Below are 72,089 nucleotides of genomic sequence, written 5' to 3'. Positions count from 1 at the left end.
ACAATGAGGCAGAGGACACCGCCAGCTCTGCCGAGGCCCCACCCTGCCGGCAACGAGGGGGAGGATTTCCCCCGCTCCGCCAAGGCGCCGCCCGTCGGCAACGAGACAGGGGACATCGCCGGCTCCGCCGAGGCCCCGCCCCGCTGCCAACGAGGCCGCGCCACACAGAAAACAAGGAAGAGTAGAATACGGTAGGTCGCCACCGCTTGGGTCCAAGTAAGGCCACCACTGCTACCCTCCGGTTGCTGGCACTGAGCTGTACATCATGGAGCAATTCTATGATTACAGGATGATTGAAGAGCGCTCTGTGGTTGAGCAAGCTCATGAGATACAGTCATTTGCTAGAGAACTTGAGCACTTCAGTTGTATGCTACCGGACAAGTTTGTTGCCAGAGGTATCATCACTAAGCTTCCTCCTTCATGGATCTCATTGGCACTCTTGAGGTGGAAGAAAAGGCGAGAGCAAAGGACACACGTGCTCGAGGAATTGAGGGAGGATCTAGTGCCAATCTGGTAAAGAAGAAGAACTTCCAGCCCCACAAGTTCAAGAACAAGGGCAAGTTTGATGGTAAAGCAAAGTTTGATGGGAAGAACAAGGCTGTGCAACACACAAACTTCAAGAAGAAGAATGACAAGAAGAAAGGTGTTTGTCATGTGGGGATCGTGATCATTGGGCTCCTAGTTGCCCTAATCGCTATGACAAGCTAGGCGGGTTGACCACTGACGGCCGGTTAGCTTCTTGGCGGCGACGTGGAGTCGGAGAGCTATGTTGGAGAAGGGCGCTGCTTCTACATAACTGCTGGTGCAGTTGGCTGACTGACATGTGGGCCCAACAGGCATCTGGGCTACATGTCAGCTACGCAACTGCACCTGCAGTTAAGTCACTGAAGCTTCTGTTCGGCTCAGCCGGACACAGGTGGGTAGCTTCGGTTAATTAATTATACCTCCAGCGCACCCCTTTTTAGTTGAAGAATGTATGAAATGTAATGAAATCCGGCATGTTTATGTGAAATACGACCGTGTATGAATGAATTTATTTCGATTAGTTCGAATTCTTGTATCACTGGCATTGGATGAACATGCAAAACAATACGTACTAGCATTATTCCTAGGGTGATCACCTCGTTTGCAGCAGTTTCACATGTACTCCCTCCGGTCCTTTCTAGTCTACATACAAGTTTTGTCTGTAGTCAAAGTATCACTACTTTGACCAATCTTATAGAAAAAAGTATGCACTTTCACAATGTGCGAAGTAAAAAGGAACAGAAGGAGTACAAAGAGTTTGAGCAGCTTTTTAGCGTTCCTGTACATTGCAATCAAACACACAGGCCTGGCAATTCATAGAGAACATTCAAAACAATCGATGATTATGCATCTCAGCGATTCACATGTCAGAGCCAATATTTACTTCACAACTAAAGAATAAAGAAAAAATGGATCGATGCTGCTGACAGCAAAGGGCATCCCATTCGAAAATATCAAACGCATGTCTTCTTGCTAAAATCAATGAGCAAAATTTGACAAGGTTTTCCCATTCCAAAATATCAAATGCCTACGATTGTGGAATGGGCAGGGTTTGCCATCAGTTCGGACGTTGACATCGCACCTCGTGCTAAATAAACCAGCTGTTCTTTTTGTGCAGCTCCACCAAAATCAACCAAATTCGCACGTAGCTTGTATGATTTCGCCCTTATATGTTGCAATGCCTTGAACTTATCGGCACCTCCTTTCTTGTGGTGGAAATGAATGATTCGATGTATTCATGAACATTTTGTGCAGTTCCCATTGAAATCAAGCTGAGCACCCCTGTTTGCACAAATACAAAAAAAGTGATTAGTATAAAGCAAATGTTGTACAATGAATTGACAGTTTAAACAGGCACCTACATGGTCCATGTAGAGCACACTTTTAGAAAAATGGAACTCACCGGAAAGAATCCTAGAACAACATTGTACTCGCGCATCACAACAAGAAAATGGAGATTTGTCAGTCCTTCTGAGCTGAAGTTAGTTTGGTCTTGTGGGGGGTAATGTAACCATCCTTCAACTGCTCCTTCTGATGAGAATATAGACAGGGCTTCTTCATCCTCGCATAATCGGAACTAGTCACTTCACGTACTCCATATTCTTCTTCAGAGGAGGATGATCCTGTTGTGCAAAGACAGGAGGATAACTAAATGCTAGCATCCCTATTTGCACGAAAAAAAGGAAAGGAAATATTTAAAACAACACAGATGAAGCACTTCTCAAGGACAATACCACTTTTTGATTACAGTATCTAAATAGTAGCACAACACCAATAGAGATGACAAAGCTCAATCATATGGATGAAATCAGTGGGCGAGTACCAACCTTTGTCAGGAGGCTTATTGTGTAGAGCATACAGATGAAGCACTTCTCCGGAACCATCTGTTGCTATCTACTGTGGTGGCCATGCTTACTATATACTCCTCGATTAGATTAATGTTTCCAACATCTTCTTGTGCAGTTCCACTAAAATATATGGTATCTTCAAAGAAGATCCGTGTTTGCACAAGTAGAGATAATTACGTATTACATTAAGAGTGGCATCAAATCAGTGGCAAAACAATTGCTCGTTCCAGCCATAGTAATAAATTAAGATGCAAAACTATATCATTACTTGTGTCATCACAGTTCCAGTGCTTCATTACAGCACCAGGAGTTGATTTTTGTTTTTCCTCCGCTTGTTCTTCCCCTTCATCACTTGGTTCAATAACAGACAAGATTTGCCTTCAATGTAAGATTTGGCATGTCAATTAGGTTGCACAAGTATAGCACTAAACAATGACATTAATTTTCTGATGAAAGTGGCAAAATACAGGCCAACAGTTGTGAAATATCCTTATCTTACCTCAATGGGATATTGCGGCACATATAGATTGGAAGTCTTGTCTCCATTTGTGCAGTTCACTAAAATCAAGCAACATTACCACACAAGTAGCACAACATATGAAAGCACACTGCAGAATCATGTGAAAGAAGGCTAGTACTGACCTCTCATGACGCGGAATTCAAACAACTCACAAGAAGAAGATCTGAACCAAATTTGCCAACACGGATAGGAAGTAAGATCTCCTCTTGTGCAGTTCCACTAAGATCAAGCAAGCAAGCAACATTGTCGGTGTGACATTTTGGTTGAACTGCACAAAACACTCTTAAAACAAAAGTGTTTTGTGCAGTGCAACAAAAGGTCACGATGGCAACGAGGTGAAGTAGATAACCCTGTTTACACAGAGGTGCAAAGGAAACAACTAGTGGTCAATAACAGTGGATGACACAGAAGCCAACAAAAAGAAGCATCTACCTTATCTAAATGGGAAAGAAAGCAAGACAGTAGCATTTCTCAAACGGTGGCATTGATTAATATTAACAGAGAGATTATATTAACAATAAAATTCGTTAAACATGTAATTTGCTTTTAACTGTGGCATTGCATCAATTTTCCAGCGGCATTATTAGAGGGTGCTTGTTTACAGGGACATTTTGGTGGAGGGACTAAAAAAATTCCGTGTCAGTCCCATATAAACCAAACAGGAGGGACTTTTAGGGACTAAAAGTGGGCATTTGGGACTAAAGAAAGAAGACCCCAAGGGAGAGTCTTTTTGGGACTTTTTCCAACAGTTGCCCATGCCACGCATCGCACCTTATCTCTATTAGTTCATTACTAGGGGTAACATGGTCTTTTAGCATGTCATTTAATACCCTCTAGTCCATGTTTAGTCCCTGGAACCAAGCAGGTAGGGACTAGGGAGTTTTTAACCAAACAGGGCCTTAGATTAACAACAGCTAAAGAGTTGCACGGGACAATGGACGCACCAGCACCATGTGCATCTACCGATGTACTGGGGTGATGCATAGTCTGTTGCAACAAAGAACAAACAACCAAGGAGCATATTTGTGTTGGTCCTAGTTTTGTTATCTTTAGACACCTTTCCCTATGTGAGCGCAGCAAATCTAGTCCTTCTCAAACTCTACAGCCTTGTCCCCCAAAACAAAAGATCAGTTCATTACAGATGTGCGTACTGCGTTTGTCATTGTTTTCCCTTTTCGACCAACGTAGGTGCTGGATAGCCAGTCTGTACTAGTACTTTCCCCACTTCCTTTCCTCTGTGAACCACATCCTAGATTTATGCTATACAACTTTCCCCACTACTTTCCCCCGTTCCTGTCCTCTTTGAACCACGTCTTAGATTCATGCGATACAACTTTCCCCACTACTTTCCCCCTTCCTTTCCTTTTTGAACCACGTCCTAGATTCATGCTATACAACTTTTCCCACTACTTTCGCCCATTCCTTTCCTCTTTGAACCACGTCCTAGATTCATGGTATACAACTTTCCCCACTACTTTCCTGTTTGCTCCAACACCTAGATTCGAGTGCAGAAGCGGAAAAAGCCCACATGCAGCTAGAGCAATGCATGTGGAATAAGTAAATTATACCTTAAGGTTCTTGGGGTGTGGTTCCGTGGGCGACCAGAGGCCGTTCGACGCACACTATGTACGGCGGCGAAGAAGAAGGGGTCGGAGGCCCTCCCGCGCCGCCGATGGGTGAACGTGGACAGTTGCGCCGGTAGTGGATTCCCTCCCTCACCGACGCCGACAGCGTTAAGCCTCCTTCCCTTCCCGGCGGACGGATCATGCGGGCTATTTGACCAGTAGTGAGGGGAGAGAGAGAGGCCAACGAAGTCTTGTTTAGATCTGGAGAGGGTGAGAGAGTGTGAAGAGAGCAACTACAAGCAGACCAGCAGTGAGGGGAGAGAGAGAGGCCAACGAAGTCTTGTTTAGATCTGGAGAGGGTGAGAGAGTGTCAAGAAAGAAACTACAAGCGTTGAGGCTCCAGCGTGTATATATATACTGGAGAGAGTGTGAAGAGTGCAAACCCTAGAAAACAAGCGCCGAGGCTGCAGCTTATATGTGATGAGGTGATTATACGGTCACTACGAGATCGTACAGCTCCGTATCCATCCATTTTGACAAGTCAAAGAATCCTCCTGGCACGAATTATGCTCAAGTGTAGTTATCAAACCCGAGACCTCAAGTTTGATGAGCGAACAGGCTAACCAGCTACACAACCCTCCCGTTATGTTCAACGAGAGGAAAATAACCTTTTATACATTCCTGCATTCGTGTGACAAGCATGCCGTGTTTTTGTGTGTGTGGGAGTCATTGGGATTTAAATCATAATCGTGTCATGTGGCTTTGGTGGTAAGACTATCCACAGTGGTGCAAAAATAATGCAGCCTTAGTCACCTTACCTCTCTCCACGTAGTACGTTGGGTCCCACCAGTTAGAGGGTGAAACAAACAAATTAATAAGAAAAATTAAAAGTGCCAGCGGTGTATCTTACCTCACACATCTCGCTACTGCTCGGGAACACTGTCCAATTGATCCCTCTGTTCGCTCACGTACTATTTTAAGTGAATCCTTATTATAACATGCACACAATTTTGGGCACTTGTATTCGACCTAAGTCAGTGTGCCACCGTATCTCGTACGACTCCCTTCGTCTAGGTGTAATAAGTCACATTAGAAGGTGCAGCGGGGCCAAGGTGCAAGCAGATTGGAGGAGAAGGAGAAACTTGACCGGTCATTCCTCCAATCAAAGCCCTGATTTATGTCTCTAAACGCAACAATTAATCCAAACAACTAAGAGATGCCGTTTTAGCTACCATGTAGGGCCACGTATTAACTCGCATGCAAGCCGACTTTGATTTCTTGACTGATCAACGCGTAGTTGCGCTCCATGCATTGGGTTTCCGGGGGAGATAACAAGGCAGAGTAAGGAGCGTTTGGTTACATTGCTTAGGCTGGTCATAGTGGTGAGTAACTTGGACTAGTACAACATGCATATGTTACTACTACGCGAAGTTTGTCGTCGAAAGCGAGCCGATCTGGCTCTCCTGAGCTAGCAAGGTTTTTCTAGCCCACAAAAGCTAACATATTTTAACAGTTCCAAACGCCTAACCTTGCCCGGCTATGCTATAAGCTGTTGTTGCTAAGGATCCAAACGCTCCCTAAGTAACAACGCTCGCTAGCAACGAGGCCAGGAGGGATTGAGAAGCGAAGTTAATGGACGACGCCTAAACATTTTGGGAATATCTTATTTCCGTAGGATGACTTAACACCTAGACGGAGGGAGTACTACTCCTCAGTCCAGGTTTGATGGAATATTCGTCACCTCTTCTCTTCTTGTACGTACTCCATTTGTATCTCACTTCCTGTGGCTTCGCACTCGCACGATTTTCCTATTCTTTGAACCTGTGTGTGCATGTGCGTGTGCGTGTGCGTGTGTGTGTTTAACAGCATGTGTGTGTTAGAGAGAGCGACAGATTGACCTACTCCTACAGAGAGATGGTGTGTAGTGTACGATTTCAGCCACGAGAGTCGGTGCATCCTCTTGTTTCTGGGCGTCCGGTAGGGACAGGCGGACAGCTGCCACGCCCGCTCCTGACCAGCCTGGCCCACCCAAAGCCCCTCCATTGCCCGCGCGCGCTTCCCGCCTGAAATGGTCAGCGCCGCTCCAAAGAATCGGTGTCGCATTCATGCCCGGGCAGAGCGGACGTGACCTCTCACTGGCGCCTGCGTTGAAGGGAGAAGCGAATTCAAGAGTGATGGTTGCTTCGTCCGTCCAACTTACTGCTAGGTCTATGTGATGTGACGGCTCATTGGTCATTATTACTAAGGTGGTAGGACTGATGGATGTCCCACGCTTTCGGCGAAAGGAGGTACTACTAGATTACAATTTTCTCCATTCTTACGGCGGAGGAGTGCAAGAGCAGTGAAAACACGCAGGCTCAGTGATTACATGGCCCACCTCACACTATCACCATATTTTCTGGACACCGTGCGACACCTAACTCTTTACATAGTACTCCCTCCATTCCTAAATATAAGTCTTTGTAGAGATTCCACTAGGTGGACTACATACAAAACAAAATGAATGAATCTACACTTAAAATGCATCTATATGCATCCGTATGTGGTTCATGGTGAAATCTCTACAAAGACTTATATTTAGGAATGGAGGAAGTACTTGTATAGTACGTACTGTAATTTATCAGCGAGATAGTACAATGCTATGAAGCTTCCAGCTTCTGTTACATGTATCTTGCGTCCAAGGTTGCCCGTTGCAACATTTCATCAAATACAAAGGAGACTAACATGCATGCTATTGCATCTCAATGATGGACAAATCATAGCAAATATGTATTCCCTCCGTTCCAAAATAAGTGTCTCAACTTTATGCTACATATGGAGCAAAATGAGTGAATCTACACTCTAAAATACGTCTATATACATCAGTGTTTGGAGTATGTACTAGTAGTTCATATTGAAATCTACTAAAGGACATATATTCCAAACAATATGATAATCTCTCTAACCAAGGTAATAGGGACGAGGAGTAAACGGAGGGAGTAGTAAAATTTTCTCCTCGTCCTGCGGGCCACCACGCGCGTGGGCGAGGGAGCGGGCGTAAGGCGTACAGTACTACTACTACTCAGGCAGTCCCTAGCCATTGAAAAAGAGACAACTAAAGAAAAAATGATCCATGCAGTCCCTAGCCCTTGAACCGTAAACCCTAACCAGGCTTTAATTTGCTGGCAACGTCGGCGCTTCCTGTAGACTAAGGCATAGCCTAGTGGTGGGAAGGGGCTGATGCCTTCCCACCCACCCAGGTTCAAGGCATGGTACTTGCAATTTGGGGTTGTTGCACCAATTATACTGTAGGGGGTTCCCTTACAGTCTTTCTGTCAAAAAAACGTCGGCGCTTCCTAAGAAATGAAGTTTGCAACCCTTTGACCATCGGATCATTTTGTGCAGTTGCCCTGCCTGTCGCAGAACCGCTGTGAAGCATCCATTCTATTCAATTAGAAGTAGCATCTATAACTAGTAGTAGACGGTTGCTTCGAGGTCTCACAGGTCCTGCTTAAGCGAAAATGTAGTTGTGGAAGTAGTCTTGCCCACTTTGCCTTACGCTCATAGAGATCTATAATCACCAAAATCGAGATGAGCATCCATGTGGCAAAGAAATTGAAGAAGCGTGAATAGAATAAGATTACTGGGACTAGTTGATGAGACATAAACTCATCACAAATATAGTACGTAGAAGCCAGTAGAGGTATGTGCGGGGCAAAGAAGTAGAGAAATATCCACATGGAGTGATGTGGGCAGCTGGAGCAGTGGTGCAAGCCGGATGTAAAGGGAGTTGTACCTGAGGGATGTCGGGACGTAGCTCAACCTAGAGGAGGGCGGCGGGAGGAGGCAACTACCCACGTCGCGACAGTGTGCAATGGACGAAGGCAACCTCACCGGCTTTGTGAGAGAGAATGGCGGGGACCCCTGATCGGGACGTGCCGACAGTGGGTTTTCGCCGTCGGCGACGGTGACCGCATCTACACTAAGCATCCACCCCTTCCCCCGGCGGACGTGATCCGTCGGGATGTTAGAGATGTGGCCATAGTGGTTTTGTGCGAGAGAGTGTGAAAACTGAAGAGAGCAACCCCAGCAAGCAACCGTGTAGGCTCGTCCTGCCTATGTATATAGTGGAGCGGTTTCCTTTTCTCTCCATATGAACCTATTTATATTGCGTACGTGCCACTGAAGAAAAAAACTTTATTTATAAATGACGGGGCACCTACTACTCGTTCTCCTATAAACCTTGCGCTTGGCATCTCCAAACTATTAACCTTGCGATTGGCTCTTCACCTCTTCGGGAAGTCGAGCAATAATGGTGCTGCAGTATATATCGTTCTAGCTATATGAGACCGAATGAATTGCTGCACGTCCACCACGTGGCGAGGGTCGAGGGGCGAGGGAGAGTGCATACTATTACGTATGTTTCAATATGGACTACGTACGGAGAAAAATGAGTGAATCTACACTCTAAAATACGTCTATATACATCAGTGTTTGGAGTATGTACTAGTAGTTCATATTGAAATCTACTAAAGGACATATATTCCAAACAATATGATAATCTCTCTAACCAAGGTAGGGACGAGGAGTAAACGGAGGGAGTACTAGTAAAATTTTCTCCTCATCCTGCGAGCCACCGCGCGCGTGGGCGAGGGAGCGGGCGTAAGGCGTAGTAAGCAAGCTTCACCTCATCCTGCGAGCCACCGCGCCCGTGGGCGGGGGAGACGGCATACTAAGCAAGCTTCTCCTCATTCTGCGAGTTGACGGGACACATCAAAAGTACTCTAGTGTATAGAGCCTTGCCTCTAAGGTAGGCCCCACATGGTTTGCCTCTTTTTTAACATAACGCGTCAAGTCGCAATTTGTTTGTTCACCCGTGGTAGACGATCATCCCTCCATCTAGTGGACAACCAGTACACGTGTCAAATTACCACGTGGGCTGCCTTTTCATACAGAAATGAGCTCCACCGTGTACCCGCGCGGGTGTGGTTGGGAAAGAGACGGGAGTACGTGCGTCGTGCGTGCACCTCTTCTCTTCGTGCATGTCCCCCACCTACGTGGGTGTGTGTGAGAGATACAAACCTAGACAAATGGCTTGTGCGTTCATGAGTGTTTTTTGTTTTGGCGGGGGAGGTTGATTTTGTGAATGTATTTGTGGGAATATGTGTCGATGACATCTCAAAAAAATTGCATGCAATGTGTGTGAAATGGAGGCCTATCCATATCATATATAGAGGGTCGGGCGATCCACGAGAAGAGAGGGAGGGTCATAGATATCGATAGAGTCGAAGAGAGGATCAAGTGGGTGAGTGCGAGATTAATGAAGAGAGCCATCGAAATTATGTGTGTGTGCAAGTCAAAGATATAGGGCGACTGACCTAGCTACCGAAACGTCAGAGGGCACAGGTCAAGTTTGTGTGTGGCAGGGAGACATGACTAGAGAGCTCGATGTATCGGTGTGTGTGTGTGTGCGAGGGGGTGGGGGGAGGGGTAGGCAGAGGCCTAACTATAGAGGTAGAACGACTCGTATATCTGTTGAGAAGGAGAGACCCAGCTATGTCTTGATGGAGATCGGTCGACATCCATACATAACTGAAGGACGGGAAATAGGATGGGACAGAGAAAGAGGAGAGAGAGAGGGAGGGAGAGGGGTAGAGTGCTGGATGGGTGATGGAGTTGCTTCTCGAAGATGGTGGGAGAGGCCTACTAGACAAACTGAGGGTGGAACTGCAATATTATCAATAAAACTAGGGATGTGTTTCTGTGTGTGCCTATGCGTGATAGATCTGTTGGGACACATCCATGGATGATGAAGGGGAACCATGTGTTTGGTAAGCAAACCTAACTAGATCGGTAGATCAATTGTTGTTTGTTGGAGGAAGGGAGAGACATAACTAATGAGGTAGATCGATCGACACGTGGGGAAAATGAGTTATAAGGACCTAGCTAGCTATATGTATAGCGGGAGATTGGTCGGTGTACGTCCATTTGTTAGAGGCAAATAAGGCCCGGCGAGACCGATAGACAGAGAGAATGGAGCTAGGAGGTGGTGCAAGAGGCCCAGCTACTAGCTAGATAGGGGAGGAGTGTGCGATTGTGAGATCGATGAAAAGAGGGGCGAGAGTTTACATGTGCGTGGGACCGTATGAGACACGAGGCAAGGACACATAAAGGAGGAGATTGAAGGTGTGTGTGTATGTTGTAGGCAGACATCGCTGGAGAGGTTTATCGATCGGTGTGTGTCGGAAAGGAGTTGTGGAGACTGTGGGAGAACGACCTAAAGAAAAAATGAATGTGCGTGATGGATAGAATGCTGAGGGAGGGGGAGGGCGAGGAGGGCATGTGCATGCATGAGAGAAAGTTAGTGGTAGCTACAAAGGTTAGAGGATTGTGTGGGTGTAAGAAACTAACAAAGATCATAATTTGATATGAAAGTGGATTCATATATTTGAATAGGAGATCGTAGTGTTTTAAACATATGCATGCATGAATATAGCGGTGATACGCATGTTGTGGTTTTGCACATGTTATACCATAATGTGATAATGCATGGCGTTTGCAACTCACAGCTAAATGTCAAACAATCTAAACCATACTATACATCGAACAATCTCACATTTTATTTGAATTTGTGATAATGTGTGGCGTTTGCAGCTTACAACTAAATATCGAACAATCTAAACAATACTATATATCGAACATTCTCACATTTTATTTGAATTTGTGGTAATGTGTGGTGTTTGCAACTCACATCTAAATACTTGTAGGCGTAGGGGGTGGGGCACCATACATAATGTGATAAACACATTATACATATGAGACATGGTTTAGTTTGTGAAGATCTAGCTAGAGCTTGAAATGTACTATGATTTGAAATCAACATAAAGTGGATTCAAAAAATCGAGTTCGAGTTCATATAGTACACATAGTTCATATGTAACTCGACACTAATCATGTGGTGTGCTGTGAAGATAATACACAAACGATGGTTTAACTTGACAATAATGATGATTGTAGATCTTATTAAAACAGAGAAACGAATTCAAATGCTTTGACTTCACAACAATCATTATTGTAGATCTTATTCAAATAGAGAAACAAATTCAAATTTAGTTCATATTGAAGCGGTAGTATATACGTTTGGAATGCACTAAAACGTTCATTTGAGTACTAGGTTGCATGCATTATACACGTAGCGAAATATTTTAATTGAACATAACATAATTCAAAGTTTTGAATGACATTTGTAGTGCGAATTCATTTGGTACAGTACACGTTAGGCTTCTCCGGAAATTTCAACCCGCGCCTTGTTAGCCCGAAATATTTAAGATATATCTTTGTCTCGTTGTGCTCCGACAACTCCCTCCATCTCAACCCGCGCCTTGCTATTCCAAAATTACAACGCGCGCGAAAACTCCCACCTCCTGTGAAATCCCAACACGCGAAATGCCCGTGATACCCCTGAACCGAAGGAACCACCTCAAATTGGTGGGGGGTACTTTCGTAACTTACCCCACATTTCGGACAAGCGCGTCCCTAAGCCATGGTTCCCCACTCCCATCCCACCCACCCATTCGTACACCGAGGCCGGCAAAACCCGCGAAGCCCCACACCCTCCTCCGTCCACTACCCAGCCGGAGCCTCTTCCCTGACGACATCGTCCACAGCAACACCTCGACGTCCCTCATCCATCGTACCGGATGAGGATCCGTTGTCGATCCGGTCGTCCCGCCGGTTTAGCCACCCGTCCTCCACCTCCAAGGAGCTGCCCCGACGTTCCCCTTGTCTTTCGCGCCACCTCCATTCCCACACCGCCGTCTTCACCTGCACCACCGGAAGAGCATCATCATCACCATTTCCTCAGATGAAGCTGCGGCCTAATCGGCGCCACCAAAGAGGTTGTACACTAATCTCCGCATTTTCTTCTTGATTCGATCTTACGGTGCTGCCGGCGCTCGGTCCCGAGCCGGCACGATGCGGCTCCATCCACGGCAGCATCGCCGGCCACTTCCTCCACGGCATCGCTCCCTCGGCGGCGACATCCACATCAGTAGGAGCTGCTGCTGCTTTAGCTCTCGCTCGCGCTGCTGCTCTGCTCTTGCTCTCGGTCCCCTGCCTGGTCTGCTCTTGCTCTTGCTCGCGCTGCTGCTCTCGCTCTTGCTCTTGCTTGTGATGCTGCTCCAATTTAGCTACACTTCAGTCGACTGCATCGACTTTTGGGTCAGTCTATTTTCAGGGGGTGGGGGGCTCGCCGGAGTTAAGGAAGAACCAGCCACGGCAGGGAGTGGGGCCTCGCCGGAGAGGTACCCCATTATCTATCTTAGGGTTCAGGGTGGGGGCGGTGGTCGCTGGCGGTGGTGGGGCGGTGGTGTGGGGATCGCCGGAGAAAAAGCTCGGCACGGGGGGGGGCCTACAGGGATGGCCGGGGCGGCGGCGGACCGGCGGCGGGGAGTGTTTTCGGGGCGGGCGGGGCGGCGCACCGCCGGCCGCGGGCGGCGGGGGGTGACTGTTTGGCCGGTGGTGGCTGGCGGCTCAGGGGGGTGGAGGTTGAAGATGAACTGCAGGCCCTTGATTTCGTATCCAACGGCTGCAAAATCGACTGACCAGAGATGAAAAAGTCAGTTGACTGACATGTAGCCACACCTCTAGTGCGTCCAGTTTCGACAGTAAAATTCAGTTTCGACAGCAAATTTCAGTTTTGACAGTTGAGTTCAGTTTCGGCAGTTAAATTCAGTTTCGACGGTTAATTTTAGAGATGAGCGGCTGATGTATACATCTAGCACTTTGTGGTTATGTATTTTATGTCATCTATTGGAGATGCTATAAGAATTCCACTCAGGTTAACATTGTCTCTCTTGTCCTGCTTCAGCCTCGGCGTCGTACAACTCACCGGAGCTGCTCCAACGACGAAACCCTCCATCACAGCAGAGCAGTACCTCGGGCTCCATCTCTAGATGCCTAAGATCTTCTTCCCCTCCTCCAACAGCCAAGTCAGCCGGAGCATCCCCACCGGCTACCCCAATCACGCTGAGATCGACATGGCTTCGCCAAAGAGGTTGTACACTTCTTGTGGTTTGACTTAATCACCATGCTTCTTTGCATCCTGTGATCTTCCAATTCTTGTGAACCAAACACCCAGATTGGCAGAAATCCTGTGTTTTTAAATTCTCTGTTTTGTACGTGCATTCCTATCCTATTCCTATCTATTTCCTATCCCTGCATTGTTAGAATCCTCAAATTCAAACAAGCCCTTACACAATTACTTCTGTTACAGATATGTGTCAAAGAAAACCTTGTGTGGTTTGTCCTGCTCCTGCGGTGATGTGTTCCACCCCAACTCAGCTGCTCCAACGACGGAAGGGTTCACCACATCAGGGATCCGCTCTCCAGACTGTCTTTCGCCACCTCAGATCTTCTTGCCCACCGCCGGCAGCCACGACAACTGCATTACCATCATCAACTGAGAAGATGACCTTGAGGACTACACGGGTCCGCAAGAGAGGTCGCACTCTACCGTGTCTGCTTACGTTATGCATCGCTTAATATGATGATATGCTACTTTATCATCGTGTTCACCTATTAGACTCCGACTCAGGTCCAAACTTATGTTGAAACTTGAGTTTTTAAATGGTTGTGGGGTACATATTGGGGCAGCAATCAGTACTATCTGTCTACTATCTGGTTAATCTCGGGTGTCTACTATGAGTTTCATGTTGGGTGCAAACAAACATTAAAGGAGCCATTATCTGTATTTTTTAACTAAAGCTATTATCTGCCTGCTATCATTGGTTATGGGTCTATCCACAGTTTGCTACCTTCACTCTGGATTTGTGCATGCACTCCTTACATAATCTCACTATGTTTTATTCCTATGCATGTCAGTTATTGTACACAATGGAACTGAACATGTAGAGTAAAAGAGACGAGCCTTGCGTGGCAATAAAATTTCATGCAGACGTCGCTCCATGGTGCGTGCAAAGGCATCCCCCCCTCCACCCATTTCGGATCGTAATCAAGAGGAAGATAACTGTTCTGAGGGGGATTCGGAAGCAGAAGACCACTCCTATTTACCCCATGAGGTCTTCTCTCTAACTTGGCATGCTGATGTTGGTAATATCATGCATATGGTGCCTTGCATTGCTTACTGTATACATCAAAGATGTCATCTGCTTAGTTTAGACATGCTTTGTGTCAATGCCATCTGTTTAGTTTCTTTATCGTATATGTGAATCATGCAATGCCATCTTGTTTAGCCAGGCATCATATATGTGAATTTTGCAATGCCACCCTGGTTAGCCAGTCATCTTATATGTGAATTATATCATGACATCATTTTTTATTACGTGTTAAATTTGTCAAAAAATTTAGTACATCCAATTACTCTTCCTATGCATCAGCCATTCGGCACGGTCATGGAAAAATCTGGAGTGGAAACAAGGTCATCAGAGCAGACAATGCTATCTGACGAAGCGCATGTCTTGCTGGTTACAGATAGCTCCTGAGAGGAGGATTCAAAGACAGATGACCAGTCCTATCCCCCCCCCCCCGCCCCGAGGTGCATGCTCTAACTTGGCAGGGTTATGTTGCCCATATCGTGCGTATGGTATCTTGCATTGCTATGTCATTTGCTTAGTTTAGACATGATTTGTGTGAATGCCACCTGTTTAGTGTCTAATTACCATATATGTGAATTATGCAATGCCATCTTTTTCCAAGAAATTATATAATTGAATTATGCAATGCTATCTTGTTGCAAGGCATTATATATGTGAATTATGCAATGTCATGTTGTTTAGCCAAGTGTCATATATGTGAATTATATCATGCCATCCTTTTTTTGTATTTCTCATTGCTTTTGTCGACAATGTTTGTATATTCTACTGCTCTTCCTCTGCATCAGCCATTTGAATTGGTGATGGAGAAATCTGGAGTGAAAACAAGGTCTTCAGAGCAGACAATGCTACCTGGTGAAGCAGATATGTTGCTGGTTAAAGATAGCTCTTCAGAGGAGGATTCAGAGGCAGATGACCAGTCCTATTATCCCCCTGAGGTGTATGCTCAAACTTGGCAGTGTTATATTACTCATATCATGCATATGTTGTATTGCAATGCTTAGTTTTTACATCATATACATGATATTGAATGCCATCTCCTTAGTTGACACATCATATATGCGATTGCCCTCTGCTCACTTCCTTAGTATATAAATCATATGTTTGAATTATATCATGCCATGATGTTTACATAGACAGCATGTATCTGAATTATGGCATGCCAACCCATTTTATAAAGACATAATATAGTTATATCATCTCATCCTTTTCACATAGTCATCATATTTTGAATTATGTCATTCTATCCGTGAATTATATCATGCCATCATGTTTCCATCGATGGCATGTTTGTGATTTATGGCATGCCAACCACTTTAATAGACACATCGTATAGTTATATCATGTCATCCTGTTTACATAGTCATCATATTTTGAAGTATGTCATTCTATCATGTTTAGTTAGCCATCATACATGTGAAATTGTGTCATGCTATCCTGTTTAATTAGCCATCATATATTTCAAATTATGTCCTGCTATTCTGTTTTGTTAGACAACATAAATGTGAATTATTTCATGCCCTGTTTTCTTCCCTACTATCCATTGCACCTGTCTATCTTACAATGTCTGTACATTCAATTACTTTTCTTGTTTATCAGCCATTTCAATTGGAGGGGGTGATGGCAGTATCTGTGGGAGTAAAAACACGGTCTTCTGAAAAGATCGTGCTACCTGTGGATGGAGATAGAACCACGGTTGTACTTGCCCAAGAACCAGCCCCACCACACATAACACAGACTCACGCAGATTGTACCCCTACCCAGTTGGACAGAGAACTAGCTACACCCCTTCCAACCCCAACCCCAACAGATAGTAACCCAGTTCCCGTTGATACAGCACCGTCTCCACCACAGAGCACCCAAACACGAGCAGTTAGTAACGCAACTGCAGTGCCCAAAGCATGAGGACCACCACTCCGAACCCCAAGTCAACGCTTAAAGCAGAAGAAGAATTGTTCTCAGGTCAGGTTCCGTAGCTATGGTTCATACTACTTTGCTCTCGCATCACTGTATTTACTCATACCAACTAATTTCAAATTTGATGGATGCAATTGAAACTCCAATGGCACAACAGGTATGTTTTAAACCTGTTTCTTTAACGTGTTTGCTGTTGTAACTTGCTCTATGTTGATTTCAGTTTCAATTGAATAAATAGTTATGTTCTCATGCCATGCATATTACAAGTGTTGTTATTGCTGTGTAGTTTCCCACACTTATATTCTGTCTATGCTGCTTTGTCTTAAATAGATATGATTCGAACTGTATCTATCTTGATTTGGCAACATAAACTAGAATGATATAGACCATACAGTGACCATACTACATAGATATATGTTTGTTTCATGTTGTTATCCTGTCCACCTTACTACTGAGCTGGTTTACCAAAATGAGTTTCATATACTACATTGTAAACCTGTGATGTGTTTGTTTGTTTCTCTTTTAGAACGCAGATAAAATATTGAAGAAGAGTACCCCGTTATGCAATGGTAAAGGAAGTAATGCAGATCAGGTTCAAGATAGTGAGACATCCCTATTGTTCTCCAAGAAAGCTGATAAAAACTATATTGAAGACACTGAGACAACCCCAAAGTCATGTCTTGATGTAGTGTTCGAGTTACTGGCTACTACTGCTGGCACCAACTCTTCATACTCGCTGCCTGAATTAGTTCGGCTTCTTGAGTCTCAACTTCAAGTTGAAAGACATCGATCAGATGTTATGCGACAGGAAGCCGAAGGACTGAGGAAGTCCCTGCAGAATTCAGATGCATACTTTCTGGTGCAACATCAAGTGCTGGAGGATTTAAGCACCAAACAAGAGAAAGTTAATAAGCTTGCTAAGCATCTTGCCAGCATTATGGGTACCCAGGATATTGTGTCTTAAGCTCTTCTGAAGTGGTTTCAGTTCTGGACTTGTTTTGCTGCGGCGTTTATATGCTGCTTTGTTCCCTATATTTGCACTTGTGGCGAACTTTGATGCCCACTGGATGTAATATGTGTAATAGCCGTGATAGCCTAGCGTAAGTTGCTTGCTTATTTATTTCCGTTGTCTTGTTTATTTGTTTTCTTGTAGTCAGTGCAGTTCTTTTTTCGCGGTGTGCTAGTGGCGGGAATAACCTATTTTTTAAAACTAGGCCACATTAACAATGGCCTACATATTTACTGTAGTTAACATGGGCCTCCTACGGGCCATAGAAACAATGGGCCTTCTAAGGGTCGTAGAAACAATGGGCCTTCTACGGGGCGTAGACACAATGGGCCTTCTACGGGCCGTATCATCAATGGGCCTTCTACGGGCCGTATGATCGGTTGGCCAAACATGGGCCAATAACAGACCACATTATGGTCGTAAATGGGCTAGAGTTGAAATCGTCCGTTCATGGGCCGACCATAACGGGCCGTCGTTAATAGGCCGTATTTGATGACGCTATGAAAACGGCCCAACGTATTAACGGGCCACAAACGGGCCAACTGTAACCACAGGCTGTATTTGGCCCACAAGCAGAAAATGACAGTAACGGGCCGAAAGTAAACGAATGCTGGAAATGAGCCCAAGAATAAATGGGCCCTGAGCAGGCCGAAAGATAACATGGGTTGGAAACGGCCCAACGGAATAATGGGCCGTTAATGGGTATAAAGTGATACACTGTTCATTACGGGCTAGTTTTACCACGGGCCCTTAATGGGCTGAGGGTTACTAAGGGCCTCATATGGGCCAAAAGACGTCATGGGCCATACATGGGCCGGAAGTTAAACGGGCTGGAATTATATTGGACGGCCCAGATGACGCTACTGGGCCTAATTTGGATAGGCCGTAAACGGGCCCTGGGTTAGCGGGCTGTAAATGGGCTATATGCGAACAAGTCGTTAACAGGCTAGCCATGGGCCGGCCCGCCACCTTTTGACCAAGTCAAACGGGCCGGCCTTTTCACAGGAATGGGCCTCTGTTGGGCCGTGCCACGTGTCGACGTATCATAGGCGCTTTGGGTCCAATGAGTGGATGACATATGTCCCAACGGTGAGCCGACACGTGTTTCCTCCAGCCAATGATGATTTTACACGTGGAAAATCCCCATTGGTCGGGGCTGTTAACGGGTTATCAGATCCAAAACCGGACCCGATAGCTTAACGACGTTCCGTTACGGTGGATGCCACGTGTCAGTCACCCTTGACGAAAGCACTTCTGTGACGCGCGATTTATCGTCATGGAAGTGGACACTTCCATGATGATAATTTTGGTAATTTCATGGAACACTTCTACGACAGCACAGGTATGACTATCTTGATTCTGTCATAAATTTGTCATGGATGTACATGCATGACAGAAAACGTGACCTACTGTGACAAACACGTATCATCACGGAAGTGTATTTTTTTTGTAGTGACTAGAGCTATAAATGCATGAAAGCTCAACAAAATAAACTAAGTGGGTGTGCATCCAACTTGCTTGCTCACGAAGACCTAGGGCATTTGAGGAAGCCCATTGTTGGAATATACAAGCCAAGTTCTATAATGTAAAATTCCCACTAGTATATGAAAGTGGCAAAATAGGAGACTCTCTATCATGAAGATCATGGTGCTATTTTGAAGCACAAGTGTGGTAAAAGGATAGTAACATTGTCCCTTCTCTCTTTTTCTCTCAAATTTTTTTATTTGGGCCTTCTTCTCTTTTTTTCTTTTTGGCCTCTTTTCTTTCTTTCTTTTTCTTCTTCCGGAGTCTCATCCCGACTTGTGGGGGAATCATAGTCTCCATCATCCCTCCCTCACTTGGGACAATGCTCTAATAATCATGATCATCACACTTTTATTTACTTACAACTCAAAGATTACAACTCAATACTTAGAAAAAAAATATGACTCTATGTGAATGCCTCTATGCCGGGATATGCAATGAATCAAGAGTGACATGTATGAAAGAATTTTAAAGGTGGCTTTGCCACAAATACGATGTCAACTAAATGATCATGCAAAGCAATATGACAATGATGATGCGTATCATAATAAACGGAACGGTGGAAAGTTACATGGCAATATATCTCGGAATGGCTATGGAAATGCCATAATAGGTAGGTATGGTGGCTGTTTTGAGGAAGATATAAGGAGGTTTATGTGTGATAGAGTGTATCATATCACGGGGTTTGGATGCACCGGCGAAGTTTGCACCAACCCTCAAGGTGAGAAAGGGCAATGCACGGTACCGAAGAGGCTAGCAATGATGGAAGGATGAGAGTGCGTATAATCCATGGACTCAACATTAGTCATAAGAACTCACATACTTATTGCAAAAATCTACAAGTCATCAAAACCAAGCACTACGCGCATGCTCCTAGGGGATAGATTGGTAGGAAAAGACCATCGCTCGTCCCCGACCGCCACTCATAAGGAAAGCAATCAAAGAACACCTCATGTTTCAAATTTGTCACACAACATTTACCATACGTGCATGCTACGGGACTTGCAAAATTCAACACAAGTATTTCTCAATTTCACAATTGATCAACTAGCACACCTCTAATATTACCACCTTTATATCTCAAAACAACTATCAAGTATCAAACTTCTCTTACTATTCAATGCACTTTATAAACTACCATGCTGTTCTAAAGGACTCTCAAAATTATATAGGTGAAGCATGAGAGATCAATAATTTCTATAAAATATAACCACCACCGTGCTCTAAAAGATATAAGTGAAGCACTAAAGCAAAATTGTTTAGCTCAAAAGATATAAGTGAAGCACATAGAGTATTCTATTAAATTCTGATTAATGTGTGTCAAAAGGTGTGTACAGCAAGGATGATTGTGGTGAACTAAAAAGCAAAGAATAAAATCATACAAGACGCTCCAAGCAAAACACATATCATGTGGTGAATAAAAATATAGCTCCAAGTAAGTTACCGATGGACGAAGACAAAAGAGGGAATGCCTTCCGAGGCATCCCCAAGCTTAGGATTTTTGGGTTGTCCTTAGATTTTCACTTGGGGTGCCTTGGGCATCCCCAAGCTTAGGCTCTTTCCACTCCTTGTTCCATAATCCATCAAATCTTTACCCAAAACTTGAAAACTTCACAACACAAAACTTAACAGAAAATCTCGTGAGCTCCATTAGCGAAAGAAAACAAAACACCACTTCAAGGTACTGTAATGAACTCATTATTTATTTATATTGGTTTTAAACCTAATTTATTCCAACTTCTCTATGGTTCATAACCTCCGATACTAGCCAAAGATTCATCAAAATAAGCAAACACACGAAAAACAGAATCTGTCAAAAACAGAACAGTCTGTAGTAATCTGTAACTAACGAAAACTTCTGGAACTCCAAAAATTCTAAAATAAATTGCTAGAAGTGAGAAATTTATCTATTAATCATCTTCAAAAAGAATCAACTAAATAGCACTCTCCAGTAAAAAGTTGAAGCTAATCTCGTGAGCGCTAAAGTTTCTGTTTTTTACAGCAAGATCGCAAAGACTTTCCCCAAGTCTTCCCAAAGGTTCTACTTTGCACAAACACTAATTAAAACACAAAACCACATCTAAACAGAAGCTAGATGGGTTATTTATTCCTAAACAGAACCAAAAAGCAAGAAACTAAAATAAAATTGGGTTGCCTCCCAACAAGCGCTATCGTTTAACGCCCCTAGCTAGGCATAGAGATTTCAATGATGCTCACATGAAAGACAAGAATTGAAGCACAAAGAGAGCATCATAAAATACGTGACAAACAAATCTATGTATAACATACTTCCTATGCATAGGCATCTTATAGGGAAACAAATTATCAAGGCAAGCAAAAACTAGCATATGCAAGGAAGCGGAAAGAAACAATAGCAATCTCAACATAACGAGAGGAAATTTAGTAACATGAAAATTTCTACAACCATATTTTCCTATCTCATAATAATTACATGTAGGATCATAAGAAAATTCAACAATATAGCTATCAGAAAACATATTCTTAACACGATCCACATGTATGCAAAGTTGACACTCTTCCAAAATAGTGGGATTAACATTAACTAAAGTCATGACCTCTCCAAACCCACTTTTATCAAAAACTTCATAAGATTGAACATTCTCCAAATATGTGGGATCTAAAGTTGACACTCTTCCAAACCCACTTTCAATAATATTGCAAACACTATTATCAATCTCATATTCATCATGGGGCTTAAATAAATTTTCAAGATCAAAAGAAGAATCACCCCAATCATGATCATTGCAACAAGTAGTGGACATAGCAAAACTAGCATCCCCAAGCTTAGGGTTTTGCATATTATTAGCACAATTGACATTCATAGAATTTATAATAACATCATTGCAATCATGCTTTTTATTCAAAGATCTATCGTGAATCACTTCACCACTTCATCACAATTTTCAGATTCACGAATTTCAAGCAAAACCTCATAAAGATAATCTAGTGCACTCAACTCACTAGCAATTGGTTCATCATAATTGGATCTTTTAAAAAGATTAGCAAGAGGATGAGGATCCATACCAATAGATTTTTAGCAAGCGAAGATGCAAGCAAATAGAAGGCACATGGTAACACGAGCAAATAGAAGGACGAACGGAAGAGGGGCGAAGAAAAGAGGCAAGGGTGAAGTGGGGGAGAGGAAAACGAGAGGCAAATGGCAAATAATGTAATGCGAGGGATAAGAGTTTGTGATGGGTACTTGGTATGTCTTGACTTGTGCGTAGACTCCCCGGCAACGGCGCCAGAAATCCTTCTTGCTAACTCTTGAGCATGCGTTGGTTTTCCCTTGAAGTGGAAAGGGTGATGCAGCAAAGTAGTGTAAGTATTTCCCTCAGTTTTTGAGAACCAAGGTATCAATCCAGTAGGAGGCCACACGCAAGTCCCCCGTACCTACACAAGCAAATAAGAACCTTGCAACCAATGCAATAAAGGGGTTGTCAATCCCTTCACGGCCACTTGCAAAAGTGAGATCTGGTAGAGATGATAAGATAATATTTTTGGTATTTTTATGATAAACATTAAAAGTAAAGAAAGCAAAATAAACGGCGAAAGAAATAGCTTGTTGACGGAAGATTAATATGATGGTAAATAGACCCGGGGGCCATAGGTTTCACTAGTGGCTTCTCTCAAGATAGCATAAGTATTACGGTGGGTGAACAAATTACTGTCGAGCAATTGATAGAAAAGTGCATAATTATGAGAATATCTAGGCATGATCATGTATATAGGCATCACGTCCGTGACAAGTAGACCGACTCCTACTTGCACACTACTACTATTACTCCACACATCGACCGCTATCCAGCATGCATCTAGAGTATTAAGTTCATAAGAACAGAGTAATGCATTAGGTAAGATGACATGATGTAGAGGGATAAACTCATGCAATATGATATAAACCCCATCTTTTTATCCTCGATGGCAACAATACAATACATGTCGTTTCCCCTACTGTCACTGGGATCGAGCACCGCATGATTGAACCCAAAGCTAAGCACTTCTCCCATTGCAAGAAAGATCAATCTAGTAGGCCAAACCAAACTGATAATTCGAAGAGACTTGCAAAGATAACCAATCATACATAAAAGAATTCAGAGAAGATTCAAATATTGTTCATAGATAATCTTGATCATAAACCCAAAATTCATTGGATCTCGACAAACACACCGCAAAAAGAGTTACATCAAATAGATCTCCAAGAAGATCGAGGAGAACTTTGTATTGAGATCCAAAGAGAGGAAGAAGCCGTCTAGCTAATAACTATGGACCCGAAGGTCTGTGGTAAACTACTCACACATCATCGGAGAGGCTATGGTGTTGATGTAGAAGCCCTCTGTGATCGATGCCCCCTCTGGCAGAGCGCCGGAAAAGGCCCCAAGATGGGATCTCATGGGTAAAGAAGGTTGCGGTGGTGGAATTAGGTTTTTGTGGTGCTCCTTGATGGTTTCAGGGTATGTAGGTATATATAGGAGGAAGAAGTAGGTCGGTGGAGCCACGAGGGGCCCATGAGGGTGGAGGGCGCGCCCAGGGGGGTAGGCGCTGGATCATGTTTGTTCCAAAAATCACGCTCCCGAAGGTTTCATTCCGTTTGGACTCCGTTTGACATTCTTTTTCTGCGAAGCACTGAAATAGGCAAAAAACAGCAATTTGCACTGGGCCTTGGGTTAATAGGTTAGTCCCAAAAATAATATGGAAGTGTATAATAAAGCCCATTAAACATCCAAAATAGAATATATAATAGCATGGAACAATAAAAAATTATAGATACGTTGGAGACGTATCAGTGTGCACCAGCATCGCATGTAGATCGAAAATCTCCTTTCTGTAAGCATCATAACATTTTACAGCAGGCGCATCTATCCACACTATCAGCAGTTCTACCAGTAGCTGAAAGTAAATGTCGATGTCATTTCCAGGTTGCTTCGGGCCTTGGATAATCAATGACATCATAATGTATTTTTTTCTTCATACACAACCAACGAGCTAGGTTATATATGCACAGAAGCACCGGCCATGTGTTGTGATTGGTGCTCATATCACCAAAAGGATTCATCCCGTCAGTACACTCCCCAAGCCTTATACTTCTAGGATCCTTGGCAAAATTTTCAAACTTGTTGTCGATTAATTCCCACTGAGCCACATCTTTCGGGTGCCTCATAAACCTATCCGCAATTCGCTCATCATGATGCCACCGCAACCTCTTTGCCTCCCTAGGGTTTACAAACCAATGCCTCAACCTTGGAATTAAAGGCAAGTACCAAACAACCTTGAACGGGATTCCTGTCTTGATCTCATCGTCCAATTTGTACTTGTCCTTTGCTCTCCTGCGCTTGTATCATGCATGCTTGCATGTGGGACATGCACGAAAATCTTTGTACTCACCACGGTACAATATACAATCATTCACACAAGCGTGTATCTTCTGTACTTCAAGTTCCAATGGAAAAACAATTTTCTTTGCTTCATTCGTGCTTCTGGGGAGCACATTATCTTCCCGAAGAATATCTTTGAAAATACCTAAGATCTCTGTGAAGCCCTTGTTTGATAGACCGTTTGCTGCTTTAAATCTGAGAAGCGCCAGGGTGGCACTCAACCTGGAATATTTCTTTTTGCAACTTGGATACAGTTCTTTCTTGGAGTCCGCATCAATGGTTGGCAGATCCTTGTACCCAATCATATCCTTTTCTGGGCCCTCAAAATCTGCAATCATAGCAGCAAAATCCGGCATATCAAGATCGTGGTCATCTGCGTCGACGTCTTGGTTTTCCAGTGGGCGTTTCGTCTTTCCGGTGTTCCATTGGTAGCTTGATGCCTCTGCCCCGATGTCAGATTCAACATCCATTTGACACTGATCGGGGTTTGGCATCTCGCTGCCCTGGGTATCTTCATCCATGACCTCCTCTTCACCGTGTCTGGTCCAACGTGTATATCCATCCATGAATCCCCTAGAGAGTAAGTGCATCTGGACATCTGCAACTTCATGTGACTCTGTATTAGCACAATCAGTACATGGACACAGGATGTAATCCGCATCACCAATTCTCCTCTTTGTACTTTCAGCCAAATTCATGAACTCTGTCACGCCACTGATAAAATCTGCGGTTTTTCGATTCTTCATCCATCGAGATCGTTCCATCTACAGCAGACGAATGGCAATTAAAAACAAAACAGCAACATTAATACACGGATTAACTGCTGCCCAGAGATGCATGCATAAATCACAAGGTTTTATTTTAATAATTACTGAGGGTGCTCCATGTTGTTATCCAGACGTGCAATGACAAAAATTAATGGCTAGTCAATTTACACGCAGAGTACTAGCACAACACTACACTTAGGAATTGAATACCTTAATTAAGCCACTCACGAAAAGAATACCTTAATTAATTAGCCACGCGGCGACCTCCACCCAGCAGGCAGAGAAGCGCGATGCGGCAGCACGCCGAGACAGCAGGGTCGAGGAGCAAAGCTTAGTGCGGCTGCCGCCTGAAGTTCGACCTCCACTATCCCGCCATCGACCGCGATGAATGTGCTCGAATCACGCCACCGCCGACCTCGATGGTTGAGCTCCTCCCATCTCCCGCCACAGACCGAGGATTGACCTCCTATGACGCCGCCACCACCCACCGACCGAGGATTGACCTCTTCTCCGGTAGCCGCTGCCTAGGCCGCCGCCGCCATCTCTATATGCAGAGCGGCTATTTTTTTTACGGATATCCGTGGAGCGGCTGTTTACACGGTATCTCACCATAACTCAATTATATGGACAGGGTAGTACATCACATACGGTTATGTAACGGCAACCATGTCTAACCTACGTTGTCTTCTCACACAGTTTCGTGCGGAAATCGTGTGTGACGTTGTAATACCCAACACAAACGACATGTACAAACAGTGTGTCGTATACAACATATATATAGTGCCATTAGTAGTTCCCGACCGTTGGCTTATCTCCACAGTTTCCCCATTTTCCCCAAATCCCTACATAGCCTCCAAATTCCCTCGCGTGGCGCTGACATTAGGGGAATGCGGACGAGTGGTGCTGATGGTTTCGGTGCGGCTACTCCTGCTCGTATCGCCGCCACGACGGCGAGCACTTGCCTAAGGTCATCAGAAGGCAGGTGTACTACGGATCCGAATCGTCCTGTCAGGTTCCAATCTATCCCGATCTTTTTTAGCATGTCCAAAGTATGGCTCCTTGCTGAATCTGTCCTGAATGACCCCCCCCCCCCCAGGAAAGCGATCTGCCACCGGATCCGGAGCTTGACTCCAGACTCCCGCAACATGAGTTCGACTTCGAGTTTTGCGCCACCGAGAAGTACCAAAAGCTGAGTTGTGTGCACGGGCACACTCCCGCTCGACGTGTATGCACGGAGGGAGTCGACATTGGCAGGCGGTTTCTCAGTTGCCCCTTAGAGGTTAGTGCTAATTAAGTTCATAATTTTACTTCAGTTAATGCCACCGCTCATCCAGAATACTATTTAACATTGGCAGGGATATGAGGCTTGTGCCTTTGTTAACTGGCTGGATGAAGAATGGCATGGCAGGGCTCGAAGTGTTATCACCAAGCTCGTAGAAGATAACGTAAAGCTGAAGAAGAAACTGGCTGATCTGGAATGTACAATCAGTACGATGAAGCAAGAAAGAATCAATCACAGGCAACAGATGAAAGCAAGAGACAAGAAGGAACTAGCATGTGTAGTTGTGGTTGTCGCATTAGCCATGTTCTATGCGCTGTTTGCAATGATGATTAGGGGTTTTGTTTGACAGTATTGCTAAAGCACATCTAGATGTGTTCTAAGTAATGCACATCTAGGTCCTATGCCATTGATGTTACGTGAAGATTCGTGCAGATATTTTTCTTTGCCTTTTTTCTTTTCCTTTCTAGTTTGATTATTACTGGCTTTATCAATAAGAAGAGCTCAATGTATTGCTTACCAACTGTCCTACTCCGTTCGTACCAGTACCGGTGCATAATCCCAAAACGCGTTCCTTGTTTTTGTCCTGAAAAAGGAAACTAGCCAAATAGCCAATAGGAGTCCTGCGCAACCCCGGGAATTTGGAGCGACTGGGTACAAATAATTACGGTTGATTATATCAGCGGTTAGATAATACGTCGACCCCCGCTTCAATCCCCGCTTCAATTGGCAGTTCCTCTTCTCTACATACCCCGCTTAAGTGTCCACCATCTTCATCGTCCCCGGCAGGCCGCGCTACACACTAGCACACACTCTGCAGCCATGTCGAGCGATAGCGAGGACGACAGTTCGGCCAGCAGTCTGGCGCCCGATGATAGGTCAACATCGGAATCATCCCGCTCGTCTTCCATGAGTCCGACGTCGAGCCTAGACCTCGATTATATCCGGTTCATGGAAGGGACGCCGCCTCTGGAGTCGTCAGACGACAACCAGACGGACGAGGAGCCGTCAGAGGACGAAGAAGAGGACGACGATGATGATGAGGAGGAATGGTCGAACAAGGAGGAGGACGACAACGATAGCAACGACGATGACGACGGCGGCGGTGATGAAAAGCCAACGTCAGCGGCAAGATGCGTCCTCGCCAAGACGATCTCGCGAGGCCATCCAACAAGAACAACAAGAAGAAGAAGGACTAAATTAAGCAGACTGTATATATCTTTGTTTATCCTGTCAATCTCATCGCAGACGGTTAGTAATATGTATTCGACAGAGATCTTCTACATTATCACCAATAGGTTGGTTTGTTGAACTGTGTGCCCTGACGAGCACACAATTCACAAAAAAAGACCGTATGGGCTGTCTATAATGATCGCACACAATTCTGATTATCGACCTGTTTGCCGGGTATCACACACATCTTGTTACGCCGAATCATTTGTGTTCACCCCACTCATCGCAAATGGTTCATCAGAGTGAACTGTATGCCGTATATCGCACACACCTTGATCTGGCTGCCCATTTCTGTTGTTCTGTCTCATCGCAAACAGTTTGTACAGATCAACTGTATGCCCCTCATCGCACACGCAACTATAATCTGAACCGTGTTTGATGTATCATTCATCGCAAACGTTTCCCATCATTTCTGACGGTTTTCATACAGCACCGTTTGTGATTATTGCATCACACACAGTTTCTCGAAGGGTCTCTGATCGTAGTGTCGTGTTAGCAGCATCCTGCAGTAGTGTGTGGACACGGTCTAGACACGGCAAAACTCCGATCCAGTTAGACTTTCCTGAAATCTGGCATAACACGCCAGGTCGGTACATTGAATGTACTTGCAAGCTCACAGGAAACATAACCATAATGACAAACAATATCATGACATTTAATCAAGTTAAATGCAAACAACATCGTCCTACTCATGAAGTGAAACCAAACTTGTGCATCGAGTCACTGGGACTCTCTTACCAACATGGTCGCCTCACGACCGGACCGTGCTCACGACGAAGCACAAACGGAACCATACTTGGTCCAGCTGGTTATCTCGTAACCAAACCGTGATCACTTCCAGATCATAAGTGATTCCACAACGGTCAGTCTCACTGACCTCATCAGGATCCAACCAGTGCAATGCAATTAAATTAGTGTGCAAGATTTATTATTAACAGTTGATCCATGGTGTGACTTACTTACGAACTGGGCCCTTATCCGCGGGCGTGGCTATCGATAGATTAATACACTCTGCAGAGGTAGCGCACTTTACCCACACCACGGAACCCATGGCCTCGCATTTCCATTCGGGTGGACCAACGGCGTTCCGACAGAACTCTCCCATTGCCATGACACTCTTACGGCCACTCCGACCAACTCTCCACAGGGCTTAGTCCTGGGTGACCCAGCCTACCAAAGGCAAAACTACCACCATCGTGGCAAATAAATAGTCCCAAACGGGGACACGGTACCATAACAACAACGGGTCCACAAGATTATGTCTGCTCACCGGGCTAGGGTAACGCATGCCCATAACCTTCCCTCGTTGGAGACACCAGCAAAAGGCATGACAACGGACGACTAAGGGCCTCCCCATAAAGGCAAATGTGGTTGCACTTGTCAGCCCGATTCAGTGGCACCATGACCCGATCAACTTTATGTTCAAGTTCAATTATCATCAGGTTTAACTTGAAATAAAATGCTCGAGTCAATATATGCCATGCTTATGGAATCATATAACATGCATCACATATCATAACAGATCAACTTCATTCAAAGTTCTACTTGCACAAACTTAACTCTCAACACTTCTGGTCCTTTCCTACTTGTTATTCATACTCATCATTTTAGTTGACATTAATCAAATAAAAATTATCTATGCATGTATAAACCAAAAATAATACCGATAATCATATCACCATAGTCATAACAAATTTGCTTAGATCATCTACTCAAGCTACCTCTCACTAGTTCCAGCATTCTCTTCTGTTAACTAAGCATTTTGATCATGACAAACTAAATAACACAAGCATTATTTAGTTTAATACTATATGCAATGAATAACATATATATTCAAGTACAAAATCATGAATATTGCAAAGACACCATGATAATGTTGTTGTGGCTTGCCTTAGTGCAGAGGAGCTTTACACTCCTCCTGGATGCCTTCTAGACAAGCTTCACCTTCTGAAATAATTCAAATGACAAAAAGAAAATATCAAGAACACTTTTGAAAATTACCAGAAATTCTAGGCAGCAAGGAAGAATCCCATCTAGGGTGTGCTGCTAGGATTTTCCAGTAAGAACATAATGCAAAAAGAATCAACTCATTTGGACTTGTAGAATAAGAGTTATAGATGGTCAAAGTTCTGGTCAAAATTTGAACTAAATTTGAAATAAAAAGAAAAACCAGGGGGTGACGTCGAACGCGTAAACCGCCTGGGCACCACCACTCATACCGCTTCGGCTGTGGCCTAAGTGGCTGACAGCGGGCCCCGCTGGTCAGGTCGGAGGGGGAGAGAGGGAAACAGAGCACGGCGAGGCTCCGCCGGAGCTCACGCCGCGAGGAGGGCTCCTTGGCCAGATCCAAAGGGATAGGAAGGGAGAGGAGATCGAGACGCACCTGCCCGTACCCGTAGCGTGGCTAGGGGTGGCCGGACGGGGTCGGAACAGAGCTCTCCAGCGGCGGCAGCGGGCGGGGCTCGTCGGAGTTGGCGATTCCGGCGAGGCAGGGCTGGTTCAGCAGCTCCAACGGCACTAGCTCGCACCAGTGAACCACCACGAACACGCCGGAGTGGTTGGTGGAGCTCGAGCGGCTCTGGAGAGGGAGGGTGCAGAGGACGGGGATCGCCTGCAAGCTCGGGACAGGGACGGCGGCCAGAGGCCTGCCCGGCTGGGCTGCGGCTTCCTACGGGGTCGTGGAGATGTGTTGAGTGTGTGAGTGGAGAGAAATGAGCTCGGGAGGGGGCTATATATAGGCGAGGCCGAGGCGGGGATCGAGAGCTCGCCGGAGCTCTCTGGAGCGTCGCCCGGCAACGAATGGCGTCAATGAGAGAGGGGGAAGACGCCGGAGATCACGCGGAGGCTGTAGAAGAGCGACGACGAGCACAGGAGCACGGTACATGACGAGCACAGGAGCGCGGTACGTGACGAGCACAGGGGCACGGGCGCACTGTTGCCTTGGCCGCGCCGTGCCCGTGCTTGCTGTGGCGAGCTCCGGCGTCGGTGAGCGCCAGGGTGCAGTTATGGAGGTTCAAACAAAGATGGTGGCACGGTTTGGCAAGGTGCGGCGGTCGGGGCAGCGAGCACGCGCGCAACAGAGGCGCTGGCGCCACGCAGAGCGTGTCGATCGCATGCCAAACACCTTGGACTCGCGTGGTCACCGCGCGAACTTTGGCATCAGGCTGAGCTAAGCTTAAACACCATGTCTAGCAGCTAGTCCTTAGTGGTTTTGGTTGTTTTGTAAAGTTGGCTGGGTCACAGGTGCACTATGGGAGTGGCTCTCTTCCTGGCAAGTTTTTGGACAGAAACTTGTGAGCTTTGCTGAGAAAAATCTAGTGAGAATTCAGGGTTGTGCTTTGGGGTTTAGTAATCTCTTAGGAGGGTAGTTAAGCTCAGAAAAGATCAGCCCCAAAATATCAAGCAAAAATATACTTGTTGTACAAACTGGTCATTTGGTCCAGAACAAAAATGATTTTCTGTAGCAAAAATATTACAAAACGTCATGCAATATTTTTGCTCAGGGAGGTGCCCTAGGGTTCAAAGAATAATTGGAAATTTTCTCAGATTTTTGTGGGCAAAGAAAAATGGGGTTGCTTTGGAGCACACTTCTCTGAAGTGATTTTCAGGGAAGAAAATGAATATTTTTCTTTTATGAAAAATATTCCATGGGCTTTGGTGAGAGTTTTTTAGAGAAGGAAAAGTGAGTTAGAGGTGGATGGGTCACTTGGGTGAAAATCAAAGGTAAGCCCAAGTGTTCAAGCCCATTTAAATTGATTCAAAACTCCAAATCCAAAGCAAATGCAAAAGAAAGTCCGGAAAAAGAGAGAAGGCAAAAACCAGGCTATCACATTCCCCCTCTGGCAGAGTGCCAAAAAAGTCCTCCTGATGGGATCTCGCAAGAACAGGAATTTACGGCGGCGGAAAAAGTATTTTGGTTGGCTCCATGTTGGTTTCCCGATTTTCGAGAATTTGTAGAGGCGGAGTTAGGTCAAACGGAGCCACGTGGGCCCCACCAGCCACCAGGGTGCACCTAGCCCCTGGGCGAGCCCTGGTGCCTCGTGGCCCATGCTTCATCTTCTAGCCCTCTCCCAAAGCTTCTAGTATCTCTTTTGTCCGGATAAAATCTCCAAAAAGTCTCGTGGTATTTGGACTTTGTTTGGTACTGATATTCTGAAAAACCAAAAACAGATAAAAACAGCAACTGGCACTGGGCACTAAGTTAATAGGTTAGTCCCAAAAAATGATATATTGTAAATGCATATAAAACATCCAAGATTGATACTATAAAGCATGGAACAATAAAAAATTATAGATACATTGGAGACGTATCAGGAACAACCGCTAATTTGTTTAGCATGGAAGATATTGAAAACTCTCGGTCGTGACGTTGACAGGAAAGGCATGCCTCTCAAAATTATATTTATCTTTGATTTAAGCTTCGAGTTCTGGCACCTCTGCAAATCCCTACTTCCCTCTACGAAGGGTCTATCCATTTACTTTTATTAGGATCTCCTTCCTACTGCACCCCCATTTATTTGGGAGGTAATATGCATGGCGGGAGGGGATCCTAGGAGGATCTTCCTCCCTTTGGTGCGTTGGTCGTAGGGGGAGGCAACCCCTCCAAGTCGGCCACCCCTGGCTGAAAGTGCAACTATCCCTGGGTGGTTTTGGTAATTCCTAACAACATATAGCTCATTGAACTAATGCTATTTCAAGATGATCATTTCAGAAAGTTCAGTGATTGGCATGGCATGGATTAGGAATGTGGACCCCTCAAAATGCTAAGGACACATATTGGCTCAAGCTCAAGACTCTACATTTTCATTTTAGTGATCCAAGATCACATTGAGTCCATAGGAAAAGCCAATACTATTAAAAGGGGATGAGGTGTTGCTTAATGGCTTGCTTGCTCAAAATGCTTAGTGATATGCTCCAAAGCCCTCAACCACTTTCTCATATCCACATATGTCCCAAACCGAAAGTCAAACTCAGCCCCACCGATTTGATCTATCCGGCTCCACCGAGTTCATTTGACATAGCCACTGCCAGAAACCCTAGTCACTTCGGTCTCACCGAGATGGGATTGCAAACTCTCTATTTCCCTTCGTAACATTTCGGTCCAACCGAGATGAGCGATCGGTCCCACAGAGTTCACAATGCAAACTCTCTGTTTCCCTTTCGTAATGTTTCGGTCTTACTGAAATGAGCGATTCGGTCCCACCGAGTTTGCCTGACCAACTCTCTGTGTGCCTATTACAGAAATCGGTCCTACCGAGTTTATGTGATCGGTCTCACCGAGATTACGTTATGCCCTAACCCTAATGAAATCGGTCCCACCGAGTTGACATGTCGGTCCCACCGAAAAGCCTAACATTCACATTTTGCACTAAATCGGTCTGACCGAGTTTTATGATTCGATCCCACCGAGTTTGGTAAATTGTGTGTAACGGTTAGATTTTGTGTGGAGGCTATATATACCCCTCCACCCACTCTTCATTTGTGGAGAGAGCCATCAGAACGTGCCTACACTTCCAGTATACATTTTCTGAGAGAGAACCACCTACTCATGTGTTGAGACCAAGATATTCCATTCCAACCACAAGAATCTTGATCTCTAGCCTTCCCCAAGTTGCTTTCCACTCAAATCATCTTTCCACCAAATCCAAAACCGTGAGAGAGAGTTGAGTGTTGGGGAGACTATCATTTGAAGCACAAGAGCAAGGAGTTCATCATCAACACACCATCTATTACCTTTTGGAGAGTGGTGTCTCCTAGATTGGTTAGGTGTCACTTGGGAGCCTCCGTCAAGATTGTGGAGTTGAACCAAGGAGTTTGTACGGGCAAGGAGATCGCCGACTTCATGAAGATCTACCCTAGTGAGGCAAGTCCTTCGTGGGAGATGGCCATGGTGGGATAGACAAGGTTGCTTCTTCATGGACCCTTCGTGGGTGGAGCCCTCCGTGGACTCGCGCAGCCGTTACCCTTCGTGGGTTGAAGTCTCCATCAACGTGGATGTACGATAGCACCACCTATCGGAACCACGGAAAAAATCTCCGCGTCTACATTGCGTTTGCTCCCTCCAAACTCCTCCCTTTACCTTCATGTGCAATGTTTTTCATTCTGCTGCTATACTCTTAGAATTGCATGTGTAGGTTGATTGCTTGACTTGTGCTAAGTTGCTAAAATCTGCCAAGACTTAAAATTCGGAAAAGGATAGATTTTTATTTGGTCAAGTAGTCTAATCACCCCCCCCCCCTTCTAGACATACTTTCTATCCTACAAGTGGTATCAGAGCTTTGGTTTCCATTTGCCTTGATTTCCATAGCTTTTGGTGATCATAGCCTTGGTTTCACACCCTAGGAGAGTATGGCGTCTAGCGAGGGAAATTACCACTGTAGAGGTCCTTACTTTGATGGTACTAATTTTGCTAGTTGGAAGGATAAGATGAAAATGCATATTCTTGGACATAAGCCCGCCATTTGGGCTATTGTGTGTATTGGCTTGCAAGGTGAATTCTTTGATGGGAGAGAACCGAATCGTGAAGCTACCGTGGAAGAGTTGAAGATGCTGCAATACAATGCTCAAGCTTGCGATATCCTCTTCAATGGATTGTGCCCCGAAGAGTTCAACAAAATCAGCCGTCTTGAGAATGTAAAGGAAATTTGGGATACCTTGATTGATATGCACAAGGGTACCGACTCCGTCAAGGAATCCAAATTGGATGTGCTTCAAATTCAACTTGACAAGTTCAAAATGAAGGATGGTGAAGGTGTCGCTGAAATGTACTCTAGGATTGCTCTCATCACAAATGAGATTGCCGGCTTAGGAAGTGAAGAGATGAACGATAGATTCATCATCAAGACGATCCTAAGAGCTTTGGATGGAGAATATGATACCGTGTGCACATTGATCCAAATGTGGCCCAACTACAAAGATCTCAAGCCAACGGAAGTCATTGGAAGAATTGTTGCTCATGAGATGTCACTCAAGGATAAGGAAGAGCTTCACAACAAGTCAAGTGGTGCTTACAAAGCCTCATGTGATGCTCCTACATCATCAAGTGAGAAACAAACATTCAATGAGGAATTGAGCCTAATGGTGAAGAACTTCAACAAGTTCTACAAGAGTAGAAGCAAGGAAAGAAGTTCCAAGTCAAGGTCCTACAATGACAAAAGATCTTCGAGTCGTGAGCGTAATTGCTACAATTGTGGAAGACTCGGACACTACTCCAATGAGTGTAAGACCCCCTACAAAAGAAGAGAAGATTCACCTAAAAGGAGAAGTAGAAGAGAAGAATCACCACCGAGAGAGGAGTAGAGATGATCGTTATGAACGAAGAACCTCTTGGAGAAGCAAGGATTCGGAAAGGAAGGAAAAATCATCAAAGAGCTACACAAAACGAAGACATCAAGCTCATGTTGGTGAATGGGTATCCGGCTCCGACTCCGACCATCACTCCGACTCTGAATATACTCAAGATGAAGGTGTTGCCGGTCTAGCACTTGTGTCAACCAACTCCTATGACATATTTGACTCACCAAATGAAGGAATTGGAAGATGCTTCATGGCTAAAGGCCCAAAGGTATCACACCCCAAGTATGTTGATTTCAATAGTGATGAAGATGATTTGCTAGGTGATGATGATTTACTTGTTGACAACTCTACTGATGAAAACTATGATGAACTTGCTATTAATCATGCTAATCAAGATAAAACGAATGATGATGATAAGAAGGAGATTGAGCATCTAACTAAAGAACTAAACACTCTTAAGTTAGCTCATGAAACTACCTTGGAAGATCATCAAGAACTTTTAAAGACTCATGAGAAGCTACGCTTTGAAAAGCTCAACCTTGAGCAAGAGCATGGGTTCTTAAAAGCAATCAATGATGATCTTCGCAAGAAAAGTTCTTCTTACATTGCCAAGCATTTACTCTTGTCTACTTACATGCCACAAGTAAAAACTAGCAACAAGAGCAAGAAAGATTCTTCTTCTAGTAGTAACAATGATCATGTTAAATCCAATGTTGTTGCTTCTAGTAGTTCTCTTGATTCCACTAATGATTCTCTTAGCCAAGTTACACTTGAGCAAGAAAATAGCTTATTGAAGAGAATTATAGAGAAAGGTGTTTACAAGAGCCTTGCCGGAAGTAAGAGATTTGAGGAAATTGTAGGCAAGCAAGGAAGGCACCGGAAGAATCAAGGTGTTGGTTTTGAATGAAAGTAAAATGCCAATGGAGTTGAGTGGGAAGAAGATCAATACCCCAAGACGAAGTTTGTTCCTCAACAAGAGAAGTATGATCCTACTTCTTTCCAAGGGACACAAGCTCAAGATGATCTTCCACCACAAGACCACAAGCAAAAGGGCAAGGACAAACTTCAAGAGGAGATTGATGCATTTGAAGAAGCTCCTAAGGCCTTGGTCAAGTGGGTTCCCAAGACTACATCAAGTTCTATTTCATCAAGTATGACTACAACTCCAAGGATTCCCATCAAGATGATGTGGATCCCGGAGAAGAAGAACTAGAGAGTTCTCGAGGGTGACTCCGCCAACATACTTCACTCATATCATTTTGGCGAGGACAAGTGCAAACAACTTCCACATCTTGCACTAGTCCAAGGAGTCGCAAACCCTCTTGTTGGTAAGACAAGGGACAAGGTAACCTAATGCTTTCATGGACATCATCTTGTGTGAACATCACTCTATGTCTATGGATATTCTTGTTTGTTCCTTGTGGGACTAACCCGTGTAGGTATTGAAAGTGCAACTCACTCCAATGGATTGCTCCAAATGATCTACATCAACATTGAGCATCCACATCTTCAACATCTACATGAAGTCATCATCGACAAAACCCAAGGTTAGTGCATCCCTCTTAGGGGGTGATATCACATCTAGGGGAGCTTTGCTCTAACAATTGAGCTAAAGCAACTCTAATGGTGTGAACACAACAATGTTTTATGTAAAAGTGGTAACCCTACTTGAGCTTAAACGATGAGTATGACCTATGATCAAATCTTCTCATTTGACTCATAAGTCAATATACTCATATATAGATGGCCTAGTCATCGCCAATTGCTTGATAGATGCTAGAGTGTTTGTGCATGCTTTGTCACATATCTCATTTGCCATTCTATTGTGTGAGCATGTTGATTGCATATTTTACTCATTCGAGGACATCCATTTGTTGCTTTGATTGTTTGCCTTTTTCTCTTTTGCCAAATGGATGGACAAGAATTCCTAAGAACTTCCTCTAGCTATCTATGCTTTTGTCATCTCAAACTCTATTCATGCTACATCACAAAGTTTGATCAAGTCAGATTCGAACCACTCTGTGTGAGGAGCACTTGGAGTCCCCGATTCGTCATAGACTTGAACTTCCAAAACCTCTCTGTGCATTTCGGTCTGACTGATCCATCCACTTCGGTCACACCGAGTTCACTAAGTTGATCTAGGTTTTCAATCTCGGTGCAACCGATTAGAACTTTTCGGTCACACCGAGTTGCAGTAACCGCTTGCGATTATGCGTCTCAGTGCCACCGAGTTGTTCCACTCGGTCACACCGACAGGGTCAGGATATATATACCGACGGGTGAGATTTTGGAAATTTCTTCAAAACCCTTCAACCCGCGCGTGTCCTGCTCTGCCGCCTCGGGTCTCCGGATCGTCTTCTCATCGCCAGCGACCTCCCGCCGCTGGTCTCCGTCGCCGTCAACGGATTTCTACCCCACCATTGCTGCTGTAGCGAACTCACCGCCGAACTAGGGTATGAGTTCGACCCCTTGTGCATTCTTTTTACCTCCGATTCTGAGCACAAGGTCAATGCCATGTTCTTTACCACGTATGAGATCAATCTATCCAGAGGAAACCTCCATTAGATTAAGTTTGATTTGAAAATTTATTGTTAGGTTTCCGTCGAACTCATCTCGGACCGACCGAGTTGTAGAAATCGGTCTCACCAATTTGGCTTAGGCCATTGCGCTTGCACTTTTCGGTCTGACCGAAAATTGCAAATCGGTGTGACCGAGTTCAACTCTCTGTGAAACCCTAGCAATCTCGGAGCCACCAAACTGTGACTCGGTCTGACCGAGTTCACTAGTTTAGACTCCAAAGTTGCTTCAGTGTCACCGAGTTTAACAAATCGGTAGCTCCGAAATGCTTTCTGTGGAGAACTAAAACTAAGTTTTTGACTCATCTGTTTTGCAAAACCTTTGTACTTTGTGATGCTCATCCACTCTAACTCATCTATATCTATTCACATGGTTTGTTGTCAGTTTGCTTTGCCAGTGTGTTTGATCAGAGTGATAGCCAGAACAAATCAGAAGAGCAGGTGAACATGAGTGAGGGCACTAGTCCCTCTAGCAGCTATGATGAGGGCAGCAGGAGCACTCCAAGCAATTTACCCAAGGCAGCCACTAGAACAAGGAAGAAGAGAACCTCAGACTCAGAGGATGAGGACTATGTGGCTACTGAGGAGGAAGTGAGCTGCAAGAAGAAAGTGATGAACAAGGAATATGGTACTGCTGTTGCAATTAAACCAGGTCTGCACAAGAAGGCTCCAGCAAAGAGAGTTCCTATGTCTAAGGCCAGAGCCTCCACTCATGAAAATCCCAGGTCATCTGGAGGAGAGGCAGCTGGTGAGGGCAAGAAAAAGGAAAGGAAGAGAGGAAGATGGTGCAAGAAGGTGGATCCAATGGCAGAATTTGAAAAGCACTCATCTGATGAAGATGAAGAAGAGGAAGAAGATGCTGCACCAGCACCCAAGTCACAAAAGCTGATGGGGGATGCCATCAAGTCTGGGGCTGCTCCTTCAAAGCCCAAGACTGCCCCCAAAGCTTCTGCTCCAGCTCCAAAGCCCAAGAGGAGCACAAGGAACATTCCAGCTGCAGAAAAGAACAAGGCCCCAGTGCCTGAGATGGAAGAAGAAGATGCTGAAGCCCAAGTGCTTAGGAAGCTTAAACCAAAAATTCCAGATCATGATGATAGCCATCCAGTGGTAGAAGATATGAGCATCAGGAAGGATGCAGGTCTCAGACTTTGGAGACAAAGTGACCCTTATGCTGTGAGGAGAAAGACGGCTTTGGACTACAGGTTCCATACCAAAGAGAAGCAAGATTTCTATGAAACCATTCTGCTTGACAAGAAGCCCATTGTGTGTGATATGAAGTGGGCTTATTGGGAATACATTGATGAGAATGAAGACCACTTTCCAGGTGTGCATGAGAGCTTCAGAGCATGTGGTGTTGACAAGTTTGTGGGTCAGAAGCTGACAAAATGGAATGATGAACTCATCATGCAATTCTACTCCATAGCTCATTTTTATCCAGATGGTAGAATTGTGTGGATGTCTGAGGATACAAGGTACCAATCTACTGTTGATGAGTGGGCCAAATTGATTAATGCCCCTGAAGGGCATGGAGACGACTTGGATGTCTATGTCAAGAAGAAGAAAGACCACAACTCAATGGCCAACATGTACAAGGAGATTCCAGACAAAGCTTTGGAAACACATAAGCTTGGATCTGTTCATTACTTGTTGTCTGGATTAGCTACTATCAACACTATATTGAGGCATACATTGTTGCCCAAATCTGGAGATCACAAGATGATCAGAGGTCATTCAATCAACTTGCTGCAGATATTTGATGTGCCTCAGAAATTCAAAGTTATGAGCCTGATTGTTGAATCAATCAAGAGGACAGCTGCAGATCAGAAGAGATCTTATGGGTATGCTCCACATATTCAGGTGCTCATCAACTCCAAGATGGGCACGGACACTTATCTTTTGGACAAGGAGCATCTACCTTTGAGACCAGACTTTGAGGACAACACTGTTGTCATGAATGAAGAAGACCCCACATTTGTGCAAGCACAAGAAAAGAGAGAGAAAGCAAAGGCTGAGAAGGCTGCAAAGATGCCAAGTGTTGAAGAGGCATCTCAAGTGTTTCTGAAGTCAAAACAAGATCAGCTTGCTTATCTGATTCAAGCAACTTTGAGGATTGAGAAGCTCTTGGCCACCCTCAAAATCAGGAGAGCTTGGAGAGGATCATTGAGACAAAGTTCTATGATCTTGATCTTAAAGTAACTAAGATGCAGACAGCTGTTGAGCAGCTCCAAGAAGAAGCTGAGGAGAGGAAAGGGCAGGCTACCACAAATGCCTTTCAGAGAGTGCCCAGAGGTCAGAGATCTGCTGCAGTGCCCATGGCTGACACTAGAGCTACTACATCAGCACCAGTAGCTACAGCTTCAGTTCCACCTCCAGTTGCCACTCCACCAGCTCCAACAACATCTACAGATGCTTTCGTCCTTGGAGTCCTCTCTACACCACCTCCCGAAGATCAAGCCTAGAGAGACGCATAACACTATGCATTTTCAAACTTTTTGGTAACTTGTTGCCAAAGGGGGAGAAATGTATAGATCATAGGCTTCGAGAGAGAGTGTTTTTGCTTCTTTGTCTCTCTTGCTATTTGGTTGATACTCTTGTGTGTGCTTGTTTGATACTTTATGTCTTTGTGTGTGAGATACTTGTATGATCATGTGTTTGATCATATTCTACCTTAATGCTTGCATGGATGATATTATCTTCTATATCTCATATATGATCATTCACTATGCCTTGGTGATGAGTGCATGTTTTTTTCTATCATTTTGAGTGCTCCACCAAGATGTATGTGACATGGAAGAGTAACCCATGATCCTAATTGATTGTGCATTTGTATTCCAAAGAAAATTTTAAATAATGCACAAATTTAGGGGGAGCTCTTGCTTATCACATACTTCTCAAAGCGACGATGTATTTCAATCTTATTATCATTTGTCGAAGCTTTAATCTATATGTTGTCATCAATCGCCAAAAAGGGGGAGATTGAAAGTGCAACTATCCCTGGGTGGTTTTGGTAATTCCTAACAACATATAGCTCATTGAACTAATGATATTTCAAGATGATCATTTCAGAAAGTTCAATGATTGGCATGGCATGGATTAGGAATATGGACAGCTCAAAATGCTAAGGACACATATTGGCTCAAGCTCAAGACTCTACATTTTCATTTTAGTGATCCAAGATCACATTGTGTCCATAGGAAAAGTCAATACTATTAAAAGGGGATGAGGTGTTGCTTAATGGCTTGCTTGCTCAAAATGCTTAGTGATATGCTCCAAAGCCCTCAACCACTTTCTCATATCCACATATGTCCCAAACCAAAAGTCAAACTCGGCCCCACCGATTTGATCTATCCGGCGCCACCGAGTTCATTTGACATAGCCACTGCCAGAAACCCTAGTCACTTTGGTCTCACTGATAGGGATCTCTGTCTCACCGAGATGGGATTGAAAACTCTCTGTTTCCCTTCGTAACGTTTCGGTCCAACCGAGATGAGCGATCGGTCCCACCGAGTTCGCAATGCAAACTCTCTGTTTCCCTTTCGTAACGTTTCGGTCTTACCGAAATGAGCGATTCGGTCCCACCGAGTTTGCCTGACCAACTCTCTGTGTACCTATTACAGAAATCGGTCCTACCGAGTTTATGTGTTCGGTCTCACCGAGATTACGTTATGCCCTAACCCTAATGAAATCGGTCCCACCGAGTTGACATGTCGGTCCCACCAAAAAGCCTAACGTTCACATTTTGAACTAAATCGGGGTGACCGAGTTTTATGATTCGGTCCCACCGAGTTTGGTAAATTGTGTGTAATGGTTAGATTTTGTGTGGAGGCTATATATACCCCTCCACCCACTCTTCATTTGTGGAGAGAGCCATCAGAACGTGCCTACACTTACAGCATACATTTTCTGATAGAGAACCACCTACTCATGTGTTGAGACCAAGATATTCCATTCCAACCACAAGAATCTTGATCTCTAGCCTTCCCCAAGTTGCTTTCCACTCAAATCATCTTTCCACCAAATCCAAAACCGTGAGAGAGAGTTGAGTGTTGGGGAGACTATCATTTGAAGCACAAGAGCAAGGAGTTCATCATCAACACACCATCTATTACCTTTTGGAGAGTGGTGTCTCCTAGATTGGTTAGGTGTCACTTGGGAGCCTCCGTCAAGATTGTGGAGTTGAACCAAGGAGTTTGTATGGGCAAGGAGATCGCCTACTTCGTGAAGATCTACCCTAGTGAGGCAAGTCCTTCGTGGGTGATGGCCATGGTGGGACAGACAAGGTTGCTTCTTCGTGGACCCTTCGTGTGTGGAGCCCTCCATGGACTCACGCAGCCGTTACCCTTCGTGGGTTGAAGTCTCCATCAACGTGGATGTACGATAGCACCACCTATCGGAACCACGGAAAAATTCTCCGCGTCTACATTGCGTTTGCTCCCTCCAAACTCCTCCCTTTACCTTCATGTGCAATGTTTTACATTTCACTGCTATACTCTTAGACTTGCATGTGTAGGTTGATTGTTTGACTTGTGCTAAGTTGCTAAAATCTGTCAAGACTTAAAATTGGGAAAATGATAGATTTTTATTTGGTCAAGTAGTCTAATCACCCCCTCTAGACATACTTTCGATCCTACACTGGCCATCTAGAAATAGATGGGGAGGGCCCCCTGACACACAAGTTCCAAAGGTTGCGCCTCCTCCCTTCGTGTCAACTCTCTCTCTCTCTCTCTCTCTCTCTCTCTCTCTCTCTATCTCTCTCTCTCACACACACACACACACACACACATCTGAAAGTCTGCTCCTTCTCTAGTTCTTCGGTAGCCTTTTTTCTGTACGGCTAACTGTTGTTGAATCACTAATACGATATGCGTGGATACCGTGGATGGGTCGTACATTCGACTCTCGATCAGGGAAATTACTCGTGGTTGGGAAGTATTACCTACTCGCGGGAATCGTGCTTCATCGACTCTCCATCAACTACTTCTGTTGCATGGGGACTTTGTTGGTGGTAATATGACCGCTATCCGTGCATTTCCATAGTTTTTCTGGGTGTATTCATACGTACGGTAATTTTTTTCATTTTATACCACGTTCTCCAACAGTGGCATAATGAGTGGTTCTATGAGTTGGACGCAAGTACGATCTAGAGCACATGGTGATGCATGTGCATTGCATAATTTTATTTGTGCACCCCCTCTTTGTACGGTGCCGCCATTTTGCAGCGACGCCATCATTTCAGCGCCATGTTACTGTTTTGTTCCACAGCTTTGCGTCACCTTCCCACCCACGACCAAGGTCTAGCCTTTGTTCCTTGGCCCCGCATGCCCGCCGCCCTCGATCGCACCACGCTGTCGTGTTAGTGCCACAACTTCGCTTCGCCCTCCCATCCATTACCTTTTTTGGAAACACAAACTACATTGACGAGTTGTCGTGGACGAGAAAATGTATGTTATTTTTTAAGTGTTCGTCACACATTTAAAGTGTTTATGCAGTCTAAAAAACTATTGCACAACTTTTATAAAATGTTTGTACCATTCAAAAAAATGTATGTAAAAATGTTATACAATGTAAAAAAGTTAGTACAACTAAAAAAATTGTACCATTCAAAAAGAATGTACAATACATTTAGAATTTTTTGTCACACATTTCAAAATATGTTTCTGCCATTTAAACCAATGGTTATAAAATTTTAAAAATATCACAAAGTTAAAAAAACGTTTCAACGTGTTATTGAAACATGTTTAACACGTATTTGAAAAAAAATCAAAAACATTTTTTCTTAAAAATATTAATCATGTATTCAGAAAATGTTAAACATGTTTAAATGTATATGAAAAATATATGATGTCTGTGAAAAAAGTAAAGATCAAAACTGTTAAAAAAATATTAATCACATTTTTCTTCAAACCTTAACCGTGTATAAAAATGGTCCTGTTGTACACAAAAAATGTATAATGTGTATGAAAAATAGACATGTGTTGGAGAAAAAAATAGAAAAAAGAAAAAGAAAAAGCCCAAAGAAAATCGGTGAAAACCAAAGAAAAGAAAAAAGTATGAAAAAACCCTAAAGGAAAACGGGGAGAAACCTAAAAAACATGCAAACTAGTGAAAAGCGACAAAGAAAACTACAACTAACAAACTCACACGGTCACGCCACATACAATAATAAGCTTGTCGGGTAGGTTAGGTCTCTCTCGCATCAGGTGGGAAATATCTCCCGCGAGCATTCGCCCGGGGGAAGACATCCTATTTGACGCGCTACCCGCGGTGACTATATCTTGCATTTGAGTCGGTAGAAAGTCTCACATAAGGTTCTACAGTAATTGGGCCGCCTATTCGCACACGCACAATTAAAGTAAATCGATCCCTGGTCCCCAGGGAGATCGCGGGCGCTACTAGCCACTCCGCCCAAGTCCCATCAATGGTAAGTAGTAGGGGTGCGTTACTTGAGTCGATTCGAGCCGGTTTTCTCCTTTTTTCTTCTTTTTTTCATTTTTTTTCTTTTTCCTTTTATTTTTCTCTTCTCCGTTTTTTCGTTCTTTTTTGCATTTTTTCTACATTTTTATTTCATTTTTTCTTTTGTTTGTGTTTTTTGTTTTCTTTGTTTTTTTGTTTTTATTCTAATTTTTTTATTTGTCAACAACATTTTTCTAATAAACATATAACATTTCCAACATTTTTCTATACACATTTTAAACATTTTTCAAATGCTTGATTAACACTTTTTAACTACATGATTAACATTTTTTAATACATGGTCACCATTTTTTTATACATTTCAATTAACTCTCAACAAATAAAATATTAACATTTTTTTAATACAAGGTCAATATTTTTCTATACACCTTTAATATTTTCCAAATGCTTGATTAACCTATACAACGCCAGGTAACCTATGTAGCACCCGTAGCTCCCCTTCATGTGCCGCGACTCAGAGCCCGCTGGTGCATGCCTCCCTTTTTTTAGGGGCAAACCACACTTTATTCTTTATTGATTGCTAGAAGCACGGTTTACAAGGTAAATCCATCCACAAGTGGCGACCACCAGCTAAAGAAGAAAACTTAGCTAATTTCCGTTTGACCGTTTGGCTATTGATTCCATTAAAAAAAGACCCATTGAACTTTGATCATTGACTTTTAAAAGGTTCATGGAGATGAAAGAAGTTCCTCCATTTGAATAAGTTCACGACTTGTAAAAAATTGCGGATTTGGAATCATGATTTCGAATTTGAAAAAGCTCATGAATTTATATAAAATTCCATGATTTTGAATTCAAAATTTTTTGCAATTGTTTTTAAAAAAAATCACGCATCTAAAAGAAGTTCACTAATCTGAAAAATTTTGTGATTTTTTGAATCATGAGTTTTAAAAAATGTTCATAAATTTGAGAAAGTTCATGAATTTGAGGAAAGTTTAGATTTTAATAAAAACCAAAAAAGGAATAATAAAAAAGGGAAAATGATTTCTCATTTAAAAAATAGGCTTTCATTTTTTGTTTATCATGTTTTCAGTTTACTTACCCTGCAAAGAAAATGTTTTCAATTTACTTTTTGGGAGTGACTAATTTTCAGTCATCTGTTTTTCCATTTGGTTTAGGTCGTTTTTCTTGTCCACACAGTTCTTTACACGTGTCTTGGCAGTAGTTTCAGTCCAGACTGTAGAGCCCAAAAAACGATTGTTTTCATTTCAGTTTGAGGTCGTATTCTCCCTCCCCCTCATCGACCTTCAAACACATGTTGGCGCCTCTCCCTAACGGGTCACTTGCAAACCCGCTACCGATTCATACGTACCTTACATTTTGTGTGGACATGGACTAAATGGGAGTGACATTATAGCTTAAAAAAGTAACAAAAAATAGGAGCCAAGTAAACATGGTGCTGGATGCAAACCAGAGTCTCGCTTAGCTATATGTCCCTTTAAATTTCTTCTCTAGTTCAAAACTGACCACAACAAGAATATACTGGAGACCAGAAAACTAAGGATTGAATACAGTAGAGTTTCATTCAGCTTTGCACTCTCTCTTGCCTTCTTCTTGAGGTCTTCCGTGAACACAGCAGCCTCAAGCGCTAGATCAGCCTGGTTGGGAGGTGGCGCAACCATGCAAATCTGCAACTTTGGCACTGGTCTGTCGAGTACAAAACGGAGCAAAACTCCCTCACTGAGATTGTTCAACCTGATGAAGTCCTCCCACCCAACGCCACAGATGCAGGTCCTCCTGTGTTCTTTCCTGATCTCAGTGATGAATTTGCACCCCTCACATTCCTCAAAAAGCATGCGGTCGCCAGTGGCGCAATTGAATTCGACCATTGAGTGACATGGGATAAACTGCAGAAAAAAGCAAAAAAAATGGAAAGGAAGAACAAAAGATAGGCTATCCTCATGCTTGTTGGGGCATGAGACGCTTGCAGATGAGACTGACAAATAGCTAAACTCTAAAAATTGATAGACTAAAAAAGAAAATGAATGCAACAAAAAGTAATGACCGAAAATTAGAAAAAAAGAAATCTAAGAAAAAGCTAAAGTTGCTATAATTCTATCAGCTAAAAGGACTAAGTTTATATCTGAAAAGAAAAAAATGAAATCATACACAAACTAAAGAAGAAATGAAATGTTTAACTGAACAGGACAACTATCATGCTATCATAAAACATACAGGGAGGTGTGGTAATTTCCACATCATAGCCTCCTATAAATGAGTGATGAATGAAAAATTGACCATAACAGAGAAGTAGACTGTAGTGATAAATTAATAACTGACCATGACAGGGAACTAGACTATACTGATAAATTAAGCATATTCAAAACTAAGTTACCACTGAGCTTTCAATGTCTCAAGACAATCAAACACCAAAATTTAAACCCGATGAGTGATGGCTAGCTCAGTCGGACTTGCAGATTGGGCATACCATCCCTGTTACTGTTACACATGTGGCAGAAAAAAACTAATTGTTAGCAAAAAGATGACTGAAAAATTAAGAATAGAGACTCACCAGATAACTAATTCAAACTACATGAATTATAAACACATATGAAGTCTAACCCATTTCAAAATGAATGCTGAAAATACAAGAAAAACAAAATAAATTGAAAATAATAAGCTGAATGGAAAGTACACTAATAAATGACTGAACTTAAAACTGATAGACAAGAACAAATACTGACCAAATAACTAAAGAGAACTAAAATGAGACACTTAAGATACTGAACAAACACTGGCGAAATAATAACCACTTAACATATAGCTGAAGAGAATTGAGACTGATACTTAGGTATATTGACGACTAAAAACTGAAAATAATCTAACAAAAAAACCAGTGCAAAAAACTGAAAAAATATAGCACTTACAGGAACATAAGGTTCACAACAGAAATAATCATCTACTAAGAGACAAGACCCATGAGAGATAGGACTGAAGAAAGATGCAAATGATAATTAAATATGATAAAATGAAGACTGATAGAAAGAAAAAATCATACTGAGGAACGCACACTGAATATGACTTGAAGAACTTGATTACTAAATCCAAAGCAGATAACTGATGGAAATAGAGGACTGATAGAAAGAAGAACTCATAAAAATAACTAAGAATAATAAGACTGAGAAGAATACCAAGAAGACTAAGGAATGAAGGTAACTAAGGACTGATAACTAAGAAAAGACGACATGGAGACTGAAGAGTACTGAAAATAAGTTGGACAAATGAGAGATTAATCTACTATCATTTTTAGCTGAAAAAGCTATGCTAACTCAGACTAAAAAAATAGACTGAATACTGCAAAAAATGAAGAAGTAGAAATGATGAATGGCAAGGAAAATTAAATGAAGACTTTCCATCCTGTATAAATGACAAGATGAAGAAAAACAAGGCAGATAAATGAAGAATGACAAGAAAACAGATAAATGAAAAAAATGAAATAGCAAACCTACAAAATGACAAGCAACGTACAGACTGAAAAAATAGAGGGGGCGAGACTGAAGACGGATGAGAATGAGGATTCGGTAACAGCCATGCCTATCTGGAGCCACTTAAGTAGGACACTCCTATTTATATACAAAAAATGAAAACTAAAGAAAAAAGAGTGAATAGTTACCAAAAGGATAGCCAATTTTAAGTTTTGAACTTGAACTTTAAAAGGTAGACACTTAAGTAGGACACTACAAACTGATTTGCAAGAAGAATAGTAAGAAGTCAGTTGTTCATCTTAGAATGAATATATAGAGAAAATGATAGATACATAAGAGACCAGAACAGGAGACTTAGGAAGAAATGGACAAAAGACATTAGAGTGAAGAAAATGAACAAAAACCACTAGGTCGTGACCACACACATCTCTAGCCAGCTGGCCAGCACCTTAGAATAGTGTATAATGACATTGACGATTCCCTGCTCGTGCAACACTAGCGATCTTCCTAGAAAAGATTAGCATATGAGAATGGGCCAGAGCTCAACTGATTAGGAACCCCCCAAAAAGGGAAACTTGGCCACCTCAAGCAATCTGATTGAGACTACTCATAGAAAAAAATTGGTGGGACTACAGCTTTTGCATAAGTATCAATACATTCACAGAAAAAAAAATGCCCGTATGAATTGGTTGGGGGGAATGTATATGTTTAACAAAACACTAGAGACGAAAACAAAGGTGGGGTTGCATAGACTACAACTTAAGCTATATAAAGTTGCAATGAAACATTCTGACTTTTGAAGAAAAATAATGGTCGAGGGAAGCAACAAAAACTGGCATGCATACTCGCTGTACAAGCTTAATGACCGAGAAACAGGGACTTACGTGACAAAAAAAGAGAGAGAAAGAAATAGAGACAATAAAATAACATGGAACACCTCAGAGTATGTGATTCAGGGTACTGCTTGTACCAAATTGCTGCAGATTTTCATATGTGCAGAATGTAACACAAGACTACAGCATTCATGGACACCATGAATCAAAACAAACAGCTAGTAACTAGTATATGTAGTATACTATCATTACAAGATAGCACGACTTTCACATTAAAATAAAATTGAGCATATGGTAGCATTTTAGTTCCATCTTGACACAACAAAATCATCACAAAAGCATGGCTATTACCTTCTTTTTCATTGACCGCTGCAGAGACTTGCAAAACTGAATTCCAATCAACCTAAAACAGCGGAAAGGGATTAGGACTTGATTGCTGCAAATTTGCAAAACTGAACCCGAATTAACCTATAAAAAACACAGAGAATTAGGATTTGAGATCTGCTTGTGTTTTAGGGTTCAAGAAGAGAGAGGACAGACTCAGACACAAGAATAGAGAGTAATGAGGCGCCACATGAAGAAGGGAGGGGGAGGGGTGCCATGGGAAGGGAGAGAGGGGCACCATGAGGGGGGAGGGAGGGAGAGAGAGAAGGCGCCATGGTAGGGAAGGGCATGCCGAAGGAGAGGGGCAACAAATGGACAGAAGAAAGGGAGGAGATATGCTAGAGAAGATAATATCTGAAGGTTTACCTGCGCCGCCGTCGCCAGGACCTCGCCGCCGCCGTCGCTAGGACCGCGCCGCCGCCGCGTCGAGCTCGCCGTCGTCGCCATGGATGACGAAGAAGGACCAGATCCTCCATGCGACCCTGGAAAAAAAAAGCGGGCGCGAAAATAACCCGAAACGATCGACTGAGACCCACTAATCCAAAGCGGGCCCGAAAAGGTCACCGCACCAGCGTAGATCTCAGAACTAAATCCAATGATTGAAAATTCGACCTGGAGCCAATATGAAAACAGACGACTGATTCTCTACTCCTAATGAAGCAGTTGGTGAATAGTCTACACGGTTTTTTCGCTGGTTTTTTCATCACCTCCCCCACCCCACCGATTTAGTTTCGCGTCACCCTCACACAAAACAAAAAAATCTGAATGGATCAGAACTTTTCATTCTGGCGCAAGTTATTGAGGAGTGTCTTTATGTGAAAGAAGCAATAACGATCAATCTCTAAAGACCAAACCTAAATTAATTAACCTTACCTTAAATTGCTCGATTACATTAATTAGGAAACAAATAACTGAGTATTGTTGTCTGCCGCTTCTAAAGACCAGTTGGTGAATAGTCTTCACGGTTTTTTCGCTGGGTTTTTTCGTCACCTCCCCCACCCCACCGGTTTAGTTTCGCGTCACCCTCACACACAACAAAAAATCTGAACGGATCAGAACTTTTCATTCTGACGCAAGTTATTGAGGAATGTCTTTATGTGAAAGAATCAATCACGATCAATCTCTAAAGACCAAATCTAAATTAATTAACCTTACCTTAAATTGCTCAATCACATTAATTAGGAAACAAATCTCTACTCCTAATGTCTCAGTTGGTAGTCTCCGTTCCGGGTTAATTTTCATCCCACCTTCCCAGGGTTTTTTGTCCTCCCTCCCACCTCCCAATTCCCCCGCAGTAACTATCCCACCTCCCAATTTCGTCGGTTTTTTCGTCGGGTTTTTATTCGTCCCCGCAGGCCATGCCGCCCCTCCTCTCGATCCACCGCTCCCGCTGCGACCTCTCTCTCTCTCCCTCGTCTCCCGCTCCACCGCCGCCGCCCCATCTCCCGCTCTGTCGCCGTCCCTACTGCTCCACCGGACCGACCTCTTCTTCGAGCGCGACGGCAGGAGCAGCTCCACCTCTCCATTCCCCCCACGCGATAACACTCCTGACCCCCACCCCATGTCCGGCCGCCGCTAGGGTTTCAACCTTCGCTGCCCCGCCGCCACCTCTCCTCACTTTCCCCCACCGCCGCCCCACTGTGTCCCCCTCTCATGTTTCGATTTGGAAAACGGGAAGGAGATGATGAGCAGAGCGGTCAAATCCGTGGCGGGCGGTGCCTCCCCAAGATCCCACTACAAAAAAATACACTTCCGTGATGATACGTGTTTGTCACAGTAGGTCGCGTTTTTTGTCATGCATGTACATCCATGACAAATTTATGACAGAATCAAGATAGTCATACCTGTGCTGTCGTAGAAGTGTTCCGTGACATTACCAAAATTATCATCACAGAAGTGTCCACTTCCATGATGATAAATCGCGCGTCACAGAAGTGCTTTCGTCAAGGGTGAGCGACACGTGGCATCCACCATAACGGAACGCCGTTAAGCTATCGGGTCGGGTTTTGGATCCGATAACCCGTTAACAGCCCCGACCAATGGGGATTTTCCACGTGTAAAATCATCATTGGCTAGAGGAAACACGTGTCGGCTCATCGTTGGGACAGATGTCATCCACTCACTGGACAGAAGGCGCCTATGATACGTCGACACGTGGCACGGCCCAACAGTGGCCCATTCCTGTGAAAAGGCCGACCTGTTTGACTTGGTCAAAAGCTGGCGGGCCGGCCCATGGAAAGCCTGTTAACGGCCTGTTCGCATATAGCCCATTTACAGCCCGCTAACCCAAGGCCCGTTACGCCCTATCCGAATTAGGCCCAGTAGCGTCATCTGGGCCATCCAATATGATTCCAGCCCGTTTTCACTTCTGGCCCATGTATAGCCCATGACGTCTTTCGGCCCATATGAGGCCCTTTGTAACTCTTGGCCCATTAGCGGCCCGTGCTGAAACTGGTCCGTAATGAACAGTGTATTACTTTACACCCATTAACGGCCCGTGGTGAAACTGGCCCGTAATGAATAGTGTATCACTTTATACCCATTAACGGCCCGTTATTCCGTTGGGCCGTTTCCAGCCCAAGTTAACTTTCGGCCTTCTGAGGGCCCATTTATTTTTGGGCTCATTTGCAGCATTCGGTTACTTACGGCCCGTTACTATCATTTTCTGCTTGTGGGCCAAATTCAGCCCGTCATTACAGTCGGCCCGTTTGTGGACCGTTAGTCTGTTGGGCCATTTTCATAGCATCACCAAATACGGCCTATTAACGATGGCCTGTTATGGTCGGCCCATGAACGGACGATTCCAACTCTAGCCCGTTACGACCATAATGCGGTCTGTTTGGCCCATGTTTGGCCAATCGATCATACGGCCCGCAGAAGGCCCATTGTTTCTACGGCCCGTAGAAGGCCCATTGTTTCTACGGCCCGTAGAAGGCCCACTATTTCTACGGCCAGTAGGAGGCCCAGTGTCACTACAGTAAATATTAGCCCATGGTTATTGTGGCCTAGTTTTAAAAAATAGGTTATTGCAGCCACTAGCTAACCGCGGAAAAAGAACAGCACTGACTACAAGCAAACAAATAAACAAGACAACAAGGAAATAAATAAGCAAGCAACTAACGCTAGGCTATCACGGCTATTACACATATTACATCCACTGGGCATCAAAGTTCGCCACCAGTGCAAATATAGGGAACAAAGCAGCATATCATATACACTGGTTGTCAAAGTTGGCGACCAGCGCAAATAAACGCTGCAGCAAAACAAATCCAGAACTGAAACCACTTCAGAAGATCTCAAGAAACAATATCCTGGGTACCCATAATGCTGGCAAGATGCTTAGCAAGCTTATTAACTTTCTCTTGTTTGGCGCTTAAATCCTCCAGCGCTTGCTGTTGCACCAGAAAATATGCATCTGAATTCTGCAGGGACTTCCTCAGTCCTTCAGCTTCCTGTCGCATCACATCTAATCGATGTCTTTCAACTTGAAGTTGAGACTCAAGAAGACGAACTGATTCAGGCAGCGAGTTCGAAGAGCTTGTGCCAGCAGTAGTGGCCAGTAACTCGAACACTACATCAAGACAGGACTTTTGGGTTCCCTCACTGTCGTCAAGATAGTTTTTATCAGCTTTCTTGGAGACCAACAGGGATGTCTCACTATCTTGAACCTTATCTGCATTACTTCCTTTGGATAATGCGGTACTGTTCTCCAATATTTTGTCCGCATTCTAAAAGAGAAACAAGCAGACACATCACATGTTTACCATGTTGTATATGAAACTCATTTTGGTAAATGAGTTCAGTAGTAGAGTGGACAGGATAACAGCATGAAACAAACATATATCTATGTACCATGGTCACTTTATGGTGTATATCATTCTAGTTTTTGTTGCCAAATCAAGATAGAGACACAGTTCAAATAATATTTGTTCAAGACAAAGCAAAATAGACAAAATATAAGTGTGGGTAACTATAGAGCAATAACAACACTTGTAATGTGCATGACATGAGAACATAACTGTTTATTCAATTGAAACTGAAATCAACATAGAGCAGGTTACAACAGCAAACCAGTTAAAGAAAGAGGTTTAAAACATACCTGTTGCGCCATTGGAGTTTCAATTCCATCCTTCAAATTTGAAAATAGTTGGTATGAGTAAATACAGTAATGCAAGAGCAAAGGAGTATGACCCATAGCTACAGAACCTGACCTGAGAACAAATCTTCTTCTCCTGTAAGCGTTGAGTTGGGATTCGGAGTGGTGGTCCTCGTGCTTTGGGCACTGCAGTTCCCTTACTAACTGCTTGTGTTTGGGTGCTCTGTGGTGGAGACGGTGTTGTGTCAACTGGAACTGGGTTACTATCTGCCGGGGGTTGGGGTTAGAAGGGGTGTAGCTGGTTCTCTGTCCAACTGGGTAGGGGTACAATCTGCGAGAGTCTGGGTTATGTGTGGTGGATCTGGTCCTTGGGCAAGTACAACCGTGGTTCTATCTGCATCAACTGGTAGCACTATCTTTTCTGAAGACCGTGTTGTTACTCCCTTAGATACTGCCATCACGCTCTCCAATTCAAATGGCTGATAAACAAGAAAAGTAATTGAAAGTATAGACATTGTATGATAGACAGGTGCAATGGATAGTGGGGAATAAAAGAGGGCATGAAATAATTCATATTTATGTTGTCTAACCAAACAGGATAGCATGACACAATTTCACATATATGATGGCTAACTAAACAGGATAGCATGACACAATTTCACATTAAAGATGGAAAGACATAGTTCAAAATATGAGACTATGTAAACAGGATGACATGACATAACTATATAATGTGTTTATTAAATAGGTTGGCATGCCATAATTCACATACATTCACGGATAGAATGCCATAATTCAAAATATGATGACTGTAAACACTAAACAGGATGAGATGATATAACTATATGATGTATTTATTAAATGGGTTGCCATGCCATAATTCAGATAGATGATGTGTATGTACTATGTAAACATGATGGCATGATATAATTCAAATATATGATTTATATAGTAAGCAAGTAAGCAGATGGCAATCCATATATGATGTAAAAACTAAGCAATGCAAGACAACAAGCATGACATGGGTAATATAACCCTGCCAAGTTTGAGCATAGACCTCAAGGGGGAAATAGGACTGGTCATCAGTCTCTGAATCCTCCTCTGAGGAGCTCTCTGTAACCAGCAAGATGTCTGCTTCAGCAGGTAGCATTGTCTGCTCTGAATACCTTGTTTTCACTCCAGATACTTCCATCACCGCTTCAAATGGCTGATGCACAGGAAGAGTAGTTGAATATACAAACGTTGTCGACAAATGGAACACGTAATACAAAAAAATGATAGCATGATATAATTCACATACATGATGATTGGCTAAACAGCATGGCATTGCATAATTCACATATATAATGCCTTTGCAACAAGATAGCATTGTATAATTCACATATATAATGTCTTGCAACAAGATGGCAATGCATAATTCACATATATGGTAATTAGACACTGAACAGGTGGCATTCACACAAAGCATGTCTAAACTAATCAAATGACATAGCAATGCGAGACACCATACACACGATATGAGCAACATAACCCTGCCAAGTTAGAGCATACACCTCGGGGGGGAATAGGACTGGTCATCTGTCTCTAAATCCTCCTCTGAGGAGCTATCCGTAACCAGCGAGATATGCGCTTCGTCAGATAGCATAGTCTGCTCTGAAGACCTTGTTTTCACTCTAGAATTTGCCATCACCGTGTCAAATGGCTGATGCACACGAAGAGCAGTTGAATGTACTAACATTGTTGACAAATGTAATATGTAACGGAAAAAAAGGATGGCCTGATATAATTTACATATAAGATGACTGGCTAAGCAGGATGGCATTGCAAAATTCACATATATGATGCCTGGCTAAACAAGATGGTGTTGCATAATTCACATAAACGATGAATAAACTAAATAGATGGCATTCGCACAAAGGATGTCTAAACTAAGCAGATGACATATTTGATGTATAAAGTAAGCAATGCAAGACACCATATGCATCATATAACCAACATCAGCATGCCAAGTTAGAGCGAAGACCTCATGGGGTAAATAGGAGTTGTCTTCTCCTTCTGAATCCCCCTTAGAACAGATATCTTCCTCTCGATTACAATCCGAAATGCGTGGAGGGGGGCTGCCTTTGCGCCTACCATGGAGCGACGTCTGCATGAAATTTTATTGCCACGCAAGGCTCGTCTCTTTTGCTCTACATGTTCAGTTCCATTGTTTACAATAACTGTCATGCATAGGAATAAAACATAGTGAGATTATGTAAGGAGTGCATGCAGAAATCCAGAGTGATGGTAGCAACCTGTGGATAGACCCAAAACCAATAATAGCAGGCAGATAATGGCTTCAGTTAAAAAATACAGATAATGGCTTCTTTACTATTTGTTTCCCACCCAACATGAAACTCATAGTAGACACCGGAGATTAACCAGATAGTAGATAGATACTATTGATAGCGGCCCCGATATGTACCTCACAACCATTTAAAAACTCAAGTTTGACCATTAGTTTGGAGCTGACTCAGAGTCTAATCGGTGAACAGGACGATAAAGTAGCATGTAATATTAAGCGATGCATAACGTAAGCAGACACGAAAGAGTGCGACCTCTCTTGCGGACCCGTGTAGTCCTCGAGGTCATCTGCTCGGTTGATGATGGTAATGCAGTTTTCATGGCTTCCAACGGCGGGGAAGAAGATCTGAGGCGGCGAAAGACAGTCTGGAGGCCGGATCCCTGCTGTGCTGGACCCTTCTGTCGTTGGAGCAGCTGAGCTGGGGTGGACGACGGCGCAGCAGGAGCGGGACAAACCACGCAAGGTTTTCTTTGACAACTATCTGTAAGAGAAGTAATTCTGTAAGGGCTCGTTTGAATTAGAGGATTCCAACAATGCAGGGATAGGAAATGGACAGGAATAGGATAGGAATGCACGTGCAAAACAGTGAATTTAAAAACACGGGATTTCTGCCAATCTGGGTGTTTGATTCACAACAATTGGAAGATCACAGGATGCAAAGAAGCATGGTGATATTAAGTCAAACCACAAGAAAATGTACGGTTATAATGCTATTATGCTACTATCTCTTAGTCTTGTGCTTCATGAATAGGAATTTGAAAAGGAGGACAAGTGAAAATTAAAATTCCTACTTTTTTTCTTTCAAGGAGACACTAAAGGAACAAATCCGTGTGCTCAGTGGACAAATATATAACATGTAGAGTAAAAAAGAGGTGCAACAAGTGTACAACCTCTTTGGCGAAGCCATGTCGATCTCGCGTGATTGGGTTGGCCGGTGAGGATGCTCCAGCTGACTTTGCTGTCGGAGGAGGGGAAGAAGATCTTAGGCATCTGGAGATGGAGCCCGAGGTACTGCTCCGCTGTGATGGAGGGTTTCGTCGTTGGAGCAGCTCCGGTGAGTTGTACGACGCCGAGGCTGAAGCAGGACAAGAGAGACAACGAACAATGTTAACCTGAGTGGATTTCTAATAGCATCTCCAATACATGACGTAAAATACATAAACACAAAGTGCTAGATGTAAAATACATCAGCCGCTCATCTCTGAACTTAACTGTCGAAACTGAACTTAACTGTCGAAACTGAATTTTGCTGTCGAAACTGAATTTTGCTGTCGAAACTGAATTTTGCTGTCGAAACTGAACGCACTAGCAAGGTGAGGCTACACGTCGGTCGACTGAATTTTTCATCTCTGATCAGTCGATTTTGCAGCCGTTGGATATGAAATCAAGGGCCTGCGGTTCATCTTCAACCTCCACCCCCCTGAGCCGCCAGCCACCACTGGCCAAACAGCAGCCCCCCGCCGCCCGCGGCCGGCGGTGCGCCGCCCCGCCCGCCCCGAAAACACTCCCCACCGCCGGTCCGCCGCTGCCCCGGCCATCCCTCTAGGCCCCCCCGTGCCGAGCTTTTTCTCCGGCGATCCCCACGCCACCGCCCCGCCAACGCCCCGCCACCGCCGGCGACCACCGCCCCCATCCTGAAGCCTAAGATAGATAGTGGGGTACCTCTCCGGTGAGCCCCCCTCCCCGCTGCGGCTGGTTCTTCCTTCACCCCGGCGAGCCCCCCTCCCCCACCCCCTAAAAATCGACTGACCCAAAAGTCAATTCAGTCGACTGAAGTGTAGCTAAATCGGAGCAGCATCGCAAGCAAGAGCGAGAGCAGCAGCGCGAGCAAGAGCAATAGCAAGAGCAGACCAGGCATGGGACCGAGATCAAGAGCAGAGCAGCAGCGCGAGCGAGAGCTAAAGCAGCAGCAGCTCCTACTGATGTGGATGTCGTCGCCGAGGGAGCGACGCCGTGGAGGAAGTGGCCGGCGACGCCGCCGTGGATGGAGCCGCACCGTGTCATCTCGGGACCGAGCGCCGGCAGCACCGTGAGATCGAATCAAGAAGAAAATGCGGCGATTAGTGTACAACCTCTTTGGTGGCGCCGATTAGGCCGCAGCTTCATCTGAGGAAACGGTGATGATGATGCTCTTCCGGTGGTGCAGGTGAAGACGGCGGTGTGGGAATGGAGGTGGCACGAAAGACGAGGGGAACGTCGGGGCAGCTCCTTGGAGGTGGAGGACGGGGTGGCTGAACTTGCGGGACGATGAGATCGACGACGGATCCTCATCCGGTACGGTGGATGAGGGACGTCGAGGTGTTGCTGTGGACGACGTCGTCGGGGAAGAGGCTCCGGCTGGGTGGCGGACGGAGCATGGTGTGGGGTTTCGTCGCGGGTTTTCGCGGCCTCGGTGTACAAATGGGTGGGCGGATGGGATGTCAGTGGGGAACCATGGCTTAGAAACGCGCTTGTCCGAAATGTGGGGTAAGTTACGAAAGTACCCCCACCGATTTGAGGCGGTTCTTTGGTTCAGGGGTACCACGGGCATTTCGCGTGTCGGGATTTCACAGGAGGTGGGAGTTTTTGCGCGCGTTGTAATTTCGGAATAGCAAGGCGCGGGTTGAGATGGAGGGAGTTGTCGGAGCACAACGAGACAAAGATATGTCTTAAATATTTCGGGCTAACAAGGCGCGGGTTGAAATTTTCGGACAAGCCTAACGTGTACTGTACCAAATCAATGCGCACTACAAATGTCATTCAAAACTTTGAATTCATGTTATTTTCAATTAAAATATTTCGCTACGTGTATAATGCATGCAACCTACTACTCAAATGAACATTTTAGTGCATTCCAAACGTATATACTACCGCTTCAATATGAACTAAATTTGAATTTGTTTCTCTATTTGAATAAGATCTATAGTAATGATTGTTGTGAAGTTAAAGCATTTGAATTCGTTTCTCTGTTTTAATAAGATCTACAATCATCATTATTGTCAAGTTAAACCATCGTTTGTGTATTATCTTCACAGCACACCACATGATTAGTCTCGAGTTACATATGAACTATGTGTACTATATGAACTCGAACTAGATTTTTTGAATCCACTTTATTTTGATTTCAAATCAAATTACATTTCTAGCTCTAGCTAGATCTTCATAATCTAAACCATGTCTCATATGTATAATGTGTTTATCACATTATGTATGGTGCCCCACCCCCTACGCCTACAAGTATTTAGATGTGAGTTGCAAACACCACACATTACCACAAATTCAAATAAAATGTGAGAATGTTCGATATATAGTATTGTTTAGATTGTTCGATATTTAGTTGTAAGCTGCAAACGCCACACATTATCACAAATTCAAATAAAATGTGAGATTGTTTGATGTATAGTATGGTTTAGATTGTTCGGCATTTAGTTGTGAGTTGCAAACGCCATGCATTATCACATTATGGTATAACATGTGCAGAGCACGTGTATCACCGCTATATTCATGCATGCAATGTTTAAAACACTATGATCTCCTATTCAAATATATGAATCCGCTTTCATATCAAATTATGATCTTTGTTAGTCTCTTACACCCACACAATCCTCTAACCTTTGTAGCTACCACTAACTTTCTCTCGTGCATGCACACGCCCTCCTCACCCTCCCCCTCCCTCGGCATTCTATCCACTGGGCATATTCATTTTTTTCTTTCGGTCGTTCTCCCAGAGTCTCCACAACTCCTTTCCGACACACACCGATCGATAAACCTCTCCAGCGATCCTGCCTACAACATACACACGCACCTTCAATCTCCTCCTTTATGTGTCCTTGCCTTGTGTCTCTCATACGGTCAGACACACGTGTAAACTCTCGCCCCTCTTTTCATCGATCTCACAACCGCACACTCCTCCCCCTATCTAGCTAGTAGTTGGGCCTCTCGCACCACCTCCTAGCTCCATTCTCTCTGTCTATCCGTCTCGCTGGGCCTTATTTGCCTCTAACAAATGGACGTACACCGACCGATCTCTCGCTATACATATAGCTAGCTAGGTCCTTATAACTCGTTTTTACCCACACGTCAATCGATCTACCTCATTAGTTGTGTCTCTCCCTTCCTCCGACAAACAACAATTGATCTACCGATCTAGTTAGGTTTGCTTACCAAACACATGGTTCCCCTTCATCATCCATGGATGCGTCCCGACAGATCTATCACGCACAGGCACACACAGAAACACATCCCCACTCTTATTGATAACATTGCAGTTCCACCCTCAGTTTGTCTAGTAGGCCTCTCCCACCATCTTCGAGAAGCAACTCCATCACCCATCCAGCACTCTACCCCTCTCCCTCCCTCTCCCTCCTCTCTCTCTCCTCTCTCTCTCTGTGTCCCATCATATTTCCCGTCCTTCAGTTATGAATGGATGTCGACCGATCTCCCTCAAGACATAGCTGGGTCTCTCCTTCTCAACACATATACGAGTCGTTCTACCTCTATAGTTAGGCCTCTGCCTACCCCTCCCCCCACCCCCCTCCCCCCACACACACCGATACATCGAGCGCTCTAGTCATGTCTCCCTGCCACACACAAACTTGACATGTGCCCTCTAACGTTCCGGTAGGCTAGTCGCCCTATATCTTTGACTTGCACACACACACAATTTCGATGGCTCTCTTCATCGATCTCGCACCCACCCACTTGATCCTCTCTTCGACTCTATCGATAGCTATGACCGCTCCCTCTCTTCTTGTGGATTGGCCGACCCTCTATGTATGATATGGATAGGCCTCCATTTCACACACATTGCATGCAAAATTTTGTTTGAGATGTCATCGACACATATTCCCACAAATAATTCACGAAATCAACCCCCCACCCCACCCCCCACCCCAAAACAAAAACACTCACGAACGCGGTTTGTATGTCTCGCACACACACACGTAGGTGGGGGACGTGCACGAAGAGAAGAGGTGCATGCACAGCGCACGTACTCCCGTCTCTTTCCCAACCACACCCGCGCGGGTACACGGTGGAGCTCATTTCTGTATGAAAAAGGCAGCCCACGTGGTAATTTGGCACGTGTACTGGTTGTCCACTTGGTGGAGGGAGGATCGTCTACCATGGGTGAACAAACAAATTGCGACTTGACGTGTTATGTTAAAAAAGAGGCAAACCATGTGGGGCCTACCTTAGAGGCAAGGCTCTATACACTGGAGTACTTTTGATGTGTCCCGTCAACTCGCAGAACAAGGAGAAGCTTGCTTAGTACGCCGTCTCCCCCGCCCACGGGCGCGGTGGCTCGCAGGATGAGGTGAAGCTTGCTCCGCCTTACGCCCGCTCCCTCGCCCATGCGCGCGGTGGCTCGCAGGACGAGGAGAAAAATTTACTACTCCCTCTGTTTACTCCTCGTCCCTACTACCTTGGTTATAGAGATTATATCATATTGTTTGGAATATATATGTCCTTTAGTAGATTTCAATATGAACTATTAGTACATACTCCAAACACTGATGTATATAGACATATTTTTGAGTGTAGATTCACTCATTTTGCTCCGTATGTAGCACTCTCCCTCGCCCCTCGACCCTCGCCCACGTGGTGGACGTGCAGCAATTCATTCGGTCTCATATAGCCAGAACGATATATACTGCACTACCATTATTGCTCGACTTCCCGAAGAGGCGAAGAGCCAATCGCAAGGTTAATATTTTGGAGATGCCAAGCGCAAGGTTATAGGAGAACGAGTAGTAGGTGCCGCGTCATTTATAAATAAAGTTTTTTTTCTTCAGTGGCACGTACGCAATATGATAGGTTCATATGGAGAGAAAAGGAAACCGCTCCACTATATACATAGTCAGGACGGGCCAGCCTACACGGTTGCTTGCTGGGGTTGCTCTCTTCACACTCTCTCGCACAAAACGACTGTGGCCACATCTCTAACATCCCGGCGGATCACGTCCGCTTGGGGAAGGGGTGGATGCTTAGTGTAGATGCGGTGGCCGTCGCCGACGGCGAAAACCCACTGTCGGCACGTCCCGATCAGGGGTCCTCGCCGTTCTCTCTCACAAAGCCGGTGAGGTTGCCTTCGTCCCTTGCTCACTGCCACGACGTGGGCAGTTGCCGCCTCCCGCCGCCCTCCTCAAGGTTGAGCTACGTCCCTCAGGTACAACTCCCTTTACAGCCGGCTTGCACCACTGCTCCAGCTGCCCACATCACTCCCTGTGGATATTTCTCTACTTCCTTGCCCCGCACATACCTCTACTGGCTTCTACGTACTGTATTTGTGATGAGTTTATGTCTCATCAACTAGTCCCAGTAATCTTATTCTAATCACGCTTCTTCAATTTCTTTGCCACAGGGATGCTCATCTCGATTTTGGTGAAACTGCACAAAATGATCCGATGGTCAAAAGGTTGCAAACTTCATTTATTAGGAAGCTCGAACGTTGCCAGCAAATTGAAGCCTGGTCAGGGTTCACGGTTCAAGGGCTAGGGACTGCATGGATCGTTTTTTTTAGCTGCCTCTGTTCCAAAATAAGTGTCAACTTTAGTAGTAGTACAACTTTGTACTAAAGTTTGCACAAAGTTGAGACACTTATTTTGGAACGGATGGAGTACATATTTGCTATGATCTGTCAATCATTGAGATGCAATAGCATGCATGTTAGTCTCCTTTGTATTTGATGAAATGTTGCAACGGGCAACCTTGGACGCAAGATACATGTAACAGAAGCTGGAAGCTTCATAGCATTGTACAAATTTATCTCGCTGATAAATTACAGTACGTACTATACTAGTACTTCCTCCGTTCCTAAATATAAGTCTTTGTAGAGATTTCACCATGAACCACATGCGGATGTATATAGATGCATTTTAAGTGTAGATTCATTCATTTTGTTCCGTATGTAGTGGAATCTCTACAAAGACTTATCTACTAGTAATAGCTAGCCCCCACTACTAGGAATTCTCTATCCTCTCCTTGAGCCACATCATCAAAATTGATGTAGCCGTTAGATGAAGTAAATCAGTCCATAATAGCCGTCTGATCTAGACGTTGAGAGGCTCCGCACTAAGCCACATGCAAGCATGCAGAAATACCGTGGCACATGCATGTGGGTGGGTTTTAAATCACATCAACATGTCTGCATGCAAGCATGCACCGGTAGCATGCCTGTAAGTGAGCTTTTAAGTCCCATTAACATGTCAAAAAGAAAAATATAATCCCATTATGCAGTAGGAGTTGGCTGATCTTTTTTCCTTACGTGGGATGATCTAAATGATGATGGGAGTTTATTTAGTTTGGCTACCACATTTGTCATGCGGTTATAGAGTTTTTTTTAGTTCTATGAAATCGATAATTTTGCGCAGAGAGATATACCGCTGTTCCGCGGCAACGCACGGGGACTCATCTAGTAATATTTACGAACGGAGGGAGTACTATGTAAAGAGTTAGGTGTCGCACGGTGAAAGATCGTGGATGTCGCCTAGAGGGGGGGTGAATAGGCGCTTTAAAATAATTACGGTTTAGGCTTGAACAAATGCGGAATAAACCTAGCGGTTAATTTGACAAGCACAAAACCTACAACAACTAGGCTCACCTATGTGCACCAACAACTTATGCTAAGCAAGATAAACAACTAAGTGATAGCAAGATATATGACAAGAAACAATATGGCTATCACAAAGTAAAGTGCGTAAGTAAAGGGTTCGGTTAGGAGATAACCGAGGCACGTGGAGACGACGATGTATCCCGAAGTTCACACCCTTGCGGATGCTAATCTCCGTTTGGAGCGGTGTGGAGGCACAATGCTCCCCAAGAAGCCACTAGGGCCACCCTAATCTCCTCACGCCCTCGCACAATGAAAGATGCCGTGATTCCACTAAGGGACCCTTGAGGGCGGTCACCGAACCCGTACAAATGGCAACCCTTGGGGGCGGTCACCGAACCCATACACTTTGGCAACCCTTGGGGGCGGTCACCGGTAGCCGTCAAATTGCTCGGGGCGATCTCCACAACCTAATTGGAGACCCCGACGCTTGCCCGGAGATTTACACCACAATGATTGAGCTCCGAACACCACCAACCGTCTAGGGCGCCCAAGCACCCAAGAGGAACAAGCTCAAGGGCACCAAGCACCCAAGAGTAATAAGCTTCTCAACTTGTAACTTCCACGTATCACCATGGAGAACTCAAACCGATGCACCAAATGCAATGGCAAGGGCACACGGAGTGCCCAAGTCCTTCTCTCTCAAATCCCACCGAAGCAACTAATGCTAGGGAGGAAAATGAGAGGAAGAACAAGAAGGAGAACACCAAGAACTCCAAGATCTAGATCCAAGGGGTTCCCCTCACAAAGAGGAGAAAGTGATTGGTGGAAATGTGGATCTAGATCTCCTCTCTCTTTTCCCTCAAAAACTAGCAAGAATCCATGGAGGGATTGAGAGTTAGCAAGCTCGAAGAAGGTCAACAATGGAGGAAGAACACGAGCTCAAAAGATAAGGTTCATTGGGGAAGAAGACCCCCTTTTATAGAAAGGGAAAAATCCAACCGTTATGTGCTTAGCCCGCACACGAGCGGTACTACCGCTCTGGCGGAAGAAGCAGGGAAAAGGAGCAACCAAACATGAACCTTGGGGCGGTAGTACCGCTTATAAGCGGTACTACCGCGCACCCCAGCGGTACTACCGCTGGAGGAGCAGAACACGGGACCAAAAATGCAGTAGCGGTACTACCGCCCGACCGGAGCGGTACTACCGCTTATAGGCGGTACTACCGTGCACCCCAGCGGTACTACCGCTGGAGGAGCAGAACACGGGACCAAAAATGCAGTAGCGGTACTACCGCCCGACCGGAGCGGTACTACCGCTTATAGGCGGTACTACCGCCCATCAGGGCGGTACTACCGCTTATAGGTGGAACTGCCGTGCAACTACTGCAAAACTCGACACGAAAAATGCAAGACCCAAAATCGAGGCGGTACCAGCGCGGAACCGTAGCCGTACTACCGCTTATGGCCATAGGCGGTACTACCGCTTTGGACAGCGGTACTACCGCTTGGGGCGATAAGCGGTACTGCCGCTCTGGCCGCGGTACTACCGCTAGGAAGCCAAAACTGCCATAACTTCTGCATATGAGCTCCGAATTGAGCAAACTCAAGCTTGTTGGATTGAGAAAGACGAGTAGCATCAAAACAGCGAAGGTATGCCAACAAATAGAGGAGTGAAACCTCCAACCGAGAAGAACCGGCATAACCTCCAACATCGAAAACATCATAGAAGATGCGAGTGAACTCCGTTTTCGATGAACTCGAGCTTGTCATCAAGATGACCATAAGCTCCAAAACTCACAAAGAGAAGAACCAAACAAGAACCAACAAAGATGACGCAAGGATGCAATGGTTTGAGCTCTCTATGAACGATACGATCAAGCTACTCATCGAGAGCCCCCCTTGATAGTACGGCAATCGATCCTATAACCCGGTCTCCCAACTACCATCATGAGACCGGTAAAATAGAAAACCTATCAAGAGCAAACCTTTGCCTTGCACATGGTCCACTTGAGCTAGATGATGACGATCTTGACTCCCTCAAGTTGGACCACCTTTCTTGGTTGTGTTGGCTCGATGAAGACTAGTTGATTGCTCCCCCATACTCCACTATGGGTGAGCCACTCTTCCGCACATCTTCACAAGTCCATTGTCACCACAATGGACGGCAAGCTTCAAGCATTTGATCTCTTCATGATGCTTCACTTGAACTTGCGCACCGCAACATCTTCACAAGTCCATTGTCGCCACAAAGGACGGCAAGCTTCAAGCATTTGATCTCTTCATGATGCTTCACTTGAACTTGCACACCGCAACCTAACCCCACAAAGAACTCTCACGAAGATCATGGGTTAGTACACAAAGCGTAATCGACAATGCTTACCACACCATGGGATCGCTTGATCCCTCTCGGTACATCTTGTGCGCTTTGTGTGTTGATCAACTTGATTCACTCTTGACTTAGTCTTGATCAACCTTGACTCTTTCCAACTCTCTTCATTTGGATGATGTCTTGAAGGTAAACATGAATGATCACACAATCTTCTTCTTCAAGACATGCTTGCAATAAGTTCTACTCTCACATGACCAATCTTTGGATAATTCCTTAATAACACCTTGGTCACCACATAAACTCCTTGAAACCAACACATGGACTTCAAGAAATGCCTATGGACAAATCCTTCAAATATAACTCAAGGCAACCATTAGTCCATAGAGATTGTCATCAATTACCAAAACCAAACATGGGGGCACCGCATGTTCTTTCACACGGTGATAGTGTGAGGTGGGCCATGTAATCACTGAGCCTGCGTGTTTTCACTGCTCTTGCACGCCTCCACTGTAAGATTGGAGAAAATTGTCATCTAGTAGTAGTACCTCCTTTCGCCGAAAGCGTGGGACATCCAGCAGTCCTACCATCTCAGTAATAAAGACCAATGAGCCGTCAAATCACATAGACCCAGCAGTAAGTTGGACGGACGAAGCAACCATCACACTTGCGCCAGTGAGAGGTCGCGTCCGCTCTGCCCAGGCATGAATGCGGCACCGATTCTTTGGAGCGGCGCTGATCATTTCGGGCGGGAAGCGCGCACGGGCGATGGAGGGGCTTTGGGTGGGCCAGGCTGGTCAGGAGCGGGCGTGGCAGCTGTCCGCATGTCCCTACCGGACACACCCGGAAACGAGAGGATGCACCGACTCTCGCGGCTAAAATCATACACTACACAACATCTCTCTGTAGGAGTAGGTCGATCTGTCGCTCTCTCTAACACACACATGCTGTTAAACACACACACACGCACACGCACGCACCTTGGTCCCGTTGCACCTTCTAACGTGACTTATTACACCTAGACGGAGGGAGTAGTAAGTATACGAGATACGGTGGCACACTGACTTAAGTCGAATACAAGTGCCCAAAATTTGTGTGCATGTTATAATAAGGATTCACTTAAAATAGGACGTGAGTGAACAGAGGGATCAATTGGACAGTGTTCCCGAGCAGTAGCGAGATGTGTGAGGTAAGATACACCGCTGGCGCTTTTAATTTTTCTTACTAATTTGTTTGTTTCACCCTCTGACTGGTGGGACCCAACGTACTACGTGGAGAGAGGTAAGGTGACTAAGGCTGCATTATTTCTGCACCACTGTGGATAGTCTTACCACCAAAGCCACATGACACGATTATGATTGAAATCCCAATGACTCCCACACACACAAAAAAAAACACGGCATGCTTGTCACAGGAATGCAGGAATGTATAAAAGGTTATTTCCCTCTCGTTGAACATAACGGGAGGGTTGTGTAGCTGGTTAGCTTGTTCGCTCATCAAACTTGAGGTCTCAGGTTCGATAACTACACTTGAGCATAATTTGTGCCAGGAGGATTCTTTGACTGGTCAAAATGTTTTCTAGGGTTTGCACGCTTCACACTCTCTCTCAAGTATATATATACACGCTGGAGCCTCAGCGCTTGTAGTTGCTCTCTTCACACTCTCTCGCCCTCTCCCGCTGGAGCCTCAGCGCTTGTAGTTGCTCTCTTCACACTCTCTCGCCCTCTCTAGATCTAAACAAGACTTCGTTGGCCTCTCTCTCCCCTCATTGCTGCTCAAAGAGCCGGCAGGATCCGTCCGCCGGGAAGGGAAGGAGGCTTAACGCTGTCGCCGTCGGCGAGGGACTACCAGCACAACTGTTCACTTTCCACCCAGCGGCGGCGCGGGAGGGCCTCCGGCCCCTTCTTCTTCGCCGCCGTCCCGTCGCCCACCGAACCACGCCCCAGGAACCTTAAGGTATAATTTACTTACTCCACATGCATTGCTCTAGCTGCATGTATACCATGAATCTAGGACGTGGTTCAAAGAGGAAAGGAGTGGGGGAAAGTAGTGGGAAAAGTTGTATATAGCATGAATCTAGGACGTGGTTCAAAGAGGAAATGAAGGGGGAAAGTTGTATAGCATGAATCTAGGACGTGGTTCAAAGAGGAAATGAATGGGGGAAAGTAGTGGGGAAAGTTGTATCGCATAAATCTAGGACGTGGTTCAAAGAGGAAAGGAAGGGGCGAAAGTACTAGTTCAAAAAGGAAAGGAAGGGACAAGGCTGTAGAGTTTGAGTAGGACTAGATTTGCTGCGCTCACATAGGGAAAGGTGTCTAAAGATAACAAAACTGGGACCAACACAAATATGCTCCTTGGTTGTTTGTTCTTTGTTGCAACAGACTGTGCATGACCATAGTACATCGGTAGATACACATGGTGCTGGTGCGTCCACTGTCCCGTGCAACTCATTAGCTGTTGTTAATCTAAGGCCCTGTTTGGTTAAAAACTCCCTAGTCCCTACCTGCTTGGTTCCAGGGACTAAACATGGACTAGAGGTTATTAAATGACATGCTAAAAGACCATGTTACCCCTAGTAATGAACTAATAGAGACAAGGTGCGATGCGTGGTAGGGGCAACTGTTGGAAAAAGTCCCAAAAAGACTCCCTCGGGGTCTTCTTTCTTTAGTCCCAAATGCCCACTTTTAGTCCCTAAAAGTCCCTCCTGTTTGGTTTAGATGGGACTGACACGGAGTTTTTTTAGTCCCTACACCAAAATGTCCCTGTAAACAAACACCCTCTAATAATGCCGCTGGAAAATTGATGCAATGCCACAGTTAAAAGAAAATTACATGTTTAACGAATTTATTGTTAATATAATCTCTATGTTAATATTAATCAATGCCACCATTTGGGAAATGCTATTGTCTTGCTTTCTTTCCATTTAGATAAGGTAGATGCTTCTTTTTGTTGGCTTCTGTGTCATCCACCGTTATTGACCACTAATTGTTTCTTTTGCACCTCTGTGTAAACAGGGTTATCTACTTCACCTCGTTGCCATTGTGACCTTTTGTTGCACTGCACAAAACACTTTTGTTTTAAGAGTGTTTTGTGTAGTTCAACCAAAAAGTCACACCGACAATGTTGCTTGATTGCTTGATCTTAGTGGAACTGCACAAGAGGAGATCTTACTTCCTATCCGTTAAGGCGAATTTGGTTCAGATCTTCTTCTTGTGAGTTGTTTGAATTCCGCATCATGAGAGGTCAGTACTAGCCTTCTTTCACATGATTCTGTAGTGTGCTTTCATATGTTGTGCTACTTGTACGATAATGTTGCTTGATTTTAGTGAACTGCACAAATGGAGACAAGACTTCCAATCTGTATGTGCACCGTAATATTCCATTGAGGTAAGATAAGGATATTTCACAACTGCTGGCCTGTATTTTGCCACTTTCATCAGAAAATTAAGTTTAGTACTATACTTGTGCTCCCTAATTGACATACCAAATCTTACATTGAAGGTGAAGCTTGTCTATTATTGAACCAAGTGATGAAGGGGAAGAACAAGCGGAAGAAAAACAAAAATCAACTCCCGGTGCTGTAATGAAGCACTGGAACTATGATGACACAAGTAATGATATAGTTTTGCATATTAATTTATTGCTATGGCTGGAACGAGCAATTGTGTTTGCCACTGATTTGATGCCACTCTTAATGTAATATGTAATTATCTCTACTTGTGCAAACAGGGATCGTCTTTGAAGATACCATATATTTTAGTGGAACTGCACAAGAAGATGTTGGAAACATTAAACTAATCGAGGAGTATATAGTAAGCATGGCCACCACCATAGATAGCAACAGATGGTTCCGGAGAAGTGCTTCATCTGTATGCTCTACACAATAAGCCTCCTGACAAAGGTTGGTACTCGCCCACTGATTTCATCCATATGATTGAGCTTTGTCATCTCTATTGGTGTTGTGCTACTGTTTAGATACTGTCATGAAAAAGTGGTATTGTCCTTGAGAAGTGCTTCATCTGTGCTGTTTTAAATATTTCCTTTCCTTTTTTTCGAGCAAACAGGGATGCTAGCATTTAGTAGTCCTCTTGTCTTTGCACAACAGGATCATCTTCCTCTGAAGAAGAATATGGAGCACGTGAAGTGACTAGTTCCGATTATGCCAGGATGAAGAAGCCCTGTCTATCTTCTCATCAGAAGGAGCAGTTGAAGGATGGTTACATTACTCCCCACAAGACCAAACTAACTTCAGCTCAGAAGGACTGACAAATCTCCATTTTTTTGCTATGATGCGCGAGTACAATGTTGTTCTAGGATTCTTTCTGGTGAGTTCCATTTTTCTAAAAGTGTGCTCTACATGGACCATGTATGTGCCTGTTGAAACTGTCAATTCATAGTACAGTTTGCTTTATACTAATCACTTTTTTGTATTTGTGCAAATAGGGGTGCTCAGCTTGATTTCAATGGGAACTGCACAAAATGTTCATGAATACATCAAATCATTCATTTCCGCCATAAGAAAGGAGGTGCCGATAAGTTCAAGGCGTTGCAACATATAAGGGCGAAATCATACAAGCTACGCGCGAATTTGGTTGATTTTGGTGGAACTGCACAAAAAGAACAGCTGGTTTATTTAGCACGAGGTGCCATGTCAATGTCCGAACTGATGGCAAACCCTGCCCATTCCACAATCGTAGGCATTTGATATTTTGGAATGGGACAACCTTGTCAAATTTTGCTCATTGATTTTAGCAAGACATGCGTTTGATATTTTTGAATGGGACGCCCTTTGCTGTCAGCAGCGTCGATCAATTTTTTCTTTATTCTTTAGTTGTGAAGTAAATATTGCCTCTGACATGTGAGTCGCTGAGATGCATAATCATTGATTGTTTTGAATGTTCTCTATGAATTGCCAGGCCTGTGTGTTTGATTGCAATGTGCAGAAACGCTAAAAAGCTGCTCAAACTCTTTGTACTCCTTCTGTTACTTTTTACTTCGCACATTGTGAAAGTGCATACTTTTTTGTATAAGATTGGTCAAAGTAGAGATACTTTGACTGCAGACAAAACTTGTATGCACGACTAGAAAGGACCGGAGGGAGTACATGTGAAACTGCTGCAAACGAGGTGATCACCCTGGGAATAATGCTAGTACGTATTGTTTTGCATGTTCATCCAATGCCAGTGATAGAGGAATTCGAACTAATCAAAATAAATTTATTCATACACGGTCGGATTTCATATAAACATGCCGGATTTCATTACATTTCATACATTCTTCAACTAAAAAGGGGTGCGCTGGAGGTATAATTAATTAACCGAAGCCACCCACCTGTGTCCCGCTGAGCCGAATAGAAGCTTCAGTGACTTAACTGCAGGTGCAGTTGCGTAACTGACATGTGGCCTGTTGGGCCCACGTGTCAGTCAGCCAACTGCACCAGCAGTTAAGTAGAAGCAGCGTTCTTCTCCAGCGCAGCTCTCCGACTCCACGTCGCCGCCAAGAAGCTAACCGGCCGTTAATGGTCAACCCACCTAGCTTGGCTTCAACCGGAGGGTAGCAGCGGTGGCCTTACTTGGACCCGAGCGGCGGCGACCTACCGTGTTCTACTCTTCCTCATTTTCTGTGTGGCGCGACCTCGTTGGCAGCGGGGCGGGGCCTCGGCGGAGCCGGCGATGTCCTCTGTCTCGTTGCCGGCGGGCGGCGCCTCAGCGGAGCGGTGGAAATCCTCCCCCACGTTGCCGGCAGGGTGGGGCCTCGGCTGAGCCGGCGATGTCCTCTGCCTCGTTGTTGGCAGGGCGGGGCCTCGGCGGAGCCGGCGGTGTCCTCTGCCTCGCTGTTGGGGCCGCGGGGCCTCGGCGGAGCAGGGCCTCGTCGACGCCAGCGGAGCGGGGACTCATCGGAGCCGGCATTGTCCTCTGCCTCGTCCTCGGTCTCGCCAAACAGCGCCTCGCCCGCTTCATCGCCCTCTTTGCTAGCCTCTTTGTAGGCGGCCGCAGCCTCCGCCACCCGCATGCGGTATCGCCAGCGCTCGAGGCGGCCCTTGCGGGTGGAGCGGTACGAGTCGAGCAGCGCCTCCTGCTCCGCCCGCTCCGCGGCGATCTGCTCCTCCGCCTGCAGGTGCTCCTCGAGGAGATGGTGGTTGTAGGCGGCGTCGGCCTGCGCCTCCCGGAACTGCTCCTCACGCATCTGCCTCACCCTGTCCATATATTGGGCACGGGCCTCGCCGATGGTCATGGTGCAATGCACCAGCGAGGATGGCGCGGAGGAGGTGGTTGGCGCCGGATCGTCGACTACCATGTTCTCCATTGGGACGTCGTCGTCCTCCGGCTGCCTGCCGGCCAGCCGGTCGGCAGCAATGGCTGCCATCTCCTTGTGGTCCGTCGTCCGCCCGTCCCGAAGAGCGCTGGAGCGCGAGGAAGCCATGGTGGGCAGTAGTGGTGTGGACAGGAGAAAGGGAACGAATGCGGATGACTGCGGCTATGGCCGGCGCAGCAGTTTATATAGCAATGGTGGGCGGGCGGAGGGACGGATGTGTGGCGCCGGAGTAGCCGCCTCGGCAACCACGTATCATTAATGTGGGCGGCACATGGACGGACGGACGGCACTTGTGTCGTTTGAAGGCGGAGCAATCGCCTGCACCGGGAAGCGGGGCGGGCGGCGCTGACTGTTTCGGGCGGAAAGCGCACGCGGGCGAGGAGATGACTTTACTTGGAGAGGATGACAATGGGGACCCACCAGGTCCATAGCCTCACGTACGCAAGTGCCTCCTTATTATATATATATATATATAACTATAATTTATTTTGCTTCCTCCTGGTTTCCTGACATCACGGTCCCACACCATTGTCAACCTATGTAGTAGTCAATAAACGAGAGAATTGCACAAGAAGCGGCCGACAGCTGGGACCAAGTAGCTCGAGCAGTATTCGTGTTTTTGAGGTGTGAGCACTGCAGAGTTTTTCGATGTTTAGCCCAGATATTAATTTTTCTCCTCTGAACAACAACGAAAACATTGCTGCAGGTATTAACTGGGCGGGCTGTGGCCCGTCTAGCCCAGGCCAGATATCCAGCCCAGATATTAAATTGTTTCAAGCTGAAAATGGCTAGCCCAGCTATACTTTTTTTAGGAATA

The 72,089-nt window shown here is 44.7% G+C and overlaps 1 long non-coding RNA gene across 1 annotated transcript; it reads right to left on the bottom strand.

The window, feature by feature from the left end:
* Positions 1–45,350: 45,350 nt before the first annotated feature.
* LOC109785207 (uncharacterized) lies at positions 45,351–49,393 on the bottom strand. Its single transcript, XR_005756352.3, has 3 exons — positions 49,028–49,393; positions 48,629–48,680; positions 45,351–46,458 (listed from the first exon to the last, which is right to left on the bottom strand). It is a non-coding gene; the product is annotated as an uncharacterized lncRNA (long non-coding RNA).
* Positions 49,394–72,089: the final 22,696 nt, after the last annotated feature.

The sequence above is a fragment of the Aegilops tauschii genome, chromosome 5, assembly GCF_002575655.3.
Source record: "Aegilops tauschii subsp. strangulata cultivar AL8/78 chromosome 5, Aet v6.0, whole genome shotgun sequence".
Lineage (NCBI taxonomy): Eukaryota > Viridiplantae > Streptophyta > Magnoliopsida > Poales > Poaceae > Aegilops > Aegilops tauschii.
Note: the sequence above shows the minus strand (reverse complement) of the source record. Positions and strands in the feature narration are given on the sequence as shown.